We start from the raw sequence: 69,618 nt of genomic DNA, 5'->3' as shown, positions 1-69,618 counted from the left end.
ACATTCTCAGAGATGTTGGAGAAGAGTAAGTTTCTACTTATAATAAACGAGTCATTTTAAGCATTCCATGTTTAGAAACTCGTGTTGCACGACTATGAGTATGAACCATTGATTAGTCTAGCCTTTTCTTGAATGTGGTCGAGATTCACAGTCTGATAACATAAGTATTTATTTGGCAAGACAATGTTGCACACCAAAATAATATGGTTATTGTTCATGTCTAACTAAAATTTGCTCTTTGAATTGATCATTTTAGTGCTAGGAGAGGAAGAGTATATCTCCCCCAAGATGAGCTTGCCCAAGCCGGCCTATCAGACAATGACATCTTTAACGGGAAGGTGACTGACAAGTGGCAAAGTTTCATGAAGGGACAAATAAAGAGAGCTAGGATGTTCTTTGATGAGGCTGAGAAGGGTGTCTCAGAGCTCAACTCAGCTAGTAGATGGCCAGTATGGGCATCTTTGTTGCTGTATAGGCAGATTCTAGATGCAATTGAAGCAAATGGTTATGACAATTTCACAAAAAGGGCTTATGTGGGAAAAGCAAAGAAGTTTGTATCATTGCCTGTGGCCTATGGAAGAGCCATTATAGGACCCTCTAACTTAACTAAGCAGTTGGTGCCTAGATGAATTAGATGTTTAATTAGATGATATTTGAACTCTCAATCTCTAAATTTTTGACAAAGTCCAACTTGAAGTTGGGTCTCAGGTCGAAATATGTAAATTTTTTATACTAAATTTTTTTTGTTTAGTCAATCTTTTAATTACCTGTGTTTGGATGATGGATATAAAAGTAGGAATTAGTGGTAGAGGTTAATAGATGTGTGGTGAGAGTGGTCGCCATGGAGTGGTTGATAGATGTGTCAGTGGCGGTAGAGTGTCTACTAGTGATAAGGTGGTAGCAATTGTGGTTGTGGCATTGGCGGTGGTGATGGTTGTGGGAGGTGGTGGTGACTGTTGATGGTGGATATGATCGGAATGATGGTGGCAATAACAATGTCATTGGGGGTTCATGGTAGTACTTATGGTCATGAGAATATGGATGTTATGGCATAGAAAACAACGATAGTGGTGAGGATGGTTGCACCGATAGTTGTGGGGATGGTGGTGACGACTACGGTGACAATAACGTCGGATCTCATTAGCCAACATCAATCAAACTCACCACAGCACTCGCCAACAACAGCACTCGTTCGTTGCCAACCAAAATTTTTCTCTTTGCTTCTTCTTCTCTCTTCCTCTCTCTTTTCATACCACATCCAACTAGATCTATTGCATGCTTGTTTCTTATGTGGTGTAAAGTTTTACATGTAAATATAAATTTCTTTAATATGTTAATTAAGTAAAAGAGTTCATGGACAATGAAATTTCTTTTTCTGCTACTTCTCTCTTTTGCGCTTATATTTTAGCTCCTACATTTACGATTAGATATACACTAAAATGTGCATATTGTTGTAGAACAGTGGATGTCCACTCAAAGAATAAAATAATGGGTCATTCCACTGTTTGCCGAAGCTTGCCTTATATGACTTCTATTTTCTATAAAATACAAACTCCACACAATATCAAAGTAATAAGTTCACGAAGAGGAAGAGAGAAAAAGAGAGGAAGATGATAGGAGATAACAGAGAGAGTTATTTTGTGCTCCTATTATTCTAAATTATAATGAAAGCATCACTGCTTCTCCAAGGATGTACTCCAGTCACACTGACTGTAGAGGAACCTTGTAAATTTTGTGTCTTGTTTTATTTACTCTACTACACACACCGTCGATTTTACAACACGTTATCAGCACGAGAAGCTCTCATGTCAGTGGAAAGCACAACGCCATAAATCCGGTGAAAGCACTTTCTACCTCTCACCTCCGTCAGCTAAAATCTCACAGAAAAAAAAAGTTATGTCCATTTTCTGTCTCTTCAACTGCACTAGAAGCGCCCCACCAAATTCCGGTGAGAATTGAAATTTACAACGACCTGCAGTCGTCACGAGATGAGAAAACTCATACTTGACAACTAGTTTCCAGAGATCTAGAAAAATTTCATCAAACTTAGAAACCCAGATCGCGTTGTTTTCAATGGATCTCGAGGACTCCCATGAATCCTCAGTTGTCTGAGATGCTGATGGCAGGACTGACTCCACATAGACCTGCATCTCTTGTGCCTCCATCAACCCCGCTGTCATCTATGTCTTTGTATGCAGGTTCTTGCTTTGTGATGCCATGTTCCCTGGGTTATGCAAGAACAACGCCAGTCTCTGGTAACCTTTTGGATTGAATTGAATTTGGGCAACCTCCACAACAACCCAACTGGCCCTGCGTTTTGAGACTGATAAAGAAGGAAGAAAAATAATAGAAAATGAGGATTGATGGAATGTTAAGGCACATGTGAAAAAAAAGAAAAAAGAAAAAAATGTTTGGAAATGTGTGGTGTTGACTGCACCCTAAGAAAAATAATAATAATAAAATATAAAGGGATTTGAATGGTCCACGGCACCATTTGGTCAAAATAATAAATAAATAAATAAAACAAATATAAAGGTTTCTATTGGTGCATGACACCATGCTACAGAAATAAGAAAAGTAATAATAACAAGGTTTGAATAAGTGCTGATAAAAGAAAGAAAAATAATAAATAAAAAGAGCTCTGATACTTCTTCTTATTTATGTGAATTGGTGTTGGTTTAAAACCCTTTCACAAATTCTATTTACTTTAAAGCAATTTATTTATCATGAACAGTATTACTGCCTACTGCTTTAAGTTTTGATTTATGTGCATGTTGCTGAATTAAGGCCCTTGTCATAAACTTTATTTACTTAAATGCAATTTAGTCACTATGGCTGGAATTACAGCCTATTACTTTAATTTATTTATTTTACTTATATTTTGTTATGATGAGTATAACAAGGACCCAAAGTTCCTTGATCAGATAAGAACCTGCAGTTTCTTGATCCTCATCATATAAAAATAATTGGACCTGAAGTTCCATCATACAAAAAGATTGGGCATGAAGTCCCTTGATCCTCATATCAGGACATGAAGTTCCTTAATAAGTATAGTAAGTTTGAAGTGCTGTAGTGCCTTAACTTAACTGTAACAAAGGCCAGAAGAGTCTTAGTCCACACCAGACGTTCCTTATATCCATACTCAAAATGGTTTAGCAGAAGCATTTATTAAGCAGATGAAATTGATTACCCGCGCTCTGCTCATGAAAACAAAATTGATAGTTTTTACATGAGTAAATGCTTGCATGATGCAGTATTAGTTCGGTTGAGACCTGTTGCCAACCATCAATACTTCTCAGTGCAACTTGTGTTTGGGCACCAGCCAAATATTATACATTTACAAGTTTTTGGTGGTGTTATTTATGTGCCTATTGCACTGTCACAACGTACTAAAATGAGGCATCATCGCGGATTGGGCATTGATGTTGAACACCATCTATCATTCAATATTTAAAACCCTTGACTAGGGATATGTTTACCGCGTGGTTTGCGAACTATCATTTTGATAAGACAATTTTCTCGCCGTTAGGGGGAGAAAATAACATCGTTCCAGAAGAACAATGAGAAAATATCATTCCAGAAGAATGATGAGAAAAGACCGTTCCAGAAGAATGAAGAGAATTTGTCTTATTTTGATTCATGAAACAATCAATGAGAAAAATGAAGTGAGAATGATTAATGATGCAACGAAAGTGATGAAATCACATATACTTGCTGCAAATGTGCCTACAAGAATTGATGTCCCTGTTGAAAAAAAAAATAATGATGCAGTAAATGATTTATTTGTTGCATGCCTGAAGCATGGCAGACCCTTAGACTAAAAATGTTCAGTCATTCAAAAGAAGAAGAGTATGACACTACTGAACTATTGCATTCCCGTAGCATAACTGTTACATGTCGGAAGCATGATAGTTGCCGCATGGATACACATCTCAGAAGGGATAATCCGCAGACATGTGAATGTTGATGTCTCATGCATAAAGCATGATAGACGTATAGGTTCCAATGACTCAACTCCCGAAGTGGAGATTAAAATTCAAGCTCTATAACACTTAAGAGGAGATTATGATTTACATTCTTTAAATTATGACTATCCTAGAAAAGATAATATAATGCCCTTGAAGAGGCAATGAATATCCAAAGAAATAAAAAACTTTTATACATGCGCATGCACATGAGAATATGGGATCACAGATTGATGATAACCAATGGTAATGTTGGTTTTTACAAGTAGCTACTAAATTCATCAATGAGCTGTGTTGATATTGAATCCTGTTCTTTTTTCGTCAACAAAATTATCGGCCAAAATGAAGAAAGGCAATTCCATTACAATTTTGTAAAAACGTGGAAAAATAGACCTATATACTTGAATACAATACAAATAGCCAAAAGATGTTGAACCTAGAAGGTTACATATGAGCATTTGTAATACCGTAAAATACACTCACATGTTATGATACAAGGCTGTAAAGGAGTTCATATGAATGGAGAATTATATACGAAGGGTTGTACGCCACCCACATCATATCTCCATAAGTAAATCCCTTAAGAATACATGAGAGCAAATTGCTCTGCATAAATTTCAAATGAAAATGTGTCATAAAGTGTAGAAAATCCCTGAAGGATTCAAATTGCTTGAAGAAAGCCCTGAAAAGGTAAAACATAAATTATGTACTCAATGTCATTGGATAGTATAAATTGCCTTAGTGAGTACTATCATTATGATATTGTGCAACATACTAATATATCTTGCGAGAGTCGATGACATTAGATTGGGACTCCTGAAAAGTTTAGAAAGATTATAAAGTGTTGAGAGAAATATTATCTCGAACTGCAGATCAAACAATCTACCAACACGAATTTTATCCATGATGTTTATGATATTAAAGAATCATATGGATTGAAGATTATGAGTTGAATACTTAACTGATTTAAACACTAAGAATGATCATTTATCTTTGCGAGGGTAAAGATAAATGATATTTGGTCCAGAAGTACCCCATCTTAGTGAAGTATATGCTTTATTGTATTTAGCATAATACATTGAATGAAATAAAGCTTATTTATTGATATCTCAGAGAAATTACAGACATGTACATACACATGAGTTAAAACAAACAGGATGGAGCCTTCACAAAGATTGCTTATGTGACGCCTCAGTGCTCGGAAGTACCCCAGAAAAGGGAGGCACCAGAGGTTGATTATTTGGAGCCTCTATAATTAGTAAAACTCTAGATGATGAAGGCAGTATGTGCCATTAGAATAAAGCCTCGAACCTCTGATTGTCACTTTGATTCCGACTTTCGAATTCCAGCAGCTGGTCAAGTTTTCTTTTCATGCTTGTTAAGTAATTATTTGTAAACATGTGTAACACTTTATTCTCGTGCTTGAGCCCTCTGATCTCTTGTTTAAGACTTGCCACCTCAGCTATCAATGATTCAACTTGGCGATTCCTAGCTACCACTGTAGCGCTTATATTATTCTTCATCACAGAGTCCCTAACAGTAAGAGGACCATTAAAAGATAAGAAGGACGAGTGTCATATATTATCCTAACGCTGCTCGTCTGTATCACTCTTAAGACTCTAATCTAAGCAAATGTTAAATGGGCAAGCCATTTTCAGAAATGATGAAGAAAAATGAGGTCAGATAAAATCTCAAAAATGCAAGAAGGGGAAAATTCTACATGCAGCAGTTTTCCGAACATACATTTTGAGCACAATTGATGCCTCTATAAAAAGAAGAGGCAACAGAGCCACTTGTTCGGAGATCGAAAAGGCACCGCTCTCCAAATTTCAAAAGCCTGATTTCCTGGATCAAACAGGCGCAATCTCAGCTTTTCAGATATCATGTGCAACTTTGTCAAAGATTTCTGACAAAGTTGAAGACGCATAAGTCTTACTGTTCTAATTACACCACAGTTGCTGACAAGAGTAAAGGCACAACACCACTACTTGCTATTGGGAAATCTCGATATATGTCGACATCCGTTCTCCATAACAAGGCATACCTGTAAGAATACCTAACTTTTCCTCATCTCCGAGAATGCATCTTCAACAAAACATCTCGAAATACTCAGTTTTCTTCATCTTCGAGAATACCTCTTCAAACAAGTCACACCATAGCAAGAGTATCTCATATCATCAGGGACGAGAGCAAGAGTATCTCATATTATACAATCTCCATGTCCTTTCCTTTGTCCTTGTTCTCACATGCAGGATAAGGAGAAAGAGAGCAATCAGTCGCCACATGGAATCAAGCTCCCAATCTGGAACTAATTACCCGGAACCATTGCCTAGTTGCTTACCTTGCATTGCTCTAGAGTACTCATTTTTAGCTGTTGATATGATGTTGGTTATTTACACTGAAGCTGCCAAGAATGATAAGTTGCTGAGAAGTGATGTTCTGAAGGACCATTCAAATGTAAAGGTTACATTCCACTCCTGCATCAGGGGACAAATACTGCAAGAGAAGATGTCACACTTGCATAGGGAAAATACCACTTCTGCAAGGGGAACAGATAAGGCAAGTCAATATGATACATTGAAGCATGTGGAGACAAGCACAACAAAACACATGCCGATTCATCCCCAACGGAGCCGAAGATCACTTGTTACGTGGAGCTCCTCATGGTCCCATTTCATTTTAGAACAAGTCCTAATACCCTTAAAGAAATCACAAGTCCGATTCAAGATCAAGTGTCCACCACACTTGAATCGAATTTAGCTCCAAATAAATGAAGTAAATTCAGACATTTGGAAGAAGTCTAGCAGAAGACCCTTAATCCTAGTTCAAGAACAAGCATTTGGAAAGTTAACAAGCACAACATATATGGTACTACTCATCAGGGGAAGCATCCAAAAACAGATCAAGATTTTAATGAGTCAATCGAAAACTTGTGGCCATCTAAGGGGGAGTGTTGTAGAATAGTAGACGTCCACTCAAAGAATAAAATAATGGGCCCTTCCAATTTTTACCGAAGCTTGCCTCATACGACTCATATTTTCTATAAAATACAAACTCCAGTCACACTGACTGTAGAGGAACCTCGTAAATTTTGTGACTGTAGAGGAAACTCGCTTAACTTCAGAGTTCTGATGGAACCCGAAGCCAGTGAGCTCCCAAAAGGTCTCGTGCTAGGTAAAGATGAGAATATACATATAAGGCTTACATGATCCTCAGCCCTGGGCGATGTAGGATCTTACAATCCACCCCCTTATGGCCCAACGTCCTCGTCGACACATTTTCAGCCAGGGATTGGCTCTGATACCAAATTGTCATATCCTGGAATCAACTCTACCGTAGCACAATATTGTCCATTTTGGACCCTAACCACGCCCTCACGATTTTGTTTCTGATAACTCACACGAGAACTTCCCAGTGGGTTACCCATCATGAGATTGCTCTTGCACGAACTCGCTTAACTTTGGAGTTCCAATGGAACCCAAGCCATGAGCTCCCAAAAGACCTCGTGCTAGGTAGAGATGAGAATATACATATAAGGCTTATAGGATCCACTCCCCTGGGCGATGTGAGATGTAACATCTATTATGCTTTAATAACTTTTGTGTCTCTTTATCTTAACATAGAATCAGAGCCAAGTTACGGGCCTGTGCAAGCCAAAGGCTTGTCACCAAGAAGTGTGGGCTTGGAAACAAGTCTAAACTCTTAATATAGAGCTAGCCTTTAAGTTCTTAACAAGCACCTCTTGGAAGGATTGAAAACAATTTTGGACTCCATTAGAGCCAACCCTTGAGTTTCAATTGCTGATGTGTGGATCTCCACATGTGAACCACTAAAAGGGGTTCCACGTGAGGGGGCGTCAGGATGCAGAATCTCAATTGATTTCAGTGGGTTTATAACCGTGTATCCAAGTGACATTTTCGGTTCTTAACTCGGACAACAAAACGGAAATTAGTGTTCTTGCTCAAACTGTTGCACATGAGTTCAGAGGATTTTATGTATTTTGGTTATGCAATGGTGGAAGTATGTTTGATATTCAGTTAGGCTATCATATGAGAATTTGTGATAAAGGTGGGAGCACCAGGTCTATGTTGATTTAGGTACTATGGAACACACGATATAGTTGTAAAACACAAGCTCCAAATGCTAGGAAGATTTTCTTATTGCAAAGTCTTTTATACAACCGTAATCTGATACTCCACTGTCCAATTGCAAGGACTACTTCCCAAAAAGATTTTAGATTTCAAATTTTGATATAACTAGCAAGAAAATGTGTTTCTTCTTATGAGCAGTGTGTAGACATCCTTACAAAAGGACTCAACTCTCCACGCTTGCGTACTCATTGTTGCAATCTCATGCTTGGACCTTCCAATCATGAGTTTGAGGGCATGTTAGGGAATAGAGTGCATGAATGGTGTGGATTGATACACTTATCACTTGATAAGCATAAGACTTAGTATTGTTAGAATCTATTAAGTTATTAAGTTGTAGAGATTAGCTGTACAAATCACCTTTATATTGGTAAATCATTGTTGTATCTTTTCAATCAAGAAATATAGAATTCTCTTCTTCTCTCTGTGCTCTCTCTCTAAAACCTTTAATTATGTTTCAATGGTTGTTGTGTTTCTTTATCTTAACAAACCGTGCTACAAAGCTTAAGAAATTGGTTATACCTTGAAGCCGAAAAATATTCGAACCCAATATCTTCTATACACGAAAGTCTTTTGTGTGTTTGGTCAATTGTACACAAAAGTCAAGCAAAATTTTGCATTGCAGTCGATATTAAATGGAGAGGATTACAAGGAAAGAAGTTGAAGGAGGTAAATGAATGGGAGAGAATTGTTAAAGAGACTTTCTTAAGGTGAGAATATTTATGTACTCTATATTACATTACCTTTTAATGTTAGTTTTTGTGCAAACATTATAAAACATGTGTTAAAAACATAAGGCGGTATAGAGAGTTCCTTTTTTTTAGACTCTTAAGCATTTCTCGTAAATGGTAACTTGTAGAATAAAACCAATTGTAGTGTGAAATAGAAGATTAGTTAGCTAGCTGTAGAGACAGAAATAGCAACTTTTAAAGATTCCATTTTGACTACAAAAAGAAGCAGAGTTAGAGTGAAAAACCTATAAAAAGTTGATAAACCTAGTAGTGAAAAGTTGATAAACCTAGTAGTGATATCTGCATCATATGATCACCATTTAGCATAACATTGAAGCTTATCTTTGTCGCTTTCAAAAGCAGAAGAGGAGTTAAGGATAATTCGTGCCCCTTAATCAGCACTTTGATGATTAATTTCATCATTCGTAATCAATTACCTTTGGGAAAAATGAAAACATGCGTGTTGCCAAAATCGAATAGTCCGAATCACACTAATTAAAATTGATTTCTGATCAAAACCGAAAATATATTTTTGATGGAAATTGATCGTTTTCATTGATAAAAACAACTTACAACATGAAGGTATCAACAGTCACGAAACTACAACAATCATCCGATAATAAATTTGATATAAAAATTAGATGACTCTCAATTACATGCAATAATTATCGCAACTACAACCATAACGAGTTAGACAATGAGCAATTCTGTTAGTTTCACAATGAATATGGGTAGAATAACCAAAATTATGTTCTAACATAACAATCGGAGTACTTTCTTTTGTGCAAAAGAGCACTATGTATCTTTGTGTTCATTAGTTTCACGTTTTTGTTAAATTAAGGTGCATATAGCAACGGAAAACATATATACCCTTCATAATCAAAGGGTGAATTCATAATCTAAATGATTCGGCCTATAATTTTATGGGTGTCAATACAGCGGAATGTCTAGATTTCTAGCTCCAATGAACTACCATGCATGCATGCAACTTTCAACAAATTCTAGGGTTAAATTCTTCTTTTTCTTGCACACTGAATTCATAGGGATTGTAGTATGGGACACGGCAGCACAAAGATGCACAGATGGGTCCAAAAGTAGGCACCGTCATTTTTTGACATGATGTATAAAATAATATATTATATTGATTGGAGAAATTAAGAGATGGCCTGTGCTTCTTTTTAATTCACAACCTTGACTTTCTTGGCTTTGCTTTGCCATACTGTGGCTCGTTGTCCGAAAATCATAAAGTTTAAGCAAGAAGATATGCATGTCCTAGGTTTTTTTTCTCACATATGGGTTAAACTATACATATGCATCAATTATATGGAACAACAAATCCTTTCCGTTGGAAACTTTTTGCAATCGTGAGTTTAGTCTTTTAATTAATAAGAATTAGGTTTTTCAACAATGCATTGACATAATTGAGTTAGGCCGTTTGTTGATGTATTCGAAATCTATATTGCATCGATATATATGTATTATCAATGTGAATATCATTCACATGCATGTGACGACTATTTTTAATGCTTGGTTATCTTCTATATATAAAGGAAGAAGGTAAAAAAAGTGAAACTTTCATAATACTTAAATAAAAATAAAATAAAATAAAGATTCACTAAAAAACCATGTAGCGTTGTTAGTAATTTCATATTTTTCCATATGTTGAGTTACATATATTTTTGTAAACAAAGAAACTGATACCAAATGATATGTCCAATGATGCTGAACATCACTTAATTGGTCTAATATAACTAATTAATCGGTGCTTAAAGGTATATTACATTATATACCTATCTAAGTACTACATAGTTGCACTATTACATCATGTTCTTGACTTTCGTTGCTTCAGTCAGTTCAATATACAATGGTCTCTCAAGTCACTTAATTTCCATCTTATACTTGTTCTGTAAACAATTCTCACCGATCACATGTATATCTGCTTCAATTCTTAAATAATTGTTTGATTTGACTAAAAATTTCAAGACAATATAGTAAATTGAAACCTTAATTAATTATATGGGGATATATCAGTCATTGCTTAATCGGAGGTTGATTTTATAAAATAACATATCAGTAATTTGCAAAGAGCAAGGAAATGGTCCGAGACAAATATTCCCCAGCATTTTCTAAAAGTAAAGCCTTGTTTTTTACTTATTTATAAGTTAAGTAGCAGAATATTTCAATATGAATACATGACCAAACACTCCATCAAAAAGAAAAAATAGAATAGAAACATATATATGACCAAAACAAAGCAATTATAAACGAAAAGTAGTTGTAACAGGCCCCTTATAAGTCATCGGTCGTAGACTGATCAACATTTTTATGGTTGCTGCTAGCTGCTGCCTGCGTTCATATTAATTCTAGGTAGCTTGCCATACTACTACCCATTCGTATATTAGCTCATTCCTCACAAAGCTTGTACTACATGTGAAGAGATCTGAAGAGCTCCGTGGAGGATCCTCAAGCATTATTCCGAATATATGCATACGAATACGATTACGATGTCGAAGAAAGAAATTATGAAAGGTAGTTCTCATAGAATTGGAGTGAGGAAATACCACAAATCTGAGCTTCCACGCTTGCGGTGGACATCTCACCTGCATGAACTCTTTGTTGAAGCTGTTCAAAGCCTTGGCGGAAAATACAGTAAGTGCAATTCATATACATAATTGGTCGCTTGAGTTGGCTTAGATTATATATATAAATATGTATTCTGTATATATAATCTAAGCTATCTTGAATTCATAGAAATTCAATATTTAAGTATGTCTTGATGTCTGCAGAGGCCACTCCCAAGCGGATTTTGCAGATGATGAGTGTGAAGGGACTGGAAATTTCTCATGTCAAAAGCCATCTGCAGGTATAAATTTTCATATTACTACATGAAAAGAAATTGTATAAAATTAATTCGATACTTGTAAGGCCGATCAAAACCCTACAATTAACTTACCATTATTGACAGATCCAAAAAGAGAAGGAAAAAAAAACCCAATGGAAATGGCTAGCAAAACAGAATCAGATATATGCAGTACTTTTAACCTAAGTTAGTGTGATTAGGGTTTTGTTCTAATATAAATCATTCCTTCGCTCCATTAATGATGAGATTATCTCTATTGAATTGAAAAGGATCATCAAGTTAATTTTTATAATTCTATATATGGTAAGGAATTAAAAATTTCATCAGTTGGAAATTGGAATACGATATATAAAATATATCATTCTTAGGTTAATTTTAAAAAGGATCAAGAAGTGAAATTTGGAAGAGAAAAAGGGAGAATCTGGAAAATTGAAACCGAAGAAATTAAGGGGTGGAGGTATTGTGGTTTGGAAGACGATGGAGGATCATGAATATTATGGAGAAATGGAAGGAGGATGGATGAGAGAATTTTTCGGTTAATTTTAACCTACACTTTGGTTACCCACTTTGTACTCCTTTCTCGTTTTCTTTAATTTCTACCTTAGAAATTTGTCTTGTTCCCAAAAACAGTAGACATAACAAGAAATAGCTAGCTGCATAAGGCTCACAGGGATGATTCTATCTTTATCTAGCTAGCTGCATATCTCCTTCGTATATTGGCTTATAAGGCCGTTGCCATTATTGAAAAAGTAGAAATGTGGGCAGTGTCCTAATTCGTATATTATTAATTGCCCTATGTCTAGGTTTCAATCTATTATTAAAAGAGTACGTGTATACACACATTCGATGGTAGCTTTGTTCTTTTCCATTTAGACTTTCTTTGGTTCTGTTAATTTTAGATCAGTAATATTATGTTATTAGACTGTCGAACATATTATGTTGTCAAATTGTCTTAGATAATGAATTAAGTAAAATCACGTTTAAATGTTGTTCGGCCTTAACAACATAACTGTATATCTAGCAACATGTCAAAGAAAACTAATATAGAGCTCAGGGAGGCCGTAGAGAGGTATTTAAATAGTTCTGATGCAACAGACGGGTTAAGTAGTCGTATAGGAAACAATTCGGAAGATTAGTTGAGCCGCAAAAATTAAGGCCTAAAAGCTGATAGTTCTTTTTCTTTTACGATCATTACCATAATTATAATGATTAATAAAATATATTCTGGCACAAAAGAAAAAAACTTAGGCATACTTCCACTTCTGCTGTTAGTATACATATAATATATAGTTTCCGCTGGTGCTAACTCAGATTGATTACTTTTTATCGAAAAATAACTCAGGTTAATTAATTAGCTGATGATGATTTAACCAGTCCTTCAAATGCAATTGACTTCGTCATAAACTATATAAGACAGATTAATTATATATGTTCCTAATTACCTAATCCTCTCTCTCTCTCTCTCTCTCTCTCTCTCTCTCTCTCTCTATGTATATATAGGAGAATGACCAAATCGTCTCAAGCTAGCTAGTTAAATAAAAAAGGGGTCATATTGGTATTAGATTATGGCTAGGTTAAGCAGATTAAGAGAGAGTGAAATAAAACACAAGGGGCAGTTGACTAGTCTCGACTAAAATTGTTGGAAGAGGTCTTGAGATTTGATGGGTTGTTGGTCAGTAAAACAAATTAAAACACAAGAGGCTTAGTAAGGAATGGAACCAAACTGCGAATGCTTGAAGCCACTCCTGATCAAATGCTTGAATAAAGAAGTGAATCATATGATTAATATGACCATCTAGGAGTTTCTTGTACACCTCTCTTTTCTGGCAGTGCCAAACCCCTTCTTCCATTGTTTATTTCGATTAATTTCAGATTTTTTTTTTTTAGTTTAGAATATAACAACAATAACAACCAAATCTTAACTCACTAAATGTGGTCAGCTGTATAAATCCTAAAACACCACTGCGCTCAATTTTACGTCATGTCTTCCGTTAGCTCAAAGTACTCTATATCATTTATTAAAGTCTCTTTCCAAGTCTTCATAGGTCTTCCTCTACATTTTTTGCTTTGAGCTTCCATCTCATAGTCGCATCTCCTAACCGGAGTATCTGTAGGTCTTCGGGTCACGTGCCCAAATCACCTTAATCAATTTTCTCTCATTTTATCATCAATTGCGGTCACTCCTACTTTACTTCGGATATCCTCATTCTTAATCCTATCTTTTCTCGTGTGCCCACATATCCAACGAAACATTTTTATCTTCCCCACACTTATTTTTTGCACATATTGATTTTTTGACCGCCCAACATTCTGATCCATAAAGTATTGCTGATCTTATTGTCATTCTATAAAACTTTTCCTTGAACTTCAGTGATAGGCGGTCACACAACTCAATTATTAATAAACAAAAGATATTGGTTATTACAACATGGACGTTTTGTTACTTCACAAGAGTAATAAGATATTATAAGTGGACGTTATGAAATTACCAAAAACATGATTTGAAAACATTAATTTTGATGCATCTAATACGTATATACTATTTGTTTTAAAAAAAATATGTATATACTAGTCAGTAGTAGATCGATTCTTCTACGTGCATGTAAGTACTGCGTACTGAATTGGTAGATTCTGGGGGTTTTATTGATAGATGTACAGGAGCTTCAAGGATAATAACATCAATGTTTTTTCTGAAGATCACAGCAGTAGTGTCTTCTCCGCTTTCCCAAGTCAAACTCATCAAAGGTATATACACAAAATATTTCCCAACTATACGATTTCATGTAACTAAGCATATAATCTCCATGCATTATCTAGCTTTGTATTTCAAGTTAATCAAACATTGGAAAACCTTTTTTCTTTTGGTCTGTTTTTTATCTTCTGCAGGTCATCAGAGAATTATGTAAGATACGATGAGCTAAAAGACATGGAACATGTACTGCATTCTGAATCTGACGAGGAAGCTGCTGGCAAGCAACATGCTATACACCAGGTACTTCATGTGTGTGTGAGAGAGAGAGAGAGAGAGAGAGAGAGAGAGAGAGCTTTTCTGGGTTCAATGTTAAATTTTAACACTTGTTTTTTCACAAGTTTAATTGGTTTTCACATTGTCTTTACAGAATACTCATACATCAGAACTCAGCAGATTGTCTATGGATGATCGAACTTGTCAACTGTACGGACTTTGTGAGCTCTCATTGTCGTTTGATCCGGTGACGAACCGAAACCAAAGAGAGAGACAGTTTCGGTCTTCAGCTGATGAGCACTCTAGTTCGGAATCAACCTCTACTGGCAATTTCAGTAACATTCAAGTTGCAGGCAATCACATAAACTTAGACTTAACCATTTGAACATTGTTTCTTCCGCTATAGCTAGAAATATCTATAAATCCTTGCTTTATCAATAAGAATTGGTCTACTGTAAAAAAAACACGATCAATTAGTACTACGACGAACGTTATAGATGTTCAATTTTGCCGTCAATCTTGCAAATGCGTTATCGGCCTTTTCAATTTTGCCATCAATCTTGCAAATGCGTTTCAGCCTTTTCGATTTACGGACAGTGAAGCATAAACATAAGCTGGAAGAAACATTATTTATACAAATCTTATGATGTTGTAAAGTCGACGATACGTGTGTAGTAGAATAAAGTAAATAAAACACAATATTTACGAGGTTCGGCAAATGTGCATATGTCCTTGGGGCAGCAGTAGTACTTTATTTCATTATCTGAAATAATAGGAGTACAAAATAACTCTCACTATTTTCTCTTTTCTCTCTAGCCTGGCTCACTGATAATTTCTTCCGCATCTGTCTTCTTTCCTCTTCTCTTTCTTTCCTCTGTATGTTTTTCTCTCATCTCTTTCTTCTTCTTTTCTCATTTTTCTTCTTCCGTATGCTCTCATCTTATAGGCAAAAGATTACTATAACAACAATATTCACCTTACAAACTTTCCTCAAATGAATAGTAAAATACTATGCATGAATAGTAACCCATCCGTTTTTCTTCATATGAATAATAATCCATCTAATTTTTCTATGAATGAATAGTAATGAACTATTCATGTGGCCCATCCACATATTATATTAGAACACTCCCTTTTGGATGGTCATACGTCAATTTCGGTTGACTTGTTAAAACCTTGATATGTTTTGAATGCTCCCCCTGATGAGTACCTCACCTGATTTCGAATTCTTTAATCTGACTGATTACTATATTGATGTAATCTGATACTATTCATGATAGATGATGTGTTTGCTTCTAAAGGTGGTTCACATGCGCTCCGAATTTTAATGGCCACAAGTTTTAGCCAAACTCTTGTATTTTTGTGAGATATGAAGATGTGGCAATAAATGTTGCTTTCTTGATCGTTGTATTATCAATTTATTTCCATATGTAAATACAAATCATCTATGAAAGCGATTTGTATTCATGCTAGAGAGGTATTCAAATTTTGCTTGCCCAATAAGACCATAACTATTAATTAGTTCTTTGGAATAGAACAAGCACATGTCTATATTTTCCTGGAGACATCAATAAATAAACTTTATTTCATTGCAATACCCATTTGTTGGTATTATGCTCCAAAGAAAGTGTAACATCTGATTCAATGTATTGCGCGAAATACAGTAAAGCACATACTTCATTAAGATATGGTACTCCTGGACCAAATATCAATTTATCATTTCCCTCACGAGGATGAATGATCTTTTTTAGTGTCTAAATATTGGTTAATCATTTTAAGTATTCAACTCATAATCTTCAATTTATTTGATTCTTTAATACCATAAACATCATGGGTAAGATTCGTGTTGGCATATTGTTCAATCTGCAGCTCGAGATAATATTCCTTTCAACACTTTATAATCTTTCTAGATTCTTCAGGAGTTTCAATCTAATATCAACTCTTGGAAGAGATTTAATGTGTTGCAACAATATCATAATGAAAGTACTCATTAAGGCAATTTATACCATTCATTGGTATTGAGTACATAATTTATGTTTTACCCTTCCTTCTTCAAGCTATTTGAATACTTTATGGATTTTCTACACTTTATGACACATTCTCCTTTGGAATTTATACAGAGCAACTTGTTTCCATATACTTGAGGGATTTACTTGTGGAGATATGCTTCGAGCATGCATAATTCTCCACTGAAATGAACAAGCTTTACAATGAGAAATCATGTTTCCAGGAGTGTATTACAATATCAGGTTTCAATTGGAAACCTTGTGTCATATCATGTGAGTGTATTTCATTGTATTACAAATGCCAATATGTAACCTTCTGGGTTTAACATCATTTGGCGATTTGTACTATAGGTCCATTTTTCTAAGTTCTTAATAAATTGTAATGGAATTGCCTTTACCTATTTTGGCCAATAATTTTTCTTTTTAGTCAACGAACAAAAGAATGTGGCTCAATATCAATACAGCTCATTGATGAATTTAGTAGCTGCCGTAAAACTAAAATTAACATTGGTAATCATCAATTCTTGATTCCATAATTCTCATGTGCATGCACGTGCATATTTATAAGCATTTCATTACTTTGGATATCTTAGCATGCAATTAACAATTAAAGGCGGAATCATGCTTGTATGCACTTAAAACAAAACATTTACCCATGAAATTCAAAGCCTAGTAGATAGGTGAACCAAGACTCAACTCAAAACAAAGTGAGTTGAGAAATCAATACCTTTGTAGATTCCTCTTTGCATAAGCAAAGGCTAATCACCCAAAGAGAGGGCCTTCATTCCTTGCATCTTAGATCCATGGATTTGGATGGATGAAAAGGTTTCTCCAAAGTTCCCAAAATTGAGAACCTCTAATGATTCATCACCAAGGCATAATGAAGAGGAAATGAGTGACCTTGGAGGAGTTTGATTGCTAGATGATCCCTCCAAGGTGGCCTAAATTTTAGAGAGAAAGGAGAGCTTGTGTTCTCATCCTTTCCCCAAAAATTACCATATGTAAATTTTAGGCTATAAAGTCCTTTATATAGTCCCTTCAAATAAGTGACCTAATGGACCAAAAGCCCTATTCTTCTAACATGGCAAGCCTATAGGGTTTATTGGGCTTTCAAGCCCTTTGTTTATTCAAGTTGTCATACAACTTGAGTTAATGGGCTTGACATTCAAATCCCATTGGGCCTTGCGGCCCAAAACTAACCCGAGGTCTTTAACGAACTTATTCGTTTGATTAATTAACATATTAATTAATCCTAGCCTTAGATAAATAATTAAACCATTTAATTATTCTTACTCATCTCCGTTGTTTCTTCAAACTCTACCTTACTCGGTGAACGATCCATTAGGTTCCTTTTAGCGAGGCAGTGGGCGATTAAAACTCTTTCTAATCGATTGTGAATTGAAACTTACTTTCAATTCTCCCGTTAGTGATAATACACTTTTAGGGCTTCCACAAACCATGGTTGACGCCTAGCAGCATGTCATGGTTACCCAAGCTAATCAGAAGAGGTGGAGAACCTATTCAGTTTTAGGATTACAAATGCAATACGGTCTTTCTCTAATACAATACTCTTGACCACATTGTTTGGTTTGATAGTTTATTCATGTCTACTATCCAATGTGAGTCTTGTGCTTATATGATTACCTTGAATGTGATTTGGAACACATTCCTAAATCTCATTCATACTTTGGCCAAAGATTCTTAATCATATCATAGAGTATTCTCCCTCAAACAGTTTGAAGGTTAGAGATCCCTTGTTGCGCATTCACTTGCCTCCATGGCTAAGTGGCTTAACCCCAACGATGCCATGGACACCCTCCTGATGGAGTGACTTTGACATAATCAAAGATTAAGGACCTAACCACAAGACAACTGTGATGCCTCAGGTCAAAAGACTAATTTGCATTATCCCAACCATGAGTTCTCATGTGACATGAATATGAGAACTCTTCGTTGATCGTGTTCAGTGAACTCATTCTCTATTGAGCACCTACGTACTTGTCTTGATGTCACACACACCAATGACTCGAGACTAGTCACTCTCCCTCAGAGAAGACATAGCACGTACTGATCTTAACGGACTGTCAATGCCTGCCTTTCAGGGGCTTTACATTGTCTCTTCTAGGACAGTCATCTCTTATTAGATGAATTGTTTGAGAATTTGGGTCATAACCTCCTCTAGAGTGTTATAGAGCTTGGATTTTTAATCTCCACTTCTACGGAGTTGAATCATTGGAACATACACATCAATTATGCTTCAGGCATGAGATATATTAAAATTGCCGTGTCCATGGATTATCCTTTTGGAACTTAAATCCATGCGGCGACTGTCATGCTTTGGGCATGCAATAGTTTAGTAGTGCCAAGTCTATGGATAATCTGACTGAGACTTCAATCCGTGCAGCAACTCTGTAACTTGTAATCAATTAGTAATTTTCATTACCTTTTTGTACATCATGTGAATTATATAAACTGATAATGTTTGTTGGGGCTATGAGTAGGATTCTCATCATTGAACTTTAGTCTTCCATTCACTCAGTTAGCCACCAATTTTCTCGCTTTGGACTTCTATGGGCTCATTGTTGATCTTTCTGCTTCAGTCTCTTGCACAGTAGAAGTGGTGCGCAACCTTTGCCCTTGGATGGTCCATCACTTCTTGGTGACTCATCCATGTTTGGCAGCTTTAGTGTAAAGAGCCAACAACGTACCAATTATTCTGCGATGTTGATGACTTGAGACCCAGCTTCAATAATAGTTGAAGATGACTATTCGAGAGCAATGCAAGGTAAGCAATCAGGCAATCAGTCCTAGACGGGAAGTTTGATTTCAGGTTTCGACTGATTGCTTTCTTTCTCCTTGTCTTGCAAGTAAGAGCAAGGGCAAAGGAAAAGATGAGGAAAGAGCATGATATGAGGTACTCTTACCCTCAACCCTGATAATACGGGATACTTTTGCTCTTAAAGGAAAAAGTATAAGATTTTGATGCTTGTGTAAACCTTTTTGATTGAAAGGGGTTTCTTGCTGAGAAAATAAGTTTGGCATTTTGAGGGACTTGGTTGAAGAGGTATTTGAGAGAAAGAATAATGAATATGTTGAAAGGTTTTGTTGCAAATGCATTCTCGGCAAGGAAGATAAGTTAGGCGTTTTGGAGGTGTGCTTTGCCATGGAGGACGAAAGTCGACATATATAAGGATTTCCCAGTAGTAGGTAGTGGTGCCGTTGTGAACTTGTCACCCATGCTTGTCGTCAACAGTGGTGTAGTTGGAATAGTGAACTTTAAGCATTTTAACTTTGCCAAAAATATTTTGACAGAGTTGTCCTTGATATCTAGAAAGTTGAGATTGCGTCTGAGAAATGTTGACAAACTTTATTTAGAAAAATCCGGCTTTTAAAATTCGAAGAGCGGTGTCTCTTCAAGTTTTGAACAAGTGGTTGTGTTGTCTCTCCTTTTGTAGAGGTATCAATTGTATTCAAAATGCATGCTTTAAAGGTTGCCCGCCTGTGAAAATTGTCTCTGTTGTATTTTTGAGATTTCATTCTATCAACCCTTTTTCTTTCGTTATTTCTGAAAATGGCTTGCTCATCTAACCTTTATTTAGATTTGAGTCTCGGAAGAGATACACACAAGTCGCGTCAGGATAATATATGGCGCTTGTCCTTTTTATCTTCTAATGGCCCTCTTATGGTTGGAGACTCTGTGATGAGGGATGATATAACGGCTACAGTAGTAGCTAGGAACCTTCTCACTCCCAAAGATAAAATAATACTGGTTGTTCAAGACTCTTTGACTTTTAGTGTTCAGTGTGCGGGTTCTGTATCCAACATAGGCCAACGCCTACTTGCTTGAATTCGCTAATTCAAAACATTAATGGTTGACGTGGCAAGTCTTAGACAAAAAATTAGAGAGCTTAAGCACGAGAATAAAGAGTTGCACAAGCTTGCAAATATTTACTCGACAAGCATGAAAAGAAAGCTCGACCAGCTGTAGGAATCCAAAAATCGGATTCAAAGTGATCACCAGAGATTCGTGGCTAGATTCCGAAGACAACTGGTGTCTTCCCCTTTTAGTGTTTTGCCAAGTACTGGGGTGTCACATGAGCAACCTTTGTGAAGGCCCCCCCATTTGTTTGTTTTTGTAGTTGTAACTCATGTGTATGTATAAATTTTTTTTTTTCCCATTTGATTTTATACATGTCAGAAAGCTTCTACTTTAGCTTGTATATATGGGAACCCATGGAAACTTCTAGTTCCATAATTAATGAATTAATGGGGAAACGATGGAAACACCTAATTCCATGAATATAATTCAATGAGCCTTTAAGTATAAATGTTTCTAATATCATATGCTTCCACATGAATTCTCGAACATTATGAATTCATGAAAGTATCTCTTGTGTAAGATGTCAATGGTCACAAAATCAGATTTTGCTAAGTTTACCATTTTCTTATTCCCCAAAGGAAGAAATTCAGGTATGATGGAAATTGCGATAATTAACCCATACCACATATATCATATGTCTACACAAAATGTTAGAACTTCAACTTCTTAACATTATTCATATTTTGAACTTCAGATCAAAACATTATTCATATGTACTCAAAATTTGTTCTCAAATTTGACATTATTAGGTTCATATTTTTAGAATTCATATCCATATTTAATATGTTCATGGATTAAAAAAAAAACTTATAATCCTCATTTACATTAATCAATGAACTTCTGGCCCTCATTTAATAGTTTATAGACTGAGGCACTTATGGCCGTCATTTTGATTTAATTGAGGAACTGCTACGCTCTCAGTTGATTCAAAAACTTCAGGTTTTGATTTGATCGAGGCACTTTGGATCTGATTTTTTTATATATAATGATGATCAAGGAACTTCAGGTCTAATCATTTTTTATGGTGGAACTTCAGGTCAAATCATTTTATATGATAAGGATCAAGAAATTTTAGGTTCTAATATGATCAAGGAACTTCGGGTCCTTTTATATACGCATCATAAAATGTAGTATACTAAATAAATTAAAGCAATAGACGGTAATTCCAACCATGGTAAATAAATTGCTTTTAAGTAAATAAAGTTTGTGGCAAGGGCTTTGATTCAGCACCATTCACATAAATATCAAAGTTTTAAAGCAAAGGGTAATCATTTCACACACTATAAATAATACAACTTGTGATAGGGCTTTAAACCAGTACCATTCACATAAATATGCCAAAACAGAAAAGGCAATGATTTAAGTCTATTTTTTTTTTCTTTTTCTTTGTCTGCCACTTTCTATTGTTTGATCATTTTTATTTTATTTTCATTTCATAGTTCTAAGTTCTTTTAGTTACCTAGGTAGTAATAGTAACAATAAGTCCCAATTGGTGTTCCTCCTTCGGTGAATTTCAAAAAAGTCGAAACGGTTTCCATAAGTTTTGGAGTCAAGAGTAGTGTCTGCAACTTATGAGAAGATCAAGCCGTTATTTAGCTCAAATTTTAGTATGATATGGATAGGAGGATACCGATCAACTTTCGTGAAGAAACAATTTCGATTTGAGCTACTGAAAAAGGAGGTACTCATAAGATGGTTGTCCAATTTTCCGCAGAATTGGAAACTAGGTTAGTGTTTCAGACATTTGCGATGATCGCACCAATAGAGTTTTCTAAAAATTTGATATGTTATAGGTACTGGGTGGATGAACAACTTTCAAGAAAGAAGTATCTCAATCCAAGGTCAGCAAGTTGGAGTTCATAGACTATTTACATGGCTGTCAGATTTTTTGCCAATAATAATGATAATAGTTATATAACCAAATATATATTTACATTAAGAAAATTAGTCATACAGAGATATGAAGATGAAATGAAAAGATTTTCTTATTTGTGAGATTCCAACTGACTGAGGTGAGAGCTAGGTAGTACTTCATCAGATTTATGGCGTGTGCTTTCCATTGACACGAGAGCTTCTCGTGCTGATAATGTATTGTAAAGTCGACGATATGGGTGCAGTTGAATAAAGTAAATAAGACACAATATTAACGAGGTTCAACAAGTGTGCCTACGTCCTCAGGACAACAGTAGTATTTTCTTTCATTATCCGAAATAATAAATGTACAAAATAACTCTTAATATTTTCTCTCTTCTCTCTAGCTGGGCTATTGGTGATTTCTTCCGCATCTCTCCTCTTTCCTCTTCTCTTCCCTTCCTCTCTTCCCTTCCTCCATAACTTCTCTTTCTTTCTTCTGTATGTTATTCTCTCATCTTTCTTCGTCTTCTCTCCTCTTCCTTCCTTTGTATGTTCTCATCTTATAAGCAAAAGATTACCATAGCAACACTATTTACTTCACAAACTTTCCTCAAATAAATAGTGAAATACTGTGCACGAATAGTAATCCATCCGTTTTTCTTCATATGAATAATAATTCATCTAATTTTTCTTTGGATGAATAGTAATGAACCATTCATATGGACCATCCACATATTATATTATAACATATGAAACTAAATTATCTCTAGGGTACTGAAACAGGAACCATATATACATATTCGGTTTCAGACATAATACCGCCACTTCTTTACCAGCACGTTACATAAAGGCGCTGCTGTTCATGACTGACAAGGTGGTGCGAAGTACACAAGTGCTTGTCCCTTCCCTGCTCACAATGCTGAGATAAAAATGAAAACGAAAAACTAATTCAAGCTCCATCCCAAGCACGGAACTAGAAAAACAGAAGGGTTCTCGAACATCTGCTATATTTTTGGGTTCACATTGAATCAGAACCCCTAAACGTATTCATTATCGGTCTCGAAACCATTTACATGCTAGAAGTGGGGACAGAGAAACAAGAATGGGCGTATCATACATCCAGATAAACCGCAAATTGCTTTAGACCTTCGGTCGCGTCTTGAACCAACGTCACTCATCAATAAGATCTTTCACTGCCTCTTTGCTAATGTCTTCTTCAACCCCTTCAAAATCTTCCAAAACCACATCACATTCATGACCGCTAGCATTGGTGGCACTGCGAAAGCTAAGAGTCTCCCAATTATGTGCATTTGTTTAACCTGTGAAACAAGCTCATGCAGGTTCAATATATTTCTAGTTGCGTATCGCATGTTAATTAAATAATCAATTTGAAACTTAAACTTCTAAGATGTAGTCATTGTAGGTCAGCAGACCAGCTGCTCCGCACCTGTTCATAGTGCAAGTAGAGATGGTAGAACAGATACATGAATAAGACTATTCTCGCTACCTGCACAGAGTAATGCGTAAGCATGTCTAAGATCAAAGGCACGAGGAAAGTCGAATCCGGAAAGATTTGTCAAAAAGTCTTCCCTTCGTAAACGCAATGCAGAAGATTTAATTAAAGAAACAGAACACGATGGAAGTCGTAGAAACATTACAGATAGATCTAACTCACCAACCAAGCAATGAATATTACAACCCCATTAATCAAATATGTTCTGGACCTCTTCATTCCAGTCGTGTCAAGATACCTTCACAATCAAAACAATACTAAGCATCAACAGTAAGGAACAAAATCATAGCTTTTGAAAATGGATTTCCAGTAAGAAATGCATACCATCTCAAGTTGATACCGGGGGTAGTTGTCTCAGAGATAAGAACCATGTAGATATAAAGCTGTCCCTCGCCAGTCAACATAGCATATGCTACCGATGTTAAAGAAAGAAGATGATGAACCACCTGAAAGATTAATATGATCACCATAAAATTGACAAGGTCATTCACTTCATAAAATTGGGTTCTGCTTGTCCAACACCGGTAATGGAATTCATCCCGATGACAAACAATTCAAACCAGAATGCACTTACATATTCCATTCCACCTAGAGCAGGGTAAAACCAAAAGATCATCGCAAGGTCAGTGAGAAAGTACCCAACTGAAACCTGCCACAATGACACCAACAAAAGGCAGCATAGTGTCTGTTAGAATTACGTACTATTCGCATGACTGGCTTCTCTAATGCCTAAATTTCTAATCATACGATTGAGGTTCAACTTATTGGTATGACTTCAAAATTAGAATGCACTTACACATCAATTTGCCAGTGATATCCATTTAGTTGATTATTAATTGAAATTTCAAACATGCAAGAAAACCCCAAATCGAAACTAAAAGCAAATCCAAGTCTGAAAATGAAATATCGAAAACCAGTAGCATATTCAAAGCTTAAGCATGCAAATGTCCAAAACTTACCCCCAATGCAAATGTAGACAGTGGGGAACTCTGCAGCGTAACGAAAGCTTTAAGCTCCTGATCAGAATAAAGATCTGACCAAAATACCAAGTACAATGACATAGCAGTGATAAAAAGGGCATGAATAGTTGATATAGCCCTGCAGAATCAGCACAACAAAACACAACACACATGGGTTATGAGTGAATGAACAAAAACCGAAAAATAATCAGCAAGTAATTTAGATTAGGCTGAAAAAAAAAATCACCGATTATTCCACTCAATACGTTGCATCTTTGAAAGGTTGGAATAGCTCTTAAAGTAAGCAGCACTAAGCAAGTGGTTAAGATCATAAACCTGACAAATAACAACAAAAATTACCAAAAATTGAAGAAAAAGAGACTAAATTTACACATTAAATGCTTCCATCGAAACAATTAGCAAAAGAGTTTAGCGAGAGAAGCAGGGCGTACCAATTTGCAAGCGAAGATACCCACAATCATCGACGTGTAGGGAACATAAGGGCTGGAGAGTGTGAAATTCTTCAGCAACATGTCGTACGATTGGATTGCCATTCAGAAGCCCCAAAATCCCAGCAACCCAATTGCTCTAACGTTCCGAAAATCGACACCAAGGTCGAATTTCGAGCAGCAATCAGCAAAAGACGCCTCCTTTGGTGGAAAAAGTTGATGAAAAATTGGTGAATTCGGAGGGAGAATTGAAAAGGGTAGGCAGAGGGGGTTGAGCAGAGAAGGAAAGAAGGACGACAGAAACGCGAGAAAGCAGTGGCGAGTTAAAAGAGACGATGAGGAGCGGACGAGAGACCCAATCAGGCTTCGGCCCCAAGCAAGCTGATGAATCGCTGCGCAAGGCAACGCAACTTATCATGTGAAACTTCCAGAACCAAAGAAACGAACAAATTTAAGTTTTTTAATGGAAGTTTTTTTTTTTTTTTATATTAAAATTGAAGTATTGGAAAATTGATGGGCCCCTCATAACAATTGGACTCTCGTGATCTGAGACAGAGAAATTTAGATAGAGTTGTCTTATTATAGCAGTTTTCGATTCTAATAATTGAGACAATCCACTGTCTCAAGATTAAAGCATATTTTAAAAGAGAAATACTGAGAGAACTCTCTCAAAAGTAAGACTATTCATAGGACTCTCTGTCACCTCAATGACGTTAAAGAGTAATGATAGGAGACTAAATTTGCAAACTAAATTATGTGTCACCAATAGGAAATTAGCACGTTATCAATGTTTAAGTAATAAGTCAATCATTAACTTCATGTCATTTAGTTTACAAAATTTAGTCTCTCTAGCATTACTTGACGTTAAATTATAAGGTGGTCATAAAGTTCGTGGAGAGTTCCACTTTTAAGAAAGTTTCACTTTTAAAAGTGTCCCACGTTTGAGAGTGTCCCCATTTTTAAGACTCTCTCATCCCTTTAGCATTTCTCATTCTAAAATGATCTATCACGCTTTCATCACCTGGTTCCATACTAATGTTTGTGCACCTAGAGAGGATAAGGCTCAAGTTTGCTTCCATAATTGGTTTACATGAGTAATTATTAGCTTCTTATTGATCTATGATCTAGGATGGGGTTACTTAACACTTGTCCATAATATATAAACTGTCATTTCCCGTGTAGCGGTAAATCGCTCACACGCTCATTAGCAGTATTGTAATGATACTCCACTTAAACCTTTTATTGGAATATTGCATATACGCCCGTGAGTATTCCTAGGTCTAACAAACGAGTCGTGTTTTGTTGTATTTGTGTTGTTTTTGTATTATATTCATTATCTTAATAGGTCATGTCAAACCTTTTATCTTAACATATTTATATTAGAATGATCCCATAACAACCCGATTTGTTAACAGGTCATGTCTTTTCGTGTCGAGTTAATAAGTCATGCAAGAAATGTCATACCTAATGTCTAAATCTAATGAACGATTTCTTGTCATGTTCAATAACGATCCAACTAGTTAACGAGTTCTTAACAAGTGATCCGAAAAATATTCGAAACGTTAACGGATTAACCCAAAACCTATTATTTTTGTGTCGCATTAATGGGTCGTAAAAAGAATCGACAGGCCTAAGCATTCCTTGTAAAGAAAATTTGGAGTTACAATGTTATTTCGTGGAAAGGTTAACACTGAATTTCTTATAACCAATATACAAGCCAAATACCTTAAGCTATGAATTACAGATTCATATCTGTTTGATAAAGAGAGCCAGAAAAATAGTCTCCTAAAATATATGCGGAAGGAAAGATACAACTTACAGTTTATGAAAATCTAACAGCTTACTACAAAAATATAATCAACACCTTCTCCTTACCTTGTGATTTACCCTGTCCTTCGGAGAAGACGACGACGACGAAGATGCTGATAAAACTGACCGGTTATTTTCAGCCATGTCCTTGCAAAATGCCTTCTGTACATCGTCCTTAAGTTCCAAGAACCGCATCCTCTTGATTCTCTGCTCTTCCGGAGTTCCCTTGTCAAGGATGAAATCAGCCATGTCCATCTCATCATCCAAAAACTTATCAAGGACTTCCGAGCAGTTGGGGAAGAAACGCCGCCCCATTTTCACTGCCATCACCATTTGATGTAACATTGTAACTATTAATTGGCCCGAGATCATCACGAAACAAAAGTTATGCTCTTTGCTAAACTAGCTTTCGACTTAATACAGTTTTCCAAAGACTCTTGATCCTTTTAGGAGTAACTTCAGCATAGTAGTAGGGAAGTTAGATGACAAACCATATCGAAAGCATTTTGTAATTTTCAAAGAGATTAGACACGTAATAATGCTTGAGGTTTGAAACGCATTATAACACTCGTCTAGGAAACATGTAATCACAGAGGGATTGGGATATATGTCGCGGAGGTAAAATGGTCATACCAGTTTTAATAAGGGCTTGCATTCTTATTTGTAGTCTTTTGGTTCGTCCAGAGGGTGTTTCATTCAAATCAACCTCTCGTAAGTTCCCACTTGATCCTCTTGATGCCGCAAGGCCAGTGTACACTGATGTTGAATGAGCATCAGCCATTTCCATAGCAAGCTTGGCCTCAGCAGGAAACAACAACCGCGCAAATGCCACTGTAAATTTATGAAAGCTCAAAGCTGTTAGTCATTTTTTTCGACGACAAGAGTCAAAAACTCACTGAGCGTAAATGTCTTTATGGCATTAAAAATTAGGCAGCTTAATGTGCCGGTAATTTTCACCTTTTTACTTAATAAAACTTTCTGGTCTGAACTCAATAATGTAATCCAAGGGAGTGATTTAATCTAAAAATTAAGAATGGTCACCTCTATTTTCTAGATAGTCCAGCCTCACGTGCAAATCATCAGGTATCACCTCTGATATGATCAACATGTTCCCAGAGGCTGAGTTTCTCTGCATCTCTCTCTGTAGAAGTTCGATGCATAATCGGTCTTTGTTAGATTCCTGTCCCTGCTTTGTGTTCTCCAAAAAATCCTTTGGTCTGGTCAATCTCCGGCAAATTGCAACAGGAGTTTGACCATCTGAAGTAGTTTCCAAGGCAGAGGCTCCCCTGTCCAGAAGAGGAACTAGCACTGCTGGCAGCTTACGTCTGGCTGCCACATGAAGTACAGTATGCCCTCGGGAATTGCGAAGATTGAGGTTAGCCTCGCCTAGACCGAGAACCTCCTTAACAACCTTAGGATCACAGTATGCAGCAGCATAGTGGAGAGCATAAGCATCATCTAACGTAATATCAGATTCCTTGAGAAGAAGTCCAACCAGTTCAACGTCATCAGAATCTAATGCCTTGTGGATTCTCCTGATTCTCTTATCCTCTATCGACTCAATTTCCATCATACTTGATTCATCATTTTCGTGAGATTTGAGACGGAGCGATTTGATATCATTAGAAACTTCATGCGGAAACTCTTTCTCTATAGCCATGTTGTCAAGCTTGGACCTTACTATCCTCTGGATGCAGTGTGAGAGCAGCTGGCTCAGTTGGCAGTGGAAGGCAGCTATAAGAATTGGAATTACGTCTTCAATAAGAGCTTTCTCCACAAAGTTTGAAAGACGGCGCTGCATAAATTGGTGGAAATCGTAAGCATAAAAACACCCAAACTTTGGCTATTGTTGGAAAACCTAGAATAAACATTACTAACTTGCTGATTACTTGAATAAAAATGCCACTAAACAGGTAATAAAGAACAGATAGGCAACTGATTCCCCCGAAAACAAAGTGATGAAAAAGTAACATCTGCAGTGCTGGATACGTGTGATATATGTAGGTTATACTAAATATGTGTTGAAATCTCAAACTTGAGAAGGCTTGCAAACACGTTCAAATCTAACATTTAAAAAACAACTGAAAAAGAAAGAGCACAAACAAGCAAAGGACAAGGATCCCTTTGTAAATTATTTAGACATCATCATCCTACCAAAACTACAGAGGAAAACCAAATAAAGCTTACAAGAAAAATTGCAATCAATCTTGTTGTAAAAGGTATAGCACCGTAAAAAGCAAGAACAACCCCTTTAATAAACAAAACAAGAATATAGCATTCCCACACAAGTTGAAACTAAAGGAAAGTGTGGAAAACCCGAAAATAATTAAGAAACTTAGGCCGGTGAAGAAAACAAACAGTTGGTGTACCCATTTAGTGTAAAAATTGCTCAAAGGTTTCAATTTTTATCAGAAAATAATTTGCCAGAGAAGATAAAACTATGGAGAGGGCAACCTTAAAACACATATGTTAGTATTTCATCATCACATTCCAGGTTTCATCAATTCTGCGGAACAAAAAATTGAATGCAGGTGCTATGAAAATTTTTGCCGATTTGGCAGTTTCAATCATACATACCAAATTTGAATGCAGGTGCTATGAAAATTAAACTTAGAGCATTTTCTTTTAATATAAAGCAGTACTTATTGCTGCATGAATTTAATCAGACAATTTTAATTAATCAATTCAACTTAAAAAGCTGTCACAACTTTGCCCTGCATTCGTAATTTTAAGAACACAAATAATTGAATGGAACAATCATTTGCAGAGGAGAAACACTAGAAATGGAAGCTTGAACAAACCTGAACAAGCTGAACAAGTTCCTTCATCTGGAAAGTGGAAGAAGCATACATCAATTCCACAGCATAATTAATAGCAGGGCCGCACGCATCATGCGGACAACCATCATCAACGCACGTGGACACTTCTCGAGGGGATGGATTAAGCTTCCCAGTGTACAAGTAGTTCAAGAAAACCTTGAAGGCTTCATAGCCAACCCCGCCGTTTGGAACCAATTCAGACATGAGATACCTCGGTTTACCTTCCTTGTTCGAATCATCACTCCCCTTCCTAAAAAGCTCCTGAAAAAACTGACTACGGGAAGCCAATATACACCGATTGACACCCACGGTGTTACCCTCAACAACAATCTCAGCATCACTATAGTCAAACTCAGGATCAAGTAACAGCCTCTCAAGATTATCACTCAGTTTGCTTAGACTCAAGTAATGTTCAACACTCGGCGCGGGTGGGGAACTGGCTGAGGCAGATGCATGGTTACTACTAGACCCATTTGACAGATAGGAGGAGGAGGCAAAGCTTAAGGATGATGACAGTTCATTGACATTATCCATGGCTTCCAAAATCTAGGCAGTCCTGTCTAAGCTTAACGATGCTATAAATAAATAATTCAAGAACCCCAAATCACCCTATTAAGAGAACCCGAGATCGGGTTAATTCTCCTCCACAAACTGCATAATCCTATGGAGAAATCATATCAAAATTTACCCAATTTCTCCGAACACAGTAAAATGCTCAAAACTAGCAAAAGAAAGAGAAATAATCTGAACCCTAATAACCAATTTCTCAAAAAGTCAAAACTTAATTTCAGGAATTACCCAGTTGCTGAAATATTGACCTCCAAAAAAACAAATCAAAAGGATTAATTTCTAATTCTACAGAAAGCTAGGTAACTAGCTCAGCTGGAGATAATGAATCATCCATATCCAGATAGAGATATGGCTTGAATCTTCATAACCCATCAAATCTAAAGCTTCGAACTTGCAATAGTGAACAAAAATATGAATCAAAAGTTCCAAACCTGGAAAAAAATTCCAAGACAAAAGGATTAGGATTGCATACAAAGACACCCTTTTGAAAAGGAACAAAAAGCTTGAAAGACCTGAGAGTTGACCAAGAAAAGCCTCAGGCTACAAAGATGATGCCCTGAATTCAACAAGATTTTGAAGGAATATGGCACGAACCCGCTCTCTCCCTCTCTCTCTCTCTCTCTCTCTGAAAGCGAAAAAGGAAGTGCTGTGAAGCCAACTGGTCAGGGCAAACGGTTGACTGGACAAGCAATAAGACAAACTTTAAACACAACTGGATGTTCTTAATGACAAAATTTAACCTGTCAGCATACTCAGCAGCACCAAAAATTTTATATAATAATTACTATTAATTTATGTTATCAGATAAAATTAAAAATAAAATAGTGATTAATCAAGATATTATGGATTTTCCCTTCTCTTTCCTTTGGGTTTTTGGGGTGCAGGGAGTGGGGCAGCCCGGGTGACGTGACTCCGCGTTCTCTTGACATGGGAACCAATCAGGAAGCAACGATCACTGCGGCGGCTGCAATTATTTGTGGTGGAAAAATAGCAACCATTGATATTACGGCTACTTTATTATGTTCCCACGTTGGTTTCAGATGACGTTTCTTTTTAACAAAAGACCAACTACTGGTTTCGCAATGATAGTCTAATTTTTTTAGACTGAGAAGACTTTCAATAGTGATGGTTGACGTTGGCTTTATTTTATTTACAAGATTTTGGCATTCTTTTACTTGTCTCTAATACACTTCGGACTTTTCTTATGTTGATTTTTCTTTTTTTTGGGAAAATTGGAAATAGAATTCCAAGGCAATAGCTAACATGTACACATAAGGGTCCACATACAAGATTAACACAAAGCAAAAGTGGATCCAAACCAAAGTCCAAATAAACCTAAGTACAAGTACAGACAGGCCAACAAAGTTGTGGCATCCCACATTGCCCAGAGAAGTGATCCTTATATGTATATTCTCATCTCTACCTAGCATGAGGCCTGCTTCGGGTTCCGTAAGAACTCCGACGTTAAGCGAGTAGCGCGCGAGAGCATTTCCAGGATAGGTGACTCATCGGGAAGTTCTCGTGTGAGTTCTCAAAAATAAAACCGTGAGGATGTGCTAGGGGCAGCAGACAATATCGTGCTACGGTGGAGTCGGGTTTGGGAAGTGATCCCACCCAGGTCGGGATGTGATAATTTGGTATCAAAGCTTAACCCTGGTCGTGGTGTGCCGACGAAGACGTCGGGCCCCTAAGGGGGGTGGATTGTGACATCCTATATCGCCCAGTGGAGTGATCCTTATATGTATATTCTCATATTTACCTAGCACGAGGCCTTTTGGGAGCTTACTGGCTTCGGGTTCTATAGGAACTCCGAAGTTAAGGGAGTAGCGAGCGAGAGCATTCCCAAGATGGGTGACCCATCGGGAAGTTCTCGTGTGAATTCCCAGAAACAAAACCGTGAGGGTGTGCTGAGGGCCCAAAACGGACAATATTGTGCTACGATGGAGTCGGGCTAGGGAAGTGGTCCCACCCGGGTCCGGATTTGGCAAAAGTTAAACAACACAGAGCCTAAAAGATCAAAAGAAACCCTAGACTTCTGCGTCCATCGCCTCTGCTACAGTGAACTACCACGAGAAGCCAGCCTTCCCACTGCCAACCACCAAACTCTTCTCCAATCACAGTAAGCTGCCACAAGCACATGTTCGATCGTAGCCACAAAGGATGGAACAAGCCACAAAAGGGAAGAAGCTCGTGACAAAACCCGGGCAACGCTGCCAACAAGGGCAACAAACAGTGAGAGAGTGGTGGTGTCGTGAACACCCGAGCCAGCGAAAACATCAGGACTCTGCACACTCTCCTGATGAGCCGCAACAGATCGCGATAAACCATAACTGCAGATCAAAATGGAGATAGCTTGTGAAGAAAAGAAAAGATAAGACAAAAGGTAGGAGGAATGAACTACCATAGCCCCCAGCCATCGCTAGGGACGGCGGCTCTGGATTGTGGCGAGATTGGAGACACTCACATAACCAATGAAAATGGACTCTTAGGTAGAGAGAAAGTGAACAATACATACATGGTCGCTTGATTTTTCTTATTTTGATAAGATAGAATACATCGATAATAATTTGACAAAAAAAAAAATCAATAATAAATTTAGCACAAGTACCAAGTAAGAAAGCTATTTTGTTTGATCTTGGCAGCTGCGGTCTAGTAAGCATAGGTATCAACGTCTAAGCCCACAATAAACATATGATGATGTAAGTAATTGAGCATTTGAGGCAGTTACTATTTTAGAGTGAGGATCCTCATTGGATTTTCTTTGTGAGGATTTCAGGGATTCTCAAATCACATCCGTTCATTGAACATCGTGTGATAAAAAATTATTGTAAATTTTTTTGAATATAAATAATACCTGACGAAAATTGGTCACACGATTTATGATAAACGAATTTGATTAGAGGATCTCCGAGATATTGACAAAAGAATCCAGCAAGAATCCTCTCTAACAATTTTATTCTTATGTTTAGTTAACAACAACTGTAAAATATTGAATACTTGTTGTAAACTTTCCTAGTTTAAGTGTGATTGTGTGAATCCTAGATGAAATTTAATTCTAGTTATCATTCCCATTACAACTTGTATTCCTTGGGTATGAAGAAATTTCTTCTCTCCTTTTACTACTATAAATAATAAAGGCACTATGTAGGAGGGATAACACACACATTCCTCTACAATTCTACAAACACCTCTCTCAATCTCTCTTCTCCTTGCCACCGGCCCCCTTACCTCTTGTCAAATAAAATAGGCTACAACACGTTAACAACATGCTCCTATCGATGCGTTTAGGGATTTGACGAGGAGATTTTCTGCATCAAACCAGTTCATCCATATAATCACGCAATCAGGTTCTTTCAAAACAACGGTTTTTATCTCGATATTTTTGCAGCCCTGATGGCATGAACATTCACCATAATGCATGACCCAACTTTACATTTTTCGAATTTTAGATTCTACATAAATTGTGTATGCATTATATTCATAATTATTGAATTATGTGAATTTGATATTTACCATGAATTGCATCAAATATATGCACATGCATTTAAAATTATTGAATTGCATATGCATCAAATTGAGTTATATATGAATTGAATTGAAGAAAAGGAAAAAAAAATTGAAATCGAGAAACCTAGGGTTTTTCGAACCCATGACCTGCATCACCCATGTCAATGGGCCACGCCCGTGAGCAAGCCAAGACCAACCCAATATCGAACCCCGGGCGCAAGCCTGAACTGAAAACGGTGCGTTTGAAGCACCTTGTCCCAACCACGGCCTGAAGCCCAGGTCTTCCCCGTTGATTTTTCCGACGAAACACGACCAGCAGTCGTGTAATTTGGACAAACCTATCGTTTTCACCAACGATTTCTTGAAATGGGTTTTTCATTTCAATTCAATTGAATTCCTTCGGTCCTTTGTCCCCCGACGTTGAGATCTTATCTCTGTCAACAAACACTTGTTCTCCGACAAACCATGGCTTGTCCCGACCTTGGAAACGCCGTCTAACGTGGCATCGTCAACTAATCTCGGTGTTCTTCCCCGGCAACGCATACCCAGCACACGCTAGGCTACCCTTTTGGTCCAAAAACATAGCCTTTGGGCTTTGGTTCTTCTCGGACCAATCTAAAACCAAAACTTGGTTTTGGGTTTGTATGCCGCAAAGCCTGCTGCAAACCCTTCTCTCGACTCGCTCACCACACAAGCCCAATTAGGCTTCGGTGTTCCCGTATACCCACCACACTGGAACCCTGCCCCCGCACGACACCTATCATACCCTGCAACTCGTAGCATAAGATCACTGCCCCTGCACGAGCCATTTTTTTTTTATCCAGCCCATAATCTTGGGCCAGCTACTTGAGCCTATCCCTTTTACCTTTCTCACCGTAGGGGCTGTAGTCCTAGACCAAATCCAACCCAATATGGGCCAGGACCTCACAGCAGAGAAATTACTCAGCCCACTCGTGGGCTTAGGCCTTCTTTTAGGCCCCGAGTTTATTTGCCTAATTATTTTAGGCCCAATGGGTTTATATTTTTTCACCGACACCTTAAATTTGGTCCGAAATCCAAATAATTAATTCAATATAATTGTAGACCTAAAGTTCTATTTGCATATTCTTGTTGCATATTTCTGTGTATATATTTGTGTTTACCTGCAGGAACATATGAACCTGAAGTTCATAATTATTTCGAAACCTGAAGTTTCTTAAAAACATGCCTTGTTTGAAAACCTGAAGTTTCACTTATAAACATCAAAAGTTTTCATTTAAAAAAATCACCCATGAAAACCCGAAGTTTTTTAATGCAAAATTAAATCAATACATGTCTATTAGAACCTGTATGTTCTACTCCTATGTGAATGGATTGATTTTTCTCCATTACACTAACCACGTCTTGTCCATCTATTTTGTGACAGGAACATGTCGCATTTGAACAAACTCGACTTCATTGCTTTGGAGGCCTCTGGCAGGAACTACCTCAAATGGGTCCAAGATGTGAAGCTCTACCTCACTGCAAAGAACTTGCATCTCGTGATCGAAGAAAAGACAAACAACCTTGTTGGCGAAGCTGAAAAAGCCGCTGCTATGATCTTCATCTGAAGACATATCCATGATGCCTTGCAAACTAAATATCTTGCTGAGGAGGATCCACGTGCACTATGGGTCACTTTGGCTGATCGTTTTAATCACCAAAGGACATATTCTTGCTTGAAGCAAGACATGACTAGCAGCATTTGCGCTTCCAAGTCTTTAAGTATGTGAATGAGTATAATTATGAAGTTTGTCGAATCTGATCACTTCTCAAGTTTTGTAATGAAACTTTGATCGAAGAGGATCTCCTGGAGAAGACATATTCAACCTTCTCTGCTTCTAATATTGTCTTGCAACAACAATATGGGCTCAGAAGTTCACTAAGTTTCCGATTTGATTTCGGATTTGACCAAAGAGGATTAATTTCTATTTCTACAAAAAGCTAGGTAACTAGCTCAGCTGGAGATCATGAATCCTCCGTATCCAGGCAGAGATATGGCTTGAATCTTCATAACCCATCAGATCAAAAGCTTCGAACTTTCAATAGTGAACAAAAATATGAATCAAAAGTTCAAAACCTAGAAAAAATATTGACTAAAGTTCCAAGAAAAAAGGATTAAGATTGCATACAAAGACACCCTTTTGAAAAGAAAAAAAAAGCTTGAAAGACCTAAGAGTTGACCAAGAAAAGCGTCAGACTTCTAAGATGATGCCCTGAAATTCAGCAAGATATTTGAAGGAATATGGCACAAACCTGCTCTCTTCTCTCTCTCTCTCTCTCTCTCTCTTTCTCTGCAAGCGAAAAAGGAAGTGATGTGAATCCAACTGGTCAGGGCAAACGGTTGACTGGACAAGTAATAAGACAAACTTTAAACACAGCTGGATGTTCTTAATGACAAAATTTAACCTGTCAGCATACTCAGCAGCACCAAAAATTTTATATAATAATCAAGATTAATTTATGTTATCAGATAAAATTAAGAATAAAATAGTGATTAATCAAGATATTAAGGATTTTCCCTCCTCTTCCTTTGGGTTTATGGGGTGCAGGGAGGGGGGCAGCCCCGGTGGGTTGACTCCTCGTTCTCTTGACATGGGAACCTATTAGGAAGCATCAATCATTGCGGCGGCTGCAATTATTTGTGGTTGAAAAATAGCAACCATTGATACTATGGCTACTTTATTAAGTTCTCACGTTGGATTCACATGACGTTGGCTTTATTTTTTCTTTCTTGATAAGAGATTAGTTGGTTGTTTTGTTACACAGTCCATCATTTCAGGGGATCGAAAAGATTCATATAAATATTTCAGCTTTTCTAGATCTCTATTGTGTAATTCACCAGCGCTTGAAATCGAATACATAATGTATGGTAAGAAATACAGATATGGAATTCGTCCATAATCACTAGACAATCTTAGTGATGCGAAAAGACTCACATAAACATTTCAGCTTTCCTAGATCTCTATCGTGCAATTCACCAGCCCCTGAAATCAAATACATAATGTACACTAAGAAATACAGATCTAGAATTCATCCCTAATCACTGGACAACCTCTGTGATGGTTGACGTTGGCTTTATTTTATTTACAAGATTTTGGCATTCTTTTACTTGTCTATTTTGTTTGATCTTTGGCAGCTACGGTATAGTAGGCACATCTATCAAGTCTAAGCCTACAATAAACATAGGGGTGTGCTATTTACACACTCCTTTTTACTTCTCACGCACCCTTGTTAATTTCTGTCAGTTGATCTTCTTCAATTCATCTAATCTGACGGTTAAAAACCAAAAAAATGTGGGAGAAGTAAAAAAGATGCGTGGATATCACACCCCTAAACATATGATGATGTAAGTAACTGAGCATTTGAGGTAGTTACTAATCTAGAGTGAGGATTCTCATCGACTCCTATTTATGAGGATTCAGGATTCTTAAATAACATTCGTTTATTGTATTTCGTGTGGTTAGAAATCATTATAATTTTTTTTTATTTAAAATTAAATATAAATAGTACCTTACTAAAATTGGCTGCACGATGTACGATAAACAGATGTGATTGGAAGATATCTGAAATCCTCATAAAGGTATCCGGCGAGGATCCTCTCTAACTATTTTATTCTTATGTTTAGTTCACAACAACCGTAAAATATTGAATACTGACTTATTCAAATGACAAATTAAGATGACGTTGGTTCGAAATGATTTTGTTAAGGTGCTTTCTCATGCACTCAAGTTACAGAGTTTTATTTTTATTCTCCTTAACATCACTTGTAAAAAAAAAAATGAGAAACCTTATATTAGGAAAGGTTGATAAAATTCTGAGGTACACCCGTATAATATAATACAATTAGTTAAAAATTTTAATATAATTTGTTTTTCAACTAATTATATTATAAATATTTGGTGCAAATGAAACTTTTCTCGAGTTTGAGGGTGTAGGATAAGGAGTGGGCCAGGGTGGATTTGCCTGTGCCTGGGTGGCCTTTCATTGCAATTAACAACGAAATTCTACCTTCTTTATCTCCTTCTGCCTTTGCCATCTCCAAGGGGATGCAAATTTTGCATGATTGGGGTTGTTTTATTTTGGTATGGAGCCTAATTGGGACAAAGTTTGGTCACTAAGGTTATCCTCATTTTGTTGGCTTCTTTTGTTTTCCTTATCCTTATTGTTTTTATTCGTTTTTGGGTAAGACTGTCTGACTAGGTCAACTCTCATACTGAATGATATGTAGAATTAAATGTTGTTAAAATATAAGAGATTCAATGTTTTTGAGCGACACTTTACAGATAATGCGGTCGGACTATCTTACACAAGTTTTTCTCCTAAGATTGACATGCTAAGTGATAAAGTTAATGTTGCATTTTCAATTTTGTGCGGGTAAGCAAGGGTGCCAATTGGTTCAAAAAGATGGTTTGTGTAACTGTTTTAACTCTCTCTCTCTCTCTCTCTCTGACTTTCACCACGTGACATGTCACTGCTTAAAGGATATCTCGGAGTAGATAAAACGTTTTTTATTTCCAATTTGTTGCAATAGTCCACTTGTAGTCCAACAAGTAGGGTTTGGCATTGCTACAGTTCAGAGAGAGACAACCACCAAAATTTGGCCATGTCGTTCAATAAAAAGGGAACCACATGGCTTCCTCTTGACCAAGATTTTCACTTCAAGCTTGTTACTGATATAAACTAATCTGAACTGTTAATCAAACCAAGAACATTTTCGCTTTCACCGATCTTCTGACAATAAAATCAAAGCTACGGTTCGGACGCGTTCATTTGTTCGCAGGAAAATGTTGGCAAATAAGAATTTCCTGGAGGAATACATGTCGGGAGATTTGGAACGATCAATGTGTTGACGGTACATTACACATCCTATAAAATGACAAGAACTCATAAACATGGGCCTAAAAGAGGGCAGTACAAATCTGTAGATTGATCAATAACCGCATCCGCCATACCCACCACTGCTAGGCCTTCTACGCGGCCAGCTTACGCCCATCTAACAGCCTACAACATGCAGTTAGACTCATTAGTAATCACCGCTTACCCGGCGCCATTCCTACGCTTCTTCCTCGAAGTTGACTTAACCGGTTGGCCAACAGTCTGACTTAATGGCTCACTCACCTTTGCCCCTCCATTAATGGCAAGTAACCTAGTACCTTCTGATGGAGGCTTCTGGTGTGCAGTCTTGGAAACCCAATGAAGCGGTGGTCCAACGTTGTGACTTGAAGGGTCACTCAAGTTGGCTGCTTTGTTTCCTTTCGTACAAGACCTCACTGCTCCATTAGCGGCAAGTACACTAGTACCTTGTGGTGGAGGCCTCTCATGTGGTTTGAGGTGTGTTTGGTGTGTCCCATGGCTCACAAGTGCGGACTGATGTGTTTGGTGTGCGTTATGGCTCATAAGTGATGTTCCATGCCCCTCACATGGTCCGAGAGATTTAGAAAGTTTATGGCCTGTGTTACGTGTCGGTTTAGAGTGTGGTCGGAGGATGTGTTGGTCATGTGAGTTACCGCTGATAAGAAATTGCAAGTACGCTTGACTCTCCAGCACAGAAGTCGGTGACTCCACAGATTCCACCGGTAATGTGATCCCAGATAGACCATCATAAGATAGAGCACATGCGATAGCATAGACAGAGGCCCCGAGAGCAGGAGGCAAATCTTTCCTTGGATGCGTAACCTACAACAAAGTGAACAGAAACTCAGATTGGAAATCAACAAGCTTTCGGGATGTAAATGAATTATTGTGAGGTACTGCAAATTGCGATGGAAAGTAAGCCGTAAAAGAATAATGAAGTACTTTGAATAAGATTGCTGTAGATAGGCGTTCTCTCAAGCAGTAAACTTGAGCAACATCAAGAGCTTTGGACCCAAAATGAAGCCAACAATCGACAATAACTTTGACTGATTTATCAGGAGACGACATAATTTTCTCCTCGTGTTGTCCACCTGACTTACGATCTATTTCCATTACATCTTCATCACTTCCATCCTCTATGTAATCCACATCACTCCCCTCGTCATTGTCATCATCATCATTGGCTGGAGCAACAGCAATTTCTGATGAAAGCAATAATAATGGAAGCGGCGCGACAACAGTGCAGTTCCGTATATTCATACCCCCATCCCCACGAGTTACCTCGTCATAAACAATCAATGGACGTTCCCCAGGATTTGCCTTGTATAACTTAGTGTTAATGGAGTGGACGTGCAATTGAACTTTACCACCACTAGCAGTCTCTACAAAAGTTCGTTTCCCATTCTTGAGAGGAGGAAGCAATCTACCCACCATTGGATACAAACCGGCCACAAGAACAGCACGGAGTATACCTGGGTTCCTTGCATTCAAGCTACATCTTGATACATCCTCGGGAATAAACCCATGCCGACTGAGCTCCTTTTGGAGCTGCCCACGCATACCAGATAGCATGTGCATCGTGCTTGAAGACACAAAGTATCGAGAACAGAAACCTCTCTCTTCACCCCTTTCTTTTGCAGCCTTCCAGCAGTCAAATGCTGCAATGACTGCTAGCTGATCACTAAGGCCACCATACAATGAAGCAAGTTCGAATTTAGCAGCAGCAGCTCTCGTCCTTTCATCAGGTAACATAGGCAGGGCAAATGGATCCTTGTAGTCAGAAGCACATGCCAGAGTCAAAGCTGGGTCTAGACAGTTCATCAGTATTGCAAAGAAAAGCATCCTGCTTGTCAGTGGATGAACAGGTAGAGTGCCTAACTTCTCTCCAAGATCTGTAAGTTTCTCATCGAGCGACAGTGCCCCAATATCTTGAAGAACAGAAACTGCATTGCGTATGGTCTCTGCACGTGGGGGATCCAATGTCTTGTGCAAGAATTCTTCTATCTTGCATTCTGGGTCGAGTAACTTCACCTGTCAACCAGAACCAAAATCTCACAAAGCTTTAAGACATTACAAAGGGCTGGTTTGAGATTATGGTGCTTTTAAAAAAAAAGCATCTTGTTAAAAAATCTCGAACATCAATTGTATTTGGTAAAACTAAAAAAAAAGTACTTTTTTAAAAAACTGATGTCAATGATAGTAGAAAAACAGAAGTAGGGTCTACTATGCTTCTGAAAAAAAAGTGCTTTTTTTTTTTTTTAAAGCATAGTAATCAGTAGCCATTTAATGAAATTTTCAAATGGCAAGTATACCTCCACATATTTTACAAAATTACAAACATTGCCTCTACATTATTCTCTTTAACAATTATTATATCACATTAAATATCACATCCTTTTTAGTCATTTAACATATTCACATCAATTTGAATAGAAGTTTACCAAACACTCGGACACTATTTTTTGTTAAAAGCACTTTACAAGAAAAAAAAAATTTACCAAACACTCAACAATTTTATTTTACAACTGTTTATTCTCACAGCACAACAGAGTTCTTTTTAAAAGCACAACAATACCAGACTAGCCTCAAAAGCTCCTCTTATACAACAAAATCATACAAATTATAAATTTAAACAACACTTGTTCTCTTATCGCTTCGAATATTACTACGGCATATAATGCAATTCACTTTATATTAAGTATCAAGTTTCTGCAAGCAATTTGCGTGTTTAATATGAGCAGCTTGCAAGAAAATAAAGAACAGAAGTGACTAAAACATAACTCAACAATTGCAAAACATCCCACCTACGTATGACACGCAGATATGCCTATCATTCTTATTTATGATCACACAACTCGTCATTTTACTAGTTCTTTGGAAGTGGAATCTTTTTAGAAAGGGGAGGTAGGAGGAAGGGAATAACAATTATGCGGAACTTTAACATGTCAACAATAGAACGATGCAACCATTTGGGCAGAAGTATTTTCTGTCATGATTCAAAGAGGTTCAAAAAATGAGCAGAAATGTTACCTGAAGACAGAGCTCCTCAATTGGCATTCTCTTAATCTCAGGCTCCTGAAAGTTTGGCAATGAAGCTTCTCGAAGTCTAGAATAGAGATGATAACAGATTCCAGGCTGGCAACGGCCTGCTCGGCCCTCTCGCTGCTTGGCATTTGCCTTTGACACCCAAGAAGATTGCAGAGTTGATACATTACTATAAGGATCATAATTTTTTTCTTTCATCCGACCAGTGTCTATAACGTAAACAACATCATCTATGGTGATGGCAGTTTCAGCCATATTAGTTGAAAGAACAATTTTACGGCATCCGTGAGGGGGAAGTTTGAAGACCTTCTTTTGCTCAAAAGATGGAACCATCGAATGTAGAGCTATTATCAGAAACCTTGAAGAATCTCTGAAATGTGGATTCATAAGTAATCTCTCCCGGGTTTTATTTATATCGTCCCACCCTGGAAGGAAAACAAGGATGGCTCCATCTTTTGAATCATTACAAATTTTTTTTAATAATTGCTCTATAAGAACCACATCAATATTTTCAGGATTGAAATATTGGAGATATTTATCAAGTAACAGTTGTTCTTTCATCGAGTTAGAAAGAGAATTTTCTATATGCTCTTTCAATATCTCAGCAATTTCTTGCTGGTTTTCCCGTTCAGCCAACTCCAATGCGGTTGTTCCATCCTTGGCCTGTAAATGGCAGTCTGCAGCAAAAGATAAAAGCATGCAAACATATGCAGTTCTACCCTTTCCAGCAAACACCATTAACGGTGTAAGTCCGGTTAAAGAATGCTGGTAATTAAAGACTTTGTGTGTTCCTTCAGTAGAAAGCAATTCTAGAAGGCGATCAAACTCATCATTAGACCAAGCCAAATTAATAGCTTCATCTAAAGTAAGCTTATCTTCCTCGGTTAAGTCAGGGTCTTCAGTTTGTAAACCTACTACAGTGTTATCAATGTGATTACGTTCTGCAGATTTCAGGATAGAAAGTACATCCTCTAAATAGAAACTTTTAACCTGAAAAAAAGATAGTAAAGATATTAAAACAAAGAAGCACAAGATCAACATATTAACAAACCACAGTATTTTTTCAGACAAATGACAAGTCACTATCTGAGGAAGAGATTTTACAGGATAGGTGAACCCAGGAACACGGATAATTGGGCAGCCACCAAAATATTTTGAAAATCGTTCGGCATCAACAGTCGCACTCATTAATATCTGTTAGGTTAAGAATTATAGGAAAGAGACCGTGGATCACCAGTTAATATAAGTTCCTAAAAAAAGACAAACGTACATATATTGGTGAGAATCACCAAAACAGAAGACATGTTTGAACTAACCAGATGTAGATGACGGTGTGAAGAAAGCATGTCTCTGCACATAAACCACAGAAAAAAATAATAAATAAAGAAAAATCAGAATAGAAAGTTCAGATTGATAAACTTTGCAAGAGTTATGTGCATTCTAGAGTTAATGTCCACCAGTAATGAATTACAATACACAGTAGCACTTCGCTCAAACATTTCTCCACTTGACTATTTGATAGTATTATTGCTACTCATACTTGGCTTTTCCCAAATTTAAGTTACTCTAATTTGAGCTCTTAAGCAAACCAAAAGCATATAGACATCGAGGTTAATTAACACAAGCAAACAACTCAATGGTGATAAATCGATATGTTGTAGAGATACCTGATAATTGCTAGCATCAAATCAGCGTAGCGATCCCTTTCATGAATTTCATCCTACAGAATGAACACCAGTCATTGTAATTGCAATCCACAATAACACAAACAAGGAAGCATATATGAGAGCACATGTTGAAACTGGTATCGATAAAATTAGTTCAACAGCATATGCCTAATACAAATGAATGAATGCACATATCAACCTTCCAGCCCTATAATCTAATTACTAGAATCTGTTCCTAGGTTCCAGAAAGAAATTAAAAAATCCACATGAAGAAAGTACAGTACCACTATAATGTGAGTTATGTCAGCAAGATTATGCTCGGTTTCTTTGTTTGAGGCATCTGCTTTTGATCTATCAGCACCTCTGGAAACTAGCATCCTCAATAAAATTCCATTTGTGCAGAAAACAATTGATGAGTGCCTCCCAGCTTTACTTTCCAATCGTATCTAACATTGCCAAAAGTACACAGGTTAATTAGTCACAAGTTATAAGTAGTTCGAAAATCCTATTAGACAAGATAGATAAGACTTGGAATCTAATAGACCCTATGCATACTTCCACACAGAAATGTATAATCACAAGGAATATAACCTTCCCTGGTTTGATATAAACCCCACGAATATATTTAATACCAAATAACAGATAATGACACAACCAACCAACTTTACATGTTGACAATCAGACCAACCAAAAACACCCAACAAAGGTGTTCACAACAAGTTCTGCCCTCTAATTTCCAATGAAAAGATTAATTTGTTCAAACTCTCCAGATTACTGACTATTGACTTGCAAAACTCAGGAGTATCTTCTTCCCTAGGGACAGTCATGTCTAGTAGATATACCTAAACTGAATACGAGGCCGCTAACAATACAACTTGCCTTCTAACAACAATGTAAGACAAAATGGTCATTCATAAGATAAAAGACAAACTACACATTAAAACAACTCATGAATAGCATTACCTTGTATCCAATATCCTCTCCGACATTTTCTCCTCTTTCCTGAGAGACTCTCTCAGCAACTGGACACCAAAATACAAAGAATTGAACTTTTTTTTCGTTTACAATGAGAAGAGAAAGGGATATTAAAAAAAAGGAACCTAAAAGTTCTGTATGCAGAAAAAATAGTCTCAAGTGTCAACCTGAAGTGGCTGAGATACGTCGAGGTTGAGTACACACTATTTTACATGCCTCACCCTTGCCCCACATGTGGTCCAAAATAAATTGTGGGACCTGAACCACATTTTAAACAAACACACCGTCAAATATAATCACAGAAAGTAATGATAGTAAGTACCTTCATAAAAATATCAATGCTACGGTATATTAAGCAGAAAAAACTAGTGCGCAGTGTAAAGGTAACATCAAAGAAATGTTAAAAGCATGTCATATACATCTTCACATGACTGATAAACACAAGGTAACTACTAAAGCTTATCATAGAAACAGATTAATCCAATGAGTATAAGAACCTGATCAAGATTTTAACTCCCAATTCCCAATGATGACATTATTATTGCACTTTTGAAAACGCACATCCACAAACATTGTTTTAAGTCTAGATACTCCAACTCTCCTTTTTTGAAATGCTATTCACTAAATAAACATTCAAAATCTTGATGAATTTTTACTCCGGATGGGGACATGCACTGGGCTTAGTTTTGCAAAGTAAAAGTACCAATTTTGCCACAGGAGCAGGTTTTGTAAGAGTTCACATCAACCAAAATATGTCATAAGTGTAGGCACTCATCTCCATGCAATTTACTAGGTGTTCCTTGATCCCAAAACACCCAACAAAGACGTCTTCCCTTTATCCAACAAACTCTACTTGTATGTATCAGATTTTCATGTAACCTTAGAATTTATTAGCCATAATATTAGAAGTGTGAGTTCAGAAGTATCTAGGCTGTAAGATTAAAAGGGAGCCTGTTTTAATCCTATTGTAATCCTAACTATATATCGTAAACTTGTCCTACTCAATTCAAGACCTTTTTAGATTACAAATCTCCTCATAGTTCTAACAAGCAACCCCTACTGACTTTACATTTTTTTGTCATCACTATGACTCATCTAGACAAACACCAAGACATTTCTTTTTTAATAGTAATTTTATTTTAACCACTGAATTGAAGGCTCAGGTCAATTAGCCAACATGTACCATTCACCAAGACTTATATCCAACATAGTCCCCTAATAATCAGAGTATACACCTAAAACCTAACAAACCACAACTTTTATACGCAATCAGTATTTCCTAAAACAATATTGGTAGTTCCATGAAAGGAAAAGTTAGTAATCATATAAGAAAAAACCATTCAAAGTTGGTCAACCAAAAATGAAATACGAAAAGATAGGGTTGATGCTAAATATCAAACAAGCAACACCCCTCGTATTAAAACATCAAGCTTTCAAAAGCAATAGGTTCATTACCCAATTAATGTTAGCATGATCCTCCATATTCATTTAACATATATTAAAAGTTCAGGAATTAACTTCCACCCTAGTACCCTACCATGTCATACAAGTAGTATCAACCAAATCTCCTTTAGCAGTCACTAATAAATGAGGCAATTCCCACACCACCAAAAAAGGTTTGATCAATGTGCCCCTTGATGAGACACAATGCCTAGATCATGTCAAAGTTCAATTCAATCACCCAAAAATTAATTATAGTCTTTTGCAGAATCAGGCAAACAATTAAATATGGGTGGTGCTATCCACACACCCATTTTTACTTCTCACACACCTTTCTCAATTTTTGGCCATTGGATCGAATGAATTATAGAAGATCAATGGACAAAAATTAACAAGAGTGTGTAGAAGGTGAAATGTGGTGTGTGAATAGCACCATCCTTTAATATTTGCCAGATTCAGGTTTAACATTAAATATGTGTGTGTTCGATGTAGCTTACTGTACCATATATGAGAATTCAGGTGCCTTGGCTTCCACCTATCATGCATCAGTGTCTAAGCATTCAACCCACAACTATGTATGCCGACTATCTCCTTATCTATAAATTTACAAGTTCATAATTATACTTCTAACAGAGTTGTTCATGTTCCTTAAGTGTTCTAAATCAGCTAAACCTGCCTCCAAATTCATGACTGAATATAAATCTCGCTATTATATGATCAGCTTACCAACCAAATAGGGTTTTCTTGCAAGACTAGTACATGCACTCCACAAATATCATAAGACACTAAAACATCCTTACTTATCAAGCTCAAAGTTGCTTTTCTTATCTTTCATTTTTTTTCAATCTTTCCAACTCGCTGATTGATTTCAACAAAATTCCTACTAAAAAGTAAATGAACAAATGAAGCTCTAAAACAACTAAGCACTTCATTGCATATCATTGCTAAAACACAGATAAATTTGTGAGAAAAAGATAAGAAATGAAATTCCTTTGAAACAGAGGTTCAAGACACGCTGTGATAAATATACCAAAAAAAAGACAAAGTAAAGAAATTGTAACCTGTGTTGTCTTTCCGCACCCAGTCTCACCAGATATAAGAATTACCTGTTTTCAAACATAGAACAAACATTAAGCCCCAAAACCTATGTAAGAAATACATTCAAGTCGAATGAAGGTTCAATAATGTAGGCAAAACAGGGATTCTAGTACCCAGTAACAAACCGATCATGTTCGGGAAAGGTAACATCACACATCTAACTTAAACTAGGGAGTGTCAAAATAATATCATACTTAATGTGATCAGATCATAACTAATAAATTTTATTTTTTTTACAAATTGCTAATAATTTTTAAGGCACCAAGTATGTGATTTTTTTTTTAAATTAACCTGGTGAGATTCAACTGTCGATGTAATGACATCCTTGTAGGACATAATTGGAAGCTTGGACTTGTCTTCAAAAATCTGCATGCATAAAGCCACAAATACCTTGTCATGCTGAGACTACTATTTTGAAAATATGACTTAAAATTTCTGTAGAATGATACTATGGGTATAACATCAGTGAGCTCAGAAATACCGTTCTCAAGTTAGCATTATTCTTTAATTTAGAAGCAAGTGATTCCACTTTCTTTTCAATTTCTTCCTTGTTCATCAAAGGCTTGCGAAACGTATTGTCCCTCTTCCGCTGGGCACTCTCATTCTTATCGCTACTTTTCCCAGACAATTCTAAGTCCTCCACTTCATCACCAGGTGGGTAACGTACGAACAAGTCACTTAATACTTCTTTTGTGCCTTCGGAAAATGTCAAGGAACTGAGACTTGGTACATCAGTGTTATTCTTTCTAATTTTGGAAACAGAGATACACCGGTGTTCCCCTTTCCTATACAAAGTTCAGGTTCATTATCAGTAAAACAAGTAGAAAGGCCAAAGGGCTGACTATGCAGATGGGGAAGCTGAAAATTTCTCTTTTTTTCAGTTCCGAAAATAGGGGAACATGTAAGCTTCTCTCAAATTGAAATAGACCACATTTTGTCACAATCAGAAAGGGCATAACTACAAGCACACTCACCCTTTACTCTTCGATTTCATAGACCATCTCCTGCATTGTTCATGCACGAATGCCCGTTCGAAGCTCGAGAGACCGGCCTCAAATGTGTAAACTGCAATCAGATTCCCATATTATTGAAAAATTAAATAAAAAAACATTCATACAAACATCAAAAGCACCCTAATTTTCAAAAAATAAAACAAAATCAATAACTGGGTATTTTCGAATCACAAAAGCCCACCAAGAAACGGAAGCGAACACGGATTAAAATGCAATCAATTGCAAAAATTGATTAGCACACAGTTTAACCCAGGAACTTTAAATTAATAGAAATTAAAACTTTACCTTCATCAGTTGAAGCGTTGAACCGCTCGAGTGCGTCAAGTAATCGGTTCTTTGTGGGTTCATCAACTTTAGTATGTTTCTTCTTCCTCGCCATCTCTCTCCCTTCCTTCGGCTCCGGCCCTCTTCTTTTTTGCTTCTTTGTTCGTTAAATTCCGAATCTGGGTCTGAGTTTTGGCACCCACAGAAATGCAATGGCTCGAGGAAGAAGAAGAAGATTGATAGAGAGAGACGGGAGGAGAAAAAGAAAGAGAGAGAGTCGGCGGAGTTGTGGAAGGTTGGGGTATCGGCGTCTGGCTCTGCCCTGAATAGTTGGCGACTGCTGCTGGTTGCGAATGGTGGTGTTTTGAGTTGGGCTGTGTGTTTCGCAAGTTAGTAGTGTTTTGGCCCTTCTTCGGCATATGCTTTTTTTATGCTTTGATTTACATGAGCGGTGGGGGCGCCGCTTACACTTTATTTTTGGCTATGACTTTAGCTTAGCCGCTAAGTTCAAATCTCGTTATTTACATGTATTTAAGCATTCTGATGAAAAAATGTATCTAAAAAGAAAAATTGTAAACTAATTTCTCCACATGTGTTATTTTATGTGCAAATATGTTTTTCACAATGTTTATATTGATTTCGATGAATGAATCTTATCAAGCGTATAGCTGAAATTCATGACTTGCATTGTGAAGGTCATATTGTGATTTATTACTAAGGTTTCTCATGTTAAAGTTTCATAGGTCGTCCAGCAGTCCATAACTAATTAAGTTAGATTTTTAATGTAGGACTTTATATTATTCAATAGATTCAATACGAAGATTTGTCAACTAATATATAATAGGACAATTATAATAGTTGAGCATTAATGTCGTCATTTATGTGAGTACTTGAAATCTTAGTAGATAAGAAAGAACACATACTCAACTTTAAAATGTTGTTCACATCAAATATATATAATTTAGTGACGGCATCGATTCGTATATAAACTCCGTTTATCGTTAAAAAAATAAATATGTTAACCTAAAAGCCCAGCCCATGGCATTGGCCCAAATTTGAACTGTGGTGTACCACCAAGGCAGCAAATTTGCAATTTAGGGGTAAAAAGTCTTTAACAAGAATCAAATTCTAACTTTTCCCCTTTAATCACCTTCTTAATTCAATTGATTTGCTTTTTATTAAGACTAGTAAACGAGCTATAAAATGTGAAGATTGTAAAGGCAGCACAAGTAGAACTTGCAGGACTCATCTCTCTGACTCTGTCTCCCTCTCTCTCTCTCTCTTAAAATATAACCCCCATTGAGGTGGTTTCCTCCACGCAAAAGAGGAACTCTCAGTGTGTTATACGATAAAGGTACCTGGTATATCTATATACTTTATTCATCCCTTCAAAATCCCCAAATCATTAACCCATTTGGCATTCATTGAAATCTGCAATCTGCTCTTTCTTTTTTTCACATAATTTCATCATAATTATCGCCTTAATATGCTGCTTGCTCGCCTGTATTACTTCTAATGTGCCGACAATTGGGAAAAAAGCAAGTCTTGGTTTTGGATGCTTTGCTCTCCTGTTCTTCCTCATACCCATCATTGATTTCTTGAATTCTGAGGGTGTTTCTGTATTGGGTTCTTCTTCTTTTGATCGGAATCGGTTCCCAAACCCCGAATCGGTTTCTGGGTATCTTGGATTTTGCTTTGTTTGTGCTTCTTAATCTGGGTTAATCTTGTGACGGCTTCTAATCCTCTTGGTTGGTTCTCATTTCTTGCTGAACTTATTGGATTTTTGTTCTTATGTGTTTATATCTTTTGCATATCGAAATTTTCGAGGTCAGATTTCGTATTTCGGTTTGTTTTGATTGCTAAGGTTGTAGGATTCTGCTACTTTTGATTGTTTCTGATGTGGGTTCTGATCCATTATCACTAAGATGTGTTTTTTTAGGTGTTAAAAACGATGTATTTCCCTTTCTTGGTAGATTTTAGCTTTTCTTGAGCATATTATGGACTGAAATCGGACTGATTCTGTTTCCTTAAATGGTATATCATCAGTTTGGTGTGTTCTTCGTAAGCTCTTCAGGATTTGTGGTATCAGTAGTTTGATGATTGATGTACATTATTGATCTTAGAATGTGGACCAGTCAACTAATGATTCCTTTGCTTATATCTTTGACTCAACCTTGAAGTCATTTAATGGAATTGCTGAAATTGTAAATTTTCAGGCATTTGCAGTAAAAAATTTACTCGTTCTAGTTCCAATCAGATCTTGTAAAGAAGTTTTAATGCTCTATGTAGATGGTATTATATGGTTGGGTTCTTTCTTTTGTGTGGACAACTTAGAGATGTTAATGTTATGATGGATAAGACTTTAAGCTTTTACATATTCATTACCATTTTTACTGTATCCAGGAATTTGTTTCTTGTCTTCAACTGGCTGTTTGAAATTACTTGCTTCTTGCTTCTCTACCGTTGTATTAATATATGGGCTGAGGTGCACATTTCATGGGAGGTGTGGGGGATGAAGAACCAGCCACAAAACGCATGAAATTATCCGCTGGAGAATTGAGAGGACTTTCCAACGGTTCATCTTGTGCAGAGCCTGTAGCTGGCTCTTCAAGAGACTTGATGGCTCGGCCCCTACCATCTGAAGGGGACGAACAGGTTGTTGGTTCAAAAGGAGTTATTAAGAGGGTGGAATTTGTTCGACTAATAGCTAAGGCGCTATATTCTCTTGGCTATAAGAAAAGTGGTGCTCATTTGGAAGAAGAGTCTGGGATACCATTGCATTCTTCTTTCGTAAATCTCTTTATGCAGCAAATTCTGGATGGAAACTGGGATGGAAGTGTTGACACATTGCAAAAAATTGGTCTATCTGATGAAACCATTGTTAAATCAGCCTCCTTTATGATATTGGAGCAGAAGTACTTTGAACTTCTAGATGAAGAAAAAGACATGGATGCATTGAAGACATTGAGGACTGAGATTGTGCCTCTCTGCATCAATGGTAGTAGAGTTCGCGAGCTTTCTTCCTGCATAGTTTCTCCTTCATTTGGTGGGACTCCTGGTAAGAACATTGTGCGGGCCAAGTCTCGATCAAAGTTACTGGAGGACTTGCAGAAACTACTTCCCCCAACACTTATGATACTTGACAGACGGTTGGAACATTTGGTTGAACAGGCCCTTGTCTTACAACGTGATGCTTGCATTTTTCACAACACCTTGAACGAGGAAATGTCATTGTACACTGATCATTGGTGTGGGAAAGAGCAGATTCCTTCTCAAGCGTTACAGGTTGGAACTAGATTTGGTTGAAGCTTTAATATAGTGCTGTGTGCTTATCAAGTTTACTGATTTGGTCATATATAATATGGTGTATGCAAAATTTTGTTCTTCATTTATTTTGATCTCAGTTATCTCATCTTAATCTCTTGAAGTTAAGTAATATTAGTGAATGGGTAAGCTGAGATTATTTAATAAGTCTTCGTTTATCTGGGGTTTATGGACTGTGAGAAGCTACTAGCCATTCTGTTTGATAAGTTAGAGGATTCTTCTCCAGTCTTGTTCTTTTAGTCCTTCCAATTAGTTTGGCTTCAAAATAGAAAATGGAGGGGAGTCAGTAAAAAGTATGTGGTATTACCTTAGCATTTCACAAAACCATGAATAAAATTGGTGGACAATACTAGAAGGTGTGTATTTTATTCGGCACATGGGTAAAACTGTAAAGCCTGAGTTTCATTCTCCAACCTTTAAAATTTAACAGAATGCGCAACCCATGGTTTTCTTACAATGTATCAAGTGCTTCTGTAACTGGCACCACTTAATCTATGTTTGATTCCATCTTCATTGATTTTATTTTTGGTTTTGTTAGCCTGCGTTGTTGCTGTCTTCTGGTTCCATGACTTGTTATGTTAATGAAGATTAATCTCTCATTCTCTCTCATCAGTACTCTTTTGTTATGCTTTTTTGGTAGATATTTTATTTACCTTGTCTAGAATCTACATTACCCCACTCTTACATTTATAAATGCTACTGTGAATTTGGCTGTACATGTTAGTCATGTTTATTCCATATCTTTCTAATCACTTCCGATTTTACAGATATTACAGGCACACAATGACGAAGTCTGGTTTTTGCAATTTTCACACGATGGGAAGTACTTAGCTTCATCATCAAGTGATCAATCAGCAATCATATGGGAGGTAACTTTAATATCATATGGAACTCTCTTAATCTTGTGTTGGCGTTCATCTAAAAAGGCTGTCTTATATAGAAATCGATCACTCGTTGCTGCTTCCTTCTTCACATGTAGTTTCTATGCTGGCCTTCCATCTATTTTCACACTGTTGCATGCTTCTTTTCTGTTTCATGATGTATTAAATATATACTCAGTCTGTGGTGCCCTAGATTAAATTGTTTGCAAGTGCATGAAACATAAGCGATATAATTGGTTTTAAGTTCTCCATTTATTTCCTTTTTTTTTTTTTTCAAACATTGTTTTTCTTTGTGTGTGTATCTGCAGCTTAGATGACACTTTTCCAACTAATGGCCGAGAGATAAGGATTTGTATGTTCAACAATTTCTGTTTATGACCTACATAACCTCATCTTGGATGGGAGAATCTTTGAGGTTGGAATGTATACATTTGGGATAAGTACATGACGTATGCATTCATAGATATGTTGAGTTGCATAAAGAAGAAAATAACACGGTACACACATTAAATACGGTTAGTTTTCACCATACTTTTGAAAGGACTGTACTTGGCTGAGCTTGGCATGCTCAATTTCTATCTGACCTCAAATCCAGGCTAACGTATGTGTGTTTTATATCGTTGCAATACAAAAAATTTAAAAGATAATATCAGTTTGGTTGGATAATTCTGCGTGTAATTCTTATTTAATGTTATACCGCTTTCTTTTTGTCTTTTATTTTGATCCTATTATCTCAGAAGTATTATGCCCTAATCTTCTTCTTGTTGGGGTATAGGTTGATGTGAATGGTGGGGTTTCTTTAAAGCATAGACTATCTGGTCACCAGAAACCTGTTTCCTCAGTTTCATGGAGTCCTGATGACCATCAACTCCTCACTTGTGGAGTGGAGGAGGCTGTCCGGCGTTGGGATGTTTCTTCTGGTGAATGTCTCCATGTTTATGAAAAACCTGGTGTTGGTCTGGTGTCCTGTGGATGGTTTCCAGATGGGAAATGTTTATTCTCTGGTGTCAGTGACAAGAGTATCTGCATGTGGGAGTTAGATGGGAAAGAGCTGGAGTGTTGGAAAGGCCAACGAAGTTTAAGAATCTCTGATTTGGAAATAACTAGCGATGGGAAGCAACTTATAAGTAATTGTAGAGAGAATGCTATATTACTCCTTGACAGGGAAGCCAAAGTTGAGACATTTATTGAAGAAGATCAAACTATAACATCTTTTTCTTTATCAAGAGATAATAGGTTCTTGTTGGTTAATCTTCTGAACCAAGAAATCCATCTCTGGAACATAGAAGGTGAAAACAAGCTTGTCGCTAAGTACAAAGGTCACAAACGCGCCCGATTTGTTATCAGGTCTTGTTTTGGTGGACTTGAAGAAGCTTTTGTTGCTAGCGGTAGTGAGGATTCACAGGTAAAGAATTTTGTTAAAATCCTAAACCCTCTTTGCTTTTAGTTTTTAAGCAGAAATAGAAGAGCGATGCTGAAGCATTATTTTTGCTTATGTTTTCTTTTGAATAATCGTATAATCAATATCAGGTTCATGTCTGGACATATCAGTTAACAGCCATATAAATGTTCATGTTTAAATCTTTTATTAGTTATATGTCTTCCATCGTGCTTTTTTGTGAGTACAAGATATGATCATTAATGTAGTTCTGTTGATGAGTTTCATTAATGACAGATGAGACTGGCTTCACGTTTAGTTTTTTCTTTTGTGTGTATTGTTTACATTGAGGGTTGAACCACTTTAGTCGCTCAGTGCCAGGGCATGGAGGCTAAATTAAAAACGCATTTATTTGTTAGTTTAATCCATTCTTTTTTGTTGGATATATGTTCATTCATGCCTGTGTGTATTGCTGGATGATGTGGACCATCTCGGACCTGTGACTGTATGGTGAGGTCAACATGATCAATGGCATTAAGAGGACATCACAGGAGGACGTGTACATAAATACTTTGAAGATTACTTGTCACTCCTCTTTCAGAGTGCTAATTGATGGTTTCACTTTGCAGGTTTACATATGGCATAGAGGCTCAGGGGAGCTCATAGAGGCATTGCCGGGTCATTCTGGAGCTGTTAATTGTGTCAGCTGGAATCCTGCAAACCCGCACATGTTCGCCTCTGCCAGTGATGACCGCACAATTCGGATATGGGGCCTGAGCGGGCAAAAGGTGAAGCACAGGGGTGCACACAGCAATGGCATCCATTTAAATTGTAATGGAGGAACATGATAAAAAGACTTGAAAAAGCTAATCTCTGGTTATAAGTTCTTCCTCTGACCATTGCTTTTGTGTAAATGCCTTTTATCATCGTCAAAAAATCAGACATTCATGTCAAACAAGCATGTGGATTGTGCAGCAAGTATTAATAAATTTACTATTTCATTTTATTATCTTGATTTGTTTTCTTTGAATCGATTTTCGAACTTCTGTGCATGAGAAATTTCCTTGGTACGTTCTTCGGTAAACCCTAATTGAATGGGGGCAATCTTGCGATGCAGGCTTCCTCTTGAGTAGATTTACGTTTGTGCGTTATTCATTCCATGCTCTTCATCTGTTAAGGGATTCTATTGCATTCAGAGGAACAGAAAATGCCGTCTGGTTTGTTCAGAATTGTTCTGAATCTTTTGGTATAAGTTTCCATATGGCAATTGGTGTTTAAATTCTATACCCTTTATGAAGTTTCATAACGATACAAATGATAGAACGAACATAGGAACTCTGACGCTCGAGGGTAAACGCTCTTAACCACTCGAGTAAGAGGGCCGTAATCTCTTTGACTTACACAAGCAGTAAGAAAATTGCTTAATACCGTGAAACAATTATATATGCTCAACCATTTCCTCGGTTATAGCCAACTCTTAAACACACAGGATAAAAGAAGAAGAAAAAAACTAGAGAGCTCAAAGGCAATTCACAATCTTAAGGTGATTTACATTACACAAACCCTCTCAAATAAATTCTTATGCAACACTGAAAGAACTTGCAGTGCTCTCTACAAACTTCCTTGCTCCTTTGAACCACCTCTTGTCTCCGGCTTGTGCCTTTAGAATGTAGAGTTTGCCGTCTTTCACGGTGGCTGTGATAAGCTGGTGCTTGCCTCCTTCATCTCCGTCGGCTGTCCTTGTCAACACAGATATGTAGTAGTACTGCTTTCCGTCAACCACTCGGCTAGAACTCTCCAATATGTTGGCTGTGGCCACAGCACCCGGATCGAAACCACCCTATACCATATTCAAATTCGAATTCCATAAGAACTCACACTGTTGCCACCGTTGTGCTTTTCTATTGAGTATTTTTAGGATCACGTAGTTTTATTTGTCAAGTGATGTGACAATATTTCATTTGTTCAAATCTGAATCTCGTTTAGTGACATAATATTATTCAGCGAACAAATTTGGAGACTTTAGCATTATTTTTGTATGTGTTGTACAACTAATTACCTCGGATTCAGTCTTGCCAAAGTAGGCTTGTTTGCCTAGCAAGTAGTCCACCTAGAAAAACCCACACCATAACTGAATTGTTAGTAATTGGAAGTACTTGGACGATGTAATTGTAACATATTTTACGTTGTCATCGGAAAATAGAAGAAGCTAGTACACCTTCGTAAGGAATTCCTCGGGGGAGCCATAGTCGGCGATGGAGTTCTTGTCGGTTGGGGTGATTGTGACGGCCACATTGCTGTTGCTGTCGAAGTTGTCCTCGTACCTAAGGACTTGACCAGGGTACTCAACCTCTTTGCTACGGTTCCATTTTGCAGGAATGGATAGCTTGAATCCCTCTCCAACGTATGGCAAGAAGTCTGTGTTCGACTTTGGCTTTCCGAAGACATTGGCTGCAGTTGCATTCAATCAATAATTATAAGTCACTTTGATCAATGCAGATGAGCACATTATACATTGATCGTGTTATGTTGCTAGACTGTCAGTTTGTACTACGCTTTAAGAAACACTAAACAATTCAGGTGTTCGTATTGAAAAGATTGTTTGACAAGAGAACATTTCGTATATTAATTAACTACGTAAAGGTTTCGTAAGGGTGAGTGAGTGTGTATACCCGATTCACCATAAGCTGCATCAGCAGGGGAAACCTTGGAGCCAAGGGCTGCAGCACCGATGAGGACTGTGAGAGCCAACCGCCGTGAGACGTTAGCACCGCTCTCTTCTTCCTGGCCGGCTGCCTGCTTCTGGGCCCGGCAGATCACAACCTGGTTGTGCTTGTTGATGTTCACCACTTGGCGCTGTGCCGACGATGAGGACCGGGCAGAAGCGGCGGTGGTGAGTGCATGGTGGTGCAAAAAGCATGCAGTGGAGGCCATTTCCTTCTCACTCACTCTTCTTTGTGATCGTCTCAAATGTGGTGTAGAATGTGAGCTAGGGAAAGTTGGGTTTTTGGATATGTTAACTTTCTTTGTGTGATACGTGAAGGGAAATGGTTGGTTGATTTTTGGATATTGGATCAGGGAATTGGATGACTTGGAAGATTAGATGTTGATGTGGGATAAGGTTGTAGGGGTTTTCATTGGTGGCACGTGGCATTGTTCTCATTTAGCTTTTGTACATGATTTTGTTTCCAAGTCATGCATTTGCTCTTCGGATATTTGTTGTTTTCTGTTGGAGGCCCGTCTGAGGAATGGACCTATTTAGTTATGGGTCTTCTTTGAAGGCCTCAAACTCTCTTCTAAACAACAAACCCGCTGCCGGCCGAACCGCACCGTCGAAGTCGCTGATCGATGTGATCGGTTTGGCCTGGCTGTGGGGCGGTGTTGGCATAAAAAATGGCTCAACCGAAGGAGTTGGCTTCGTTTTCAGTTTTGGCATCTCGAGCTCGGTTACTAGCCAAGTTCAGCCCTAATTGAAAACGCTTCTTGATACGTTTAGAATTATTAAACACTATCACCCACCGCCATATTTAATACTTAAACGAACATCCATTTAACTAATTGGGTACCCATTAATCATACGTAGACATTAATTAGTTAGACGTTGCTAAGTCTTGTTGTATGGCTCGATACAAGTCATTAATATATGGATATAACATAAATGAATAAACTCTGTTCAAAAAAATGGGGACACCCTCTTAATCATTAGATTTGATTGTAATGAAATTCTGTAGCTGAGATTAAATCAGAAGCCACATGATTTTATTAAAGCCAAATCTAATGATTAAGAGGATGTCCCCATTTTTTTTTGAAAAAGGAGGATCCCTTCCCTTAAGGGTTTCCTATATATATAGAGATAGGTAGTTTATTCTCACAAGTTATAATATTAGATGATTCATTGCTAGTATCTTCGATACTTTTTGAGATAAAACTCCAACTAAAATCTAGTATGGTTTATTCGACCTAATTTCGCTCAAGGTAATTGGGGGGTTAATTAAGTTAAAACAATTCAGTGCTGGATCGAACTTAGTAGTGAACCTACACTTGTCCATTGCACACCATACAAAACCATTTTATTTATTTTTCACAATATATTCACGTGAATCTAATTGTCGTTTAGTATGTTCCACATGCATGTTGTGAACATCATTGTCATGGCGTCAATAATCTTTCTGAGAATACAATTTGAGTGAGTGATAATTATAAGTTACTGATATTACTTTTTATTTGTAATCGAGAGATTTTGAAATTGAGTTTTAGAAATAATAAATGCGGTGTTAATTTATTTTCTCCTTGATGTATATCGTTATAACAAAAATAATAATAATAATAATAAAAATTTGATATAAAAAGATATTCATGGGAGTCGGATAGCCAACTACTAAACCAAAGTGCTAAACCGCACTGATAAAAATAATTGTTTTAGTTTCAAACGATATTTTATATTAATTTATACAGAAAGACGGAAAAATTACTTCAACGTGATTGAAGAAGAATACACTAACTATTGCACAATCTACTATTTGCACCAACATAATGATTTAAATAGAAATTTTCTTTCACCAAAAAGAAAAAAGAACGTAGTTTACAGTTTCCCAACTGCAAGTCTTCAACGTTTGACTGCGCTTGCATGCTGAAAATTCCTTTTTCTAATAGAAAAACAAATATTCGAGTCCTGCACGGCAATTATCGTTAGTTTCTGGAGCTCCTTTTCTACTTGTCCTCTCCAACTTCAGTGCTCTGCACTCATATGCCATCATAATTCATAATCTACAAGAAGAACCCATCATCCTTTGATTGCTCTAATCTTATCTCCGCAGGTAAAACCCATCTTTTACTTTTCCCTAGTTTTTGCTTTATTTTATGTTTGGCTGAAATTCTGCAAATTGCTGTATTTTTTGTAATGAATTTTGATGCTTTGAATTGTAGAAATGGGATGAGTTTATTGTGATTTCTTTGTTTAGTTTCACTTTTCAAGAAGTGATTTTGTTAGAGGAAGTTGATTTTAGTTGATGTGTGAAATTGAATTTCTGGGTCATTAGAATTTGGGAAGAATTTTGTTATCTTTGGTAAAGTTGTGTGAATTGGAACTTGTTTATATGGTTTGTTGTGATTCCATTTTCCAAAATTACGTCTTGGTATGGTGGTTTTTCCCCCTAGGTATTGTTAAATTGGTCAGCTTGGAGTATCTTTTAGAGAAACTCCTGCTTACAGTATTTCTTTTAGTTTGTGGTTCTTGCCCTTTCTTGGCATGAAGTAACGGTCACAGAGCGAACGGGAACTAGGTTTTTTTATTTTGGCATGTTGATATCCTCATAGTAACACAGGACAAATGCTCAATGCACAAACTTTCGTGTACCTATGGTTAATAAATTGGAGATATGGTGGTTAACAAGCACAAAGTTTCTATCTTCTGCTGAGCAGCAATCGCGTTGGAGCTAGTGGAGTGAAAACTGTTATGCTTGCTTAGTTCCATTGTTTCTGTTTAGGCTGCAATTTCTTTTCTTTCTGTCAATGTGATTTCCCTTATAATCTGCTTGATTTCATTGGAGGGCCATATGTACTCCTCCACTCTATTCTATGCTTTCAGTTGGTAGTTTCTGGTTTGAACTGATAATTCAAGGAAAAGTCATTCTTATGAAATAAATATGGGTCTTGTGGTAAAGAGCATTTTTAATGCAAATTTTGGTTGTGTGATCTTCCAAATTTGCTTTTGCAAGATATTTTTCTGAACTTTTTTTCATTTGGTGGTCTACCATTTTTGGATGTGAGTCTAGATGCTGAGAGAACCTGGTTAGCTTATTAAGTCTGTTCATGTGACAGACCCAACGATCCTGTTGAGAATCTGGTTAGCTTAGAGAATTTTGTGCTGTTTAGATGGGTATATAAAGGTTGAATGATGCATAAGCACAAATCTTTTTTCTGCTGATCATGTATAAAGAGAACATATCATATGGATAGCAGTTTCCTTTTATATGAGGCTACAAAGTGCAATGTTCTGCATTAGGTGCTTGCCTACCTTTTCCTTTTGTTGTGCCTACATTATTAGTTACATTGCTTTAGCATGACCATTTTTGTGCCTTTATTTGTAAATCATTTAATGGGTGCTTAACCGAGGAGCATCCTGAAAGGCAGATGAAAAACTTGTGTGGTGACTGTTCCATATATACAAAAGTTAGATACAGAGGCAACAGATGTATTGTCAAATGCATAGCCTGCACTATCTAAGCAGTGATGATTTTTCTAAATTTGTTTTTTTTTTTTTTTTTTTTTTTTTTGCGGGGTCGGGCTGGGGAGGATGGGGATGGGAGGCAGGCCAAGGAAAAATTCATTTCTTTGTTCATGCTTTTAAATAATTCCGACTACATAAAAAAAAATTCTGTATTGATACAAGTTTTCAGAGTATAGAGTTTCTCTCTTGACTAGAGTTTGTTTTCTTAAAGTGTAGCAGCAATGCCTGAGAAAATAACTGCCGAGGATCATGTGAACAACTTCGCGGGCACACTTGCTGATACGAAACTGACATCTGGCTCTTTATTTGGGGAAGAGGCATCAAGCTCGGTCACCACTCAGTTCAATCGGCTGTTTGGACGCCAGAAACCTGTCCACCACATTTTGGGTGGAGGCAAATGTAATATAATTCTGTTTCATAATTCATTACATGCAATGATCATGTTTTATGCAATTAGAAGTTGTTGCTTCTACCAAGTATCCTTATATTTAATTCTTCTCTTTTATGGTCAAATTATGTAGCTGCTGATGTCTTGTTGTGGAGGAACAAAAAGATTTCAGCTAGTGTTTTAACTGCTGCAACTGTTGTCTGGGTGCTCTTTGAATGGCTCAATTATCATTTCTTGACTCTTGTGGGGTTTGCTTTGGTTGTTGGCATGCTTGTTCAGTTCCTGTGGTCAAATTTTTCAGGCATGATTAGCAGGTCACTTTGCAATGTTGAGTTTTGAGCTTCTTCGTTTTGCTTGATTCCTGTTTTGTGTACAGTAGAGGTGAATATTGTGATCTCAGTATTGTTTCTCCTTGGCAGCAGTTCCCCATCTAAAGTACCTCGACTTGTTCTGCCTGAGGACTTATTCGTCAATATTGCCGTCTCAATTGGTGCTGAAATTAATCAAGGATTGGCATTTGTTCAAGATGTGGCATATGGAAGAAATGTGAAGCAATTCCTTATGGTATGTTTCAACTATTATTGTTCTTTCTATATTTATTACACAGAAATGATCTAAGTTGTGAATGTTACTGGAAGATTGCATGTCAGCTGTTATATTAGATATGATTAAAGTACATCATATCCACCCTTTACTCGCTATGCATCTCAACCATCTATCGTTGATCTGATGACTGATATGTAAGTCCTCAAATGAGGTCCTCAATTTAAGTTATCGTAGGAATGCCAGCCCATTCTGATATACTTTTACCTAAAGTCTTAGTCTTTAAAGATTGTACTGAACTGTTGAGGTATCCTCTCAGGTTGTAGGAAGCTTGTGGATTGCTGCTGTGATAGGAAGCTGGTTCAATTTTCTGACCATTTTGTACATTGGTGAGAGCTCGAACCACTAATGATAACAAGTCTCTCTTGTTGCCACATGATCTGATGCATCACATGTTCTGTTGATGGGATGCTTAAAATTTGGGATAACCATGAAGATTGTCGGGAGAAAAAGTACTTGATTGTCACCCGAATTTTGCATTTACATGACAAAAACTTCGTTTTCTTTCACCATTTTGCGTTTTGCATCACTCCCTGCATGGAATTGAAAACTAAGTTTTACGGTGTGTAATCTGGTTTTGTGTATATGCAAGAGAACTGATGCTTCGTTCTTTGTTAGGTTTTGTTGCTGCTCACACTTTGCCGGTTCTGTATGAGAGATACGATGATCAGGTTGACAGCTTTGTATACCAGGTCCTCGGGCTGCTTCAACACAATTACCGGAAGCTGGATGCCGGTGTCCTCAGCAAGATACCTAAAGGAAAGCTGAACTGGAAGAAGCATGAATAGATTCATTTAGCAACGTAAATATTACTTCCGCAATAGCTCAGGAGTTAGATTGGATTATCATGTTCCAAAAGAGGGGAATGCAGGGAGAAGAAACATTGAATATCACTGTTTGTAGGGACAGAAACCAGTCAGTCGTGTGATTATTACTGAAGCATATGTACTGTTCTTGAGAAGTTCCAAATTCAACTGCCATTTAATCGGTTCTTGTTTTGAGATTGTAATCCATAAAACTCAAAGTAACAGCATTAGACCAAACGAACTCGATCTTAGTCTAGCAGTTAATCCAATTTTAGAAGATGTCCGAAAGTTCGAATCTTGAGAAAGGTCAAAGAATGGAAGATTGTAGCGGTTGGTTGAGGCACGTGCAAGGACGGGTCCAAATTCACTCTCAGGGATTAAGGTTTGAGGTTTGAGGTTTTCGTCCAAATTTAGATTACTTCTAGCACAAAATTAGCAGCTGTCACTTAGTACTATAGTCTAATGATATTCTTTTTCATTTATAAGTGAGAGGTATTAGGTTCGATCTTTGCAGGTAACCGATCCAAATGGTTTGTTTTGAAATTCATTTTTGGATATTTTACAGTTATGGGTAACCCGTAATGAAAATTCTTCAATTTCGGGTTATGGTTGGGTTATATGCCTCAAACCCATACACGCACAGAATTGTTTTTACTTTTTAGTAAAAAAATATTAATTTATTATATTGAGAAACGATTTATCAATAATCATACATTATTAAATATAGAAGTCCATGCTAATAATTAAATGCTTTATTATCATTAATAGTATAAATCATGGGTGATGTTATTCACACACACCTATTTTTGTTTCACACATCCACTTTCAATTTTTAATCGTCGGATCAAATGAATTAAAAATGATCAATGAACAAAAATCAATAAAGAGGTGAGCTCAACACTACCCTAAATCATATGCTTATCAATTATTAATAATATAAATATTTTCTTGATAATATAAATTTAATATACACTAAAACTGAAAATACACTGAAACACTGTTCTTAAGAACTGTGGTCTGCCGATTTTACTCTCCCAATTTTACATTAATTTTGATTATATGTTATCCTGATACACCCATCGGATATATATACTGTATTTATTTTGTATCTTCTTTTTCTTGGTTCTCCCTTCTCTCTCTTCCTCTCACTCCTCTCCCCGCGACCCAGCTGGGACGACGACCAAACCAACAAAAAAGAATCCTCTCCTCGCCGGAACGTAACGAGTGATTTTGGTTTCTGAGATGAAAGGGAGAGGATTGGTGTTTTTGGTTCCTCTCTAAAAGTTCCCATCTCTCTCATTCGAAAATTCCTATGGTGGGATTTTGGGAAATTGAGGGTTTTTCCTAATCTGAGTTTGGTTTGTGCGTTCTGCTGAGTTTGAATTTGAATTTCACAGATGTAAATAAATGGCCGAATAATCAGGGAGATTTTGTGAGGAAATAGAGATGAAATGTCTCAGACCAACAAAAGGATGGATTATGATAAATAAATAAATAAAAGAAGACTGAAAAACAATATGCCATAAAAGGTGGATTAGGATGAAAGAGACTGATAAACAAAGCTTGCTGCTGATGCAGAGTAGTTTTATTTTTCGAACTAAGGGAGGTATTCAATATGCCGTCAAAGGCCAAAGCCTTTGCTTTAACCTTTAGCGTTTGTTTGGCTTCATTAGTCTTCACTGGACTAGACTGGACTACTTATCAGTGCAGTTCTGTGTTTGTTACATAGTGGGACTAAGTTTAATAGGATTAAAGAGAACTAGTGTTCACTAACTCTCTCACTAAAGGGTCTTAGCGAGACCCACCAAATACCATGGGACTGCTAAGACCCTCGCTGCATTCTTCTTCTTCTTCGCGTCGCGTCCTTCTCTGCTTTCTTCTTCACGTCGCATCCTACACTCACCAAACTATGGCAAGATCACACCACAAGTCCAAACCACCACCAATCTCTCTCTCTCTCTCTCTCTCTCTCTCTCTCTCTCTCTCCCCCCTCACCCTGAGCCCAGAATCACGAATGAGACCTCAGATTCGACCTTTAATCAGAGAACTCACGAGCTCCATCAAGAGAACTCCGTCGATTTAAGGTTTTCAGATCGAATTTCTGGTCAGGCATGTACAAGTGAGCTTGAATGATTTAATTTTTCTGGGATTTAATTTTCCTTATGAAGGATTATAACTATGGAGGGTTCGTAGAAGATGATTGGGTTCTGGGTTGGGTACTTTGCGTTCTTCCTCTCTCTCTCTCTCTTTCTTTTCTTCTACTTTATTTGTTTTGTTCTTTAAAGTTTTGGAACATTTGATGGATTCTGTGAATTCGCTGCTTTTGGTTTGTGAAGGGAGGCTGGATTTGTGAGTTTTTTGGGATACCATTTCGTTCTGATTAAATTGAACGATTTCTGGATTCTACGAATAGATTGGTTAATCAAATTTTGAATGATTTCAATTAGTTCTGATTTTTCTAGGATACCAAATTGAACGATTTCTGATTTATCTGGAATTTGGGTTAAGCATTTGTAATTGGAAGTTCTGCAATTTCCAAGGTGCAAAGGAGCACCAACAATTTGCGAAGAAGATGCCATTTTTTACATATTGATATTTTTAATAGAAAAGAAATTAAAATATAATAATAATAATTTATTGTTAGTCTAACTTCTTAGTCTGATACTGCACCAAATATTTCATTAAGTTAGTCTAGATTAGTCTAGTCTAAGCTAGTCCAACTTAATCCCTGAAGCTAGTCCAGTCCGAGATAGTCTGGTGCAACAAACGCACCATTAGGGTAATGCTAGGAAGATAAAATTTGTAAATTAAATTTTGCAAACTAAGTAATATGGAAGTTGATGATTAGATTTGGATTATAACTTAAGCAACGATAAATGTACTTATTTCTATTGGTGACACATCATTTAATTTGCAAATTTTGTCTATAAATTTAGTCTCTCTAGCATTACCAAATCAACAAATATGCTTATGTAGAGAACCATGAACATGAATAGAAAATGTTAATATTGATTTTGGTTTATTTTTTATTTTTATTTATAAGTATTTATGTCTTCTCCTAATTCACTCAATTGATTCTTTCAATCTTCTTCTTTTTTTTTTTTTTTTTTTTTTTGGATATTTGATAATTCTAAAGATGAAATTTGTGATTAAGTTTTATTGGAATTTTTTATTTAATTTGATCTGTGATTTTTGTGACAGCCCGTCCCAAAATATTACAACGTACGTGTGAAAAGACGAAATTGCCCCTAGTTCGATTTCTTTATGTTTATTGGTTGTTTTTTAGTGTGGTTGGCATGTTGTAGGCCACACACATTTTCCCACACTCCACAACCTTTCTTCCTGTTTCCCTGCGCCTGTCCCGAGCCCCATTCCCTTCCCATTTCCTTTGAAACGTACGGACACACCAACACACCCATCGAACCTCCACAGATCGAGGAAACTAAGCACATATTCAGACTCGTGAGGCTTGTAGGAGTCCAACCATGCCCATTTCAGGTAAGAACACCTTCGTTTTCACGTCGATTACACGATGTCCGATTTGAGGTACTGTTCATGCACACGTGATTTCTCACGTTTTAGGGAATTTCAAGCTTGTAGGTAGCTTGGTGAGGTCCCTAGGAGGCTCGGGGTGGTTCGTTTGATGGTTTTGGACGTCGGGATCACTAGTTTCGAAGTTGACCGGAGTTGGGTTGATTTTTCAGGTGAGATTTTGTGGATTTTAGCCCTTGAAAGTGGTATGATTGTGTTCCTCTAGTTCTAAGCTTCATTTTGGTACCAATTTTGTGAAATTTGGATGAAAAACGAAGAAGATATCAACGTTTGAAAAATTCCCGATTTTTCGGCGCCGGCGACGGCGCCGGAGGCTCGCCGGAGAAGACGACGGAATATTCCGTCAAGTTTGACGGAATATTCCTGACGCCGTTGACGGAAACCGTTAGGGATAACAGAATATTCCCTCACGGCGTCAGTTGATGCCGTTAGCGTGCCAGGCACGTGCCTGCGCGTGGCCGGCGCGTGCGGCGGTGAAAAATTATTTTAAAAATTTGGGGATGTTCCTGAGGTTGAGTAGATCACGTTGGTGTATTCATACACCCCATTTGAGCATTGTATGAGAAGTTATTTCTAAAGTTTGGTTATGTGCTTTAAAATTAACATTTTTATAGTTATTTCGCATATAGGTGAGACGTATCCTGAGGACGAGCGTGGTCACTCGAGGCAAGGGGTTATGACCCTTCCACTTACCAGTGAGTGGGCTTTTGGTTTTCCGTATATACCTATATACTTATATTTTCCCAGATATTGATTTGAATTGTCATTGGCCATATGCCATGCGTTAGATTATCGTTATTTATGCATTGTTAGTTACATTATTAGTTGTATATATATACATATGCATGTTGGGTGCTGCGGACGCATAGGTAAGTGCCAGGTAGGTGTTATTCATGTTTACTTTCGGTAGCGATTCGAGATGCTTAGAGAGCTCATAACCTGCACCCCCAGTGTTAGTGCTCCCGCCCAGAGTAGGGCACAGTCCTTCACGTGTTGTTCACCTCCCGCACTTCACACTCAGCTTGGATCCAAGTTAGGTGCACAGTCCTGTTGTACAGACCACTTTAGGTGGTTCCGACTCGTAGGTGACCCGCGATTATTCGCATAGCCTTCACGTGATCGTAGCACTAGAGCGTTTATATGTATTACACCCAGGCCTGTCGTACAGACCACTTTAGGTGGTTCCGACTTGTGGGCAGGTTTAGTTATTGAGATTGAGATTTGAGCTCTAGATGCAGCCGTACAGGTCACGTTAGGTGACTCCGGCTGCCAGACTATATGTTATGGATATGATTTTCACCTGAGCACTTGCATTTCATTGTGAGATTTGGCATGGCATATCCTGAAGCATGATTGATACATTTATATATATATATATATGTGCATATGTTTATTTTCTGGGAAGTATACAGGTTTTACGGCGAGGGGTTAGAACTTATTTGTTAAATGGTTTTCGAAAAGCTTTGTTTTTACCCACTCACGCTTTTGTTTTGCGCCTCTCCAGGTTCTAGCTGTCTAGCAGGTTTGGTGGTTTCCCAGAGGGCTTTCCCGGCATTTCAGACAAACGATCACCAGCGTAGGGTCACCTTCGGGTGTACTGTTGTCGCGTCATTTTCGTTTGGACTGCTTTAGGCGTTATGCTCTGAACTTGTGTCTCACTTACGCTAGCACTTATTTCTATTACCTTATATATGCTAGTTTTTATTTATTCGTACTTCTTCTATTATTGTTTTATTAGCTTCCGCACTGTGCACATGGTTACGTCACCTCCGCGTGATGGTCAGCACGCCCTGATCTAAGTTAAGACTTCGTTATTGTTGTTATATGCAGGGGAGTTCAAAGTAAAGAGGAGTATGCACATATTAGGCTTATGTATCACAATCTGATTGTTTATATATTTTGTACGATTTTTAATTGGACTATCTACTAAATCTTTTGTATGTAAATAGTACTATATAGAATTTTATACGGTTTTCAATCCCGCAGCATCGCGCAAGAGCATTGTTTGCTAGTTTTATCTTATTTATTATATGCATTATATTACTAACTAAATAGCGAATTTTAAATAAAAACGAGATTAAATAGACTACTATTATGGTAGTGTGTGTGTGAAATTTTTTATTTTTGTTTTTTAAATTAAAGGAGGGAGAGGAAGAGAGTGAGAAAACATGATAGTGAGAAGAGAGGTAGAGAGGGAGAGAGGTTTTTTTTTAATTTTTTAATTTTTAAATTAGAGATGTTAAAATTACATATAGGTGATGTTTAAACAAAAAACAGCTGCCCTTAATTTTTTTTGTTGTGATAGAAGAATAAATAGTATTTTCATCCTCTTTTAATTGACAAAGAGAGTTATATTAATATGTAGTTTAAATATAAATACTTAATTAAATAGCGGATTTTAAACAAAACAAGATTAAATAGACTACTATTATTAATATAATGCAATATATAAATATATAATGGTATAATCAGGAAAACCGTTATCCGATAAAAAATTTATTATCCGACGTGTTCGGTTACCCAAAAAATGCATTTAGAGGTTCTATGGTTTTGAGTTTGACAAAAATAAACGAGTTCGCATATAGGGATATTATATTCGAACCCGATCTGCCCCATTGTTATCTCTAACCGGATAATATCTTTATGGATAACAACTTGTTTTGTCAATTCCAAATTTCAATCCATCCATCCTGTCGACGATTTGTTGGTTGCTGGTTGTCGACCTCTAGTACAATGAAAGAAACACTACAGAGCCCAGAGGTCTAGCAGTAAGGAGAATCTTGAGTGAACACTTTGATATGTACGATAACTTAATGTTATAACACGTTATTGATTATTGATATATGTTGTTTATACTATTAGTATTATCGATTCTTTGATTACATAGATGTTAATATTTTTATTAATAAAAGTGTAGCTGTAAGTAAATGATAATAAGGCAACATTTTATTTGATGGTCAAATAAGACATATGGTGGAAGATTTTTCACGTTGTATGGCCAACCTTAATGTCGATCAGTAAGATTACCTATTGTGATATAGTGCACTTTTGAGGACCATTTGGTAAGCGTAAGAGCAATATTTTCTGTTTTTTTTTTTTTTTGGTGGGGTTGGGGGGGGGGGGGGGGGGGGGGGGGGGGGGGGGGGGGTGGGTGGGGGTGTGTTTGTGGGTTGATAACAATTGGTCAACTGGTCTTCCACTTTTGTTTCTTTCTTGAGCATGTGCAATTTGATCAACATTGATGTTAGATACCAAGACAAACCAAAGCACATGATATCTTTTTAAAACTTCGACAGAATAACTATAACTGAGCTAGCTAGACATGCACTACATAAAGTACGTGGCGTTCTCAGTGGCTTGATCGTGATTCCAGTTACAAGGTGATTGATGACACAGTCTGCATAATGTTCATGGATCATGTATATTATGTACTTTTTTTTATGTAGAAACTCATGATATGAAACAGATAAACTAACACAATATATCCTATAAAACAATATGTAAATTTTTGTGAGAACAATTACATGGTGAGACGATTTTGATTTTGCTTATTAGTTTTGTACAGGTGACATTAGAATGACGACATAAAGAACAAATAATTTGGATCATGACCAAAGACATTGTGGAGTAGACCCAAATGAATGACTAGTGTCTTATTAATTTATTAACTACTTAGCACTCGAACACTATCAATATATGTGTGCGTATGTGTATATATAAATACATATATATGTGATGATCCTAGTCGTTACGTGAATATGCAGTTTTATATATGTAAATCAAGTTCCTAATAAATCATGCATGAACATGTTTAATATACAGTCATGATTAGCCTGCGGCCTGCTTGATTCGCAGAACATGCATGTGTGGTACATATGATTTCGTAGATTGTATTTAAATGCTATTGAATACATATGGTTGTCAATAAAAGGAACAAAGATATCAAATGTACAAATAGAAATAACTTGCAGATACTCCAGGTTGTCTGGACGTGCATGAGGAAAGAGCTCGAGGGAGTGTGCATGGATTGCTGATTCCATGCGTG

The 69,618-nt window shown here is 37.1% G+C and overlaps 8 protein-coding genes across 12 annotated transcripts in view; 4 read left to right on the top strand and 4 right to left on the bottom strand.

The window, feature by feature from the left end:
- Positions 1 to 1,381, top strand: part of LOC103947408 (phytoene synthase 2, chloroplastic) — a 3,443-nt gene extending 2,062 nt beyond the window's left edge. Inside the window, exons 4-5 of the mRNA XM_009358319.3 lie at positions 1 to 25; positions 257 to 1,381. The exon at positions 1 to 25 is cut by the window's left edge and continues 211 nt beyond it. Coding sequence (XP_009356594.2) covers positions 1 to 25; positions 257 to 629 — 398 coding nt within the window. The 3' untranslated portion in view covers positions 630 to 1,381. The remainder of the gene's footprint in view (positions 26 to 256) is intronic.
- Positions 1,382 to 11,052: 9,671 nt separating this feature from the next.
- On the top strand, positions 11,053 to 15,186 carry LOC103947407 (putative Myb family transcription factor At1g14600). The gene is made up of 5 exons (XM_009358318.3): positions 11,053 to 11,493; positions 11,631 to 11,707; positions 14,355 to 14,449; positions 14,591 to 14,696; positions 14,824 to 15,186. The coding sequence occupies exons 1-5, from the start codon at positions 11,328 to 11,330 to the stop codon at positions 15,052 to 15,054; spliced, it is 675 nt and encodes a 224-aa protein (XP_009356593.1). The 5' UTR covers positions 11,053 to 11,327; the 3' UTR covers positions 15,055 to 15,186.
- A 7,995-nt stretch (positions 15,187 to 23,181) lies between these two features.
- On the bottom strand, positions 23,182 to 25,776 carry LOC103947405 (TLC domain-containing protein 4). Of its 2 annotated transcripts, XR_007256021.1 has the most exons (9): positions 25,334 to 25,776; positions 25,129 to 25,217; positions 24,882 to 25,020; positions 24,497 to 24,571; positions 24,247 to 24,368; positions 24,085 to 24,160; positions 23,857 to 23,916; positions 23,527 to 23,728; positions 23,182 to 23,328 (listed from the first exon to the last, which is right to left on the bottom strand). XR_007256021.1 is itself a non-coding variant. In XM_009358316.3 (8 exons), the coding sequence occupies exons 1-8, from the start codon at positions 25,433 to 25,435 to the stop codon at positions 23,600 to 23,602; spliced, it is 792 nt and encodes a 263-aa protein (XP_009356591.2). In that variant the 5' UTR covers positions 25,436 to 25,775; the 3' UTR covers positions 23,182 to 23,599. The 2 variants fall into 2 exon arrangements, 1 of the variants encoding a protein (XP_009356591.2); XM_009358316.3 differs by having other exon boundaries at positions 23,182 to 23,728; positions 25,334 to 25,775.
- A 1,175-nt stretch (positions 25,777 to 26,951) lies between these two features.
- LOC103947404 (BTB/POZ domain and ankyrin repeat-containing protein NPR1) lies at positions 26,952 to 30,630 on the bottom strand. The gene is made up of 4 exons (XM_009358314.3): positions 29,941 to 30,630; positions 28,181 to 28,934; positions 27,773 to 27,970; positions 26,952 to 27,459 (listed from the first exon to the last, which is right to left on the bottom strand). Exons 1-4 carry the CDS (start codon positions 30,490 to 30,492, stop codon positions 27,188 to 27,190), a joined length of 1,776 nt encoding a protein of 591 aa, XP_009356589.2. The 5' UTR covers positions 30,493 to 30,630; the 3' UTR covers positions 26,952 to 27,187.
- An 8,164-nt stretch (positions 30,631 to 38,794) lies between these two features.
- LOC103947403 (DExH-box ATP-dependent RNA helicase DExH6) lies at positions 38,795 to 48,814 on the bottom strand. Its single transcript, XM_009358313.3, has 14 exons — positions 48,434 to 48,814; positions 48,110 to 48,200; positions 47,617 to 47,920; positions 47,427 to 47,501; positions 47,099 to 47,143; positions 44,765 to 44,855; positions 44,586 to 44,644; positions 43,907 to 44,068; positions 43,623 to 43,675; positions 43,272 to 43,305; positions 43,060 to 43,149; positions 41,941 to 42,945; positions 39,853 to 40,941; positions 38,795 to 39,732 (listed from the first exon to the last, which is right to left on the bottom strand). The coding sequence occupies exons 1-14, from the start codon at positions 48,525 to 48,527 to the stop codon at positions 39,094 to 39,096; spliced, it is 3,831 nt and encodes a 1,276-aa protein (XP_009356588.2). The 5' UTR covers positions 48,528 to 48,814; the 3' UTR covers positions 38,795 to 39,093.
- A 791-nt stretch (positions 48,815 to 49,605) lies between these two features.
- Positions 49,606 to 55,001, top strand: LOC103947402 (WD repeat-containing protein 26 homolog). 2 transcript variants are annotated; one of them, XM_009358311.3, is made up of 5 exons: positions 49,606 to 49,766; positions 50,816 to 51,697; positions 52,504 to 52,605; positions 53,393 to 54,022; positions 54,625 to 55,001. In XM_009358311.3, the coding sequence occupies exons 2-5, from the start codon at positions 50,909 to 50,911 to the stop codon at positions 54,841 to 54,843; spliced, it is 1,740 nt and encodes a 579-aa protein (XP_009356586.2). In that variant the 5' UTR covers positions 49,606 to 49,766; positions 50,816 to 50,908; the 3' UTR covers positions 54,844 to 55,001. The 2 variants fall into 2 exon arrangements, with proteins under 2 accessions (XP_009356586.2, XP_009356585.2); XM_009358310.3 differs by having other exon boundaries at positions 49,626 to 50,160.
- A 403-nt stretch (positions 55,002 to 55,404) lies between these two features.
- On the bottom strand, positions 55,405 to 57,011 carry LOC103947401 (oxygen-evolving enhancer protein 2, chloroplastic). The gene is made up of 4 exons (XM_009358308.3): positions 56,668 to 57,011; positions 56,214 to 56,446; positions 56,055 to 56,105; positions 55,405 to 55,835 (listed from the first exon to the last, which is right to left on the bottom strand). Exons 1-4 carry the CDS (start codon positions 56,927 to 56,929, stop codon positions 55,575 to 55,577), a joined length of 807 nt encoding a protein of 268 aa, XP_009356583.2. The 5' UTR covers positions 56,930 to 57,011; the 3' UTR covers positions 55,405 to 55,574.
- A 1,635-nt stretch (positions 57,012 to 58,646) lies between these two features.
- LOC103947400 (reticulon-like protein B8) lies at positions 58,647 to 62,216 on the top strand. 3 transcript variants are annotated; one of them, XM_009358306.3, is made up of 6 exons: positions 58,647 to 58,812; positions 60,441 to 60,623; positions 60,746 to 60,926; positions 61,032 to 61,176; positions 61,475 to 61,544; positions 61,834 to 62,216. In XM_009358306.3, the coding sequence occupies exons 2-6, from the start codon at positions 60,446 to 60,448 to the stop codon at positions 62,001 to 62,003; spliced, it is 744 nt and encodes a 247-aa protein (XP_009356581.2). In that variant the 5' UTR covers positions 58,647 to 58,812; positions 60,441 to 60,445; the 3' UTR covers positions 62,004 to 62,216. The 3 variants fall into 3 exon arrangements, with proteins under 3 accessions (XP_009356581.2, XP_009356580.2, XP_009356582.2); XM_009358305.3 differs by having other exon boundaries at positions 58,648 to 58,812; positions 60,436 to 60,623; XM_009358307.3 differs by having other exon boundaries at positions 58,654 to 58,812; positions 60,436 to 60,623; positions 61,035 to 61,176.
- The last annotated feature ends 7,402 nt before the right edge of the window (positions 62,217 to 69,618 follow it).

Source organism: the organism of the source record quoted next, unplaced genomic scaffold (genome assembly GCF_019419815.1).
Source record: "Pyrus x bretschneideri cultivar Hongxiangsu unplaced genomic scaffold, Pyrus_bretschneideri_v1 Contig12, whole genome shotgun sequence".
Classification (NCBI taxonomy): domain Eukaryota; kingdom Viridiplantae; phylum Streptophyta; class Magnoliopsida; order Rosales; family Rosaceae; genus Pyrus; species Pyrus x bretschneideri.
Note: the sequence above shows the minus strand (reverse complement) of the source record. Positions and strands in the feature narration are given on the sequence as shown.

Coding starts and splice junctions, on each gene's coding strand:
- LOC103947407 (XM_009358318.3), top strand. CDS start 11,328: ATGCATACGAATACGATTACGATGTCGAAGAAAGAAATTATGAAAGGT. Junction 11,494..11,630: donor AAGCCTTGGCGGAAAATACA/GTAAGTGCAATT, acceptor TGATGTCTGCAG/AGGCCACTCCCAAGCGGATT. Junction 14,450..14,590: donor CCAAGTCAAACTCATCAAAG/GTATATACACAA, acceptor TATCTTCTGCAG/GTCATCAGAGAATTATGTAA.
- LOC103947405 (XM_009358316.3), bottom strand. CDS start 25,435: ATGGCAATCCAATCGTACGACATGTTGCTGAAGAATTTCACACTCTCC. Junction 25,218..25,333: donor GTATCTTCGCTTGCAAATTG/GTACGCCCTGCT, acceptor GTTATTTGTCAG/GTTTATGATCTTAACCACTT. Junction 23,917..24,084: donor TAATATTCATTGCTTGGTTG/GTGAGTTAGATC, acceptor TACTCTGTGCAG/GTAGCGAGAATAGTCTTATT.
- LOC103947404 (XM_009358314.3), bottom strand. CDS start 30,492: ATGGATAATGTCAATGAACTGTCATCATCCTTAAGCTTTGCCTCCTCC. Junction 28,935..29,940: donor AACTTGTTCAGCTTGTTCAG/GTTTGTTCAAGC, acceptor CAATTTATGCAG/CGCCGTCTTTCAAACTTTGT. Junction 27,460..27,772: donor GCAAGCCCTTATTAAAACTG/GTATGACCATTT, acceptor TGGTGATGGCAG/TGAAAATGGGGCGGCGTTTC.
- LOC103947403 (XM_009358313.3), bottom strand. CDS start 48,527: ATGGCGAGGAAGAAGAAACATACTAAAGTTGATGAACCCACAAAGAAC. Junction 44,069..44,585: donor GAGAGGATATTGGATACAAG/GTAATGCTATTC, acceptor TGGCAATGTTAG/ATACGATTGGAAAGTAAAGC. Junction 43,150..43,271: donor CACACCGTCATCTACATCTG/GTTAGTTCAAAC, acceptor TTAACCTAACAG/ATATTAATGAGTGCGACTGT.
- LOC103947402 (XM_009358311.3), top strand. CDS start 50,909: ATGGGAGGTGTGGGGGATGAAGAACCAGCCACAAAACGCATGAAATTA. Junction 52,606..53,392: donor AATCAGCAATCATATGGGAG/GTAACTTTAATA, acceptor GTTGGGGTATAG/GTTGATGTGAATGGTGGGGT. Junction 54,023..54,624: donor GCGGTAGTGAGGATTCACAG/GTAAAGAATTTT, acceptor TTCACTTTGCAG/GTTTACATATGGCATAGAGG.
- LOC103947401 (XM_009358308.3), bottom strand. CDS start 56,929: ATGGCCTCCACTGCATGCTTTTTGCACCACCATGCACTCACCACCGCC. Junction 56,106..56,213: donor CCGAGGAATTCCTTACGAAG/GTGTACTAGCTT, acceptor GGGTTTTTCTAG/GTGGACTACTTGCTAGGCAA. Junction 55,836..56,054: donor TTGGCAAGACTGAATCCGAG/GTAATTAGTTGT, acceptor AATATGGTATAG/GGTGGTTTCGATCCGGGTGC.
- LOC103947400 (XM_009358306.3), top strand. CDS start 60,446: ATGCCTGAGAAAATAACTGCCGAGGATCATGTGAACAACTTCGCGGGC. Junction 60,624..60,745: donor CATTTTGGGTGGAGGCAAAT/GTAATATAATTC, acceptor CAAATTATGTAG/CTGCTGATGTCTTGTTGTGG. Junction 60,927..61,031: donor TTTTCAGGCATGATTAGCAG/GTCACTTTGCAA, acceptor TCTCCTTGGCAG/CAGTTCCCCATCTAAAGTAC.